We start from the raw sequence: 72,089 nt of genomic DNA on the forward strand, positions 1-72,089 counted from the left end.
AAAGAGATTGGGGAGAGAGAGCAAAAGAGAGGGGGGAGAGAGCTAAAGAGAGAGAGGGAGAGAGAGAGCAAACAAGAGGGGGGAGAGAGCAAAAGAGAGGGGAGAGAGCAAAAGAGAGGGGGAGAGAGAGCAAAAGAGATGGGGAGATAGAGCAAAAGAGAGGGGAGAGAGAGAGCAAAAGAGAGAGGGAGAGATAGCAAAAGAGAGGGGGAGAGATAGAGCAAAAGATAGGGGAAGATAGAGAGAAAAAGAGAGGGGGAGAGAGAGAGCAAAAGAGAGGGGAGAGAGAGAGCTAAAGAGAGAGGGAGAGAGAGCAAACAAGAGGGGGAGATAAAGCAAACAAGAGGGTGGAGAGAGAGCAAAAAAGAGGGGGGAGAGAGCAAAAGAGAGGGGAGAGAGAGCAAAAGAGAGGGGGGATAGAGCAAAAGAGAGAGGAGAGAGAGGTCAAATGAGAAGGGGGAGAGAGCAAAAGAGAGGATGGGAGAGAGAGCAAAAGTGGGCAGCGAGAGAGCAAAAGTGAGGGGAGAGAGAGAGCAAAAGAGATTGGAGAGAGAGAGCAAAAGAGAGGGGGGGAGAGAGCTAAAGAGAGAGGGAGAGAGAGAGCAAACAAGAGGGGGGAGAGAGCAAAAGAGAGGGGAGAGAGCAAAAGAGAGGGGGAGAGAGAGCAAAAGAGATGGGGAGATAGAGCAAAAGAGAGGGGAGAGAGAGAGCAAAAGAGAGAGGGAGAGATTGCAAAAGAGAGGGGGAGAGATAGAGCAAAAGATAGGGGAAGATAGAGAGAAAAAGAGAGGGGGAAAGAGAGAGCAAAAGAGAGGGGAGAGAGAGAGCTAAAGAGAGAGGGAGAGAGAGAGCAAACAAGAGGGGGTGATAAAGCAAACAAGAGGGTGGAGAGAGAGCAAAAAAGAGGGGGGAGAGGAAAAGAGAGGGGAGAGAGAGCAAAAGAGAGGGGGGAGAGAGAGCAAAAGAGAGGGGGTAGAGAGAGCAACAGAGAGCAGTGAGAGAGCAAGAGAGAGAGCAAAAGAGAGGGGAGAGAGAGCAAAATAGAGGGGAGAGGGATAGCAAAAGAGAGGGGGAGAGAGAGAGCAAAAGAGAGGGGAGAGAGAGAGCTAAAGAGAGAGGGAGAGAGAGAGCAAACAAGAGGGGGATATAAAGCAAACAAGAGGGTGGAGAGAGAGCAAAAAAGAGGGGGGGAGAGAGCAAAAGAGAGGGGAGAGAGAGCAAAAGATAGGGGGGATAGAGCAAAAGAGAGAGGAGAGAGAGGTCAAATGAGAAGGGGGAGAGAGCAAAAGAGAGGATGGGAGAGAGAGCAAAAGTGGTCAGCGAGAGAGCAAAAGTGAGGGGAGAGAGAGAGCAAAAGAGATGGGGGAGCGAGAGCAAAAGAGAGGGGGGAGAGAGAGCTAAAGAGAGAGGGAGAGAGATAGCAAACAAGAGGGGGAGAGAGCAAAAGAGAGGGGAGAGAGCAAAAGAGAGGGGGAGAGAGAGCAAAAAAGATGGGGAGATAGAGCAAAAGAGAGGGGAGAGAGAGAGCAAAAGAGAGAGGGGAGAGATAGCAAAAGAGAGGTGGAGAGATAGAGCAAAAGATAGGGGAAGATAGAGAGAAAAAGAAAGATGGAGAGAGAGAGCAAAAGAGAGGGGAAAGAGAGAGCTAAAGAGAGAGGGAGAGTTAGAAATGAGCTAATGATTACAGATTTCAATGTATTCTGAAATGTATATAAACTGGCTAACCTGACACAGTAAAATTAGAGTTGTTCTGCAAGCATATCCTTGTATGTGTGTTTTCTGGACAGCTCTCCAAGCGCTTGTAATTACACTTTGCAGTGCAGATACCAGAGTCCTGGAGCAGAAGAGAAAAGAGGGTCTTGGTTCTAGAGGAAGCCTCTAACAGAGAGAGAGAGCAAACAAGAGGGGGGGATAAAGCAAACAAGAGGGTGGAGAGAGAGCAAAAAAGAGGGGGGGGGAGAGAGCAAAAGAGAGGGGAGAGAGAGCAAAAGAGAGGGGGGAGAGAGAGCAAAAGAGAGGGGGTAGAGAGAGCAAAAGAGAGCAGTGAGAGAGCAAGAGAGAGAGAGCAAAAGAGAGGGGAGAGAGAGAGCAAAAGAGAGGGGAGAGGGATAGCAAAAGAGAGGGGGAGAGAGAGCAAATGAGAGGGAAGAAAGAGCAAATGAGAGGGGAGAGAGAGAGCAAATGAGAGGGGAGAGAGAGAGCAAATGAGAGGGGAGAGAGAGAGAGCAAATGAGAGGGAAGAGAGAGCAAATGAGAGGGGAGAGAGAGAGAGCAAATGAGAGGGGGAGAGGGAGAGCAAAAGAGAGGGAAGAGGGAGAGCAAACAAGAGGGGGGAGAGGGAGAGCAAAACAGAGAGGGAGAGAGCAAAAGAGAGGGGGAGAGAGAGCAACTGAGAGGGGAGAGAGAGCAAATGAGAGGGGGGAGAGAGAGCAAATGAGAGGGGGAGAGAGAGCAAATGAGAGGGGCAGAGAGAGAAAAAGAGATGATAGAGAGCAAACAAGAGGGGGGGGGAGAGCAAAAGAGAGGTGGGAGAGAGAGCAAAAGAGAGGTGGGAGAGAGAGCAAAAGAGAGGGGGGAGAGAGAGCAAAAGAGAGGGGGAGAGAGAGCAAAAGAGAGGGGAGAGGGAGAGCACAAGAGAGGAGGGAGAAAGAGAGCAAAAGAGAGGGGGAGAGAGAGAGCAAAAGAGAGGGGGAGAGAGAGCAAATGAGAGGGGAGAGAGAGAGCAAATGAGGGGGAGAGAGAGAGAGCAAATGAGAGGGGGAGAGAGAGCAAAAGAGAGGGGAGAGAGAGCAAATGAGTGAGAGAGTGAAAAAGGGCAGCAAGAGAGCAAAAGAGAGGGGAGAGAGAGCAAAAGAGAGGGGGAGAGAGAGCAAAAGAGAGGGGGGAGAGAGCTAAAGAGAGAAGGAGAGAGAGAGAGAGCAAACAAGAGGGGGGATAGAGCAAAAGAGAAGGAGGAGAGAGCAAATGAGAGGGGAGAGAGAGCAAAAGAGAGGGGGAGAGAGAGCAAAAGAGAGGGGAGAGAGAGCAAAAGAGAGGGGAGAGAGAGCAAAAGAGAGGGGAGAGGGAGAGCAAAGAGGAGGGGAGAGAGCAAAAGAGAGGGGGAGAGAGAGCAAAGGAGAGGGCAGAGAGAGCAAATGAGTGAGAGAGCGAAAAAAGGCAGCAAGAGAGCAAAAGAGAGGGGAGAGAGAGAGAGCAAAAGAGAGGGGGAGAGAGAGCAAAAGAGAGGGGGGGAGAGAGCTAAAGAGAGAAGGAGAGAGAGAGCAAACAAGAGGGGGGATAGAGCAAAAGAGAAGGAGGAGATAGCAAAAGAGAGGGGAGAGAGAGCAAAAGAGAGGGGGAGAGAGAGCAAAAGAGAGGGGAGAGAGAGCAAAAGAGAGGGGAGAGAGAGCAAAAGAGAGAGGGGAGAGAGAGAAAAAGTAAGGAGGAGAGAGAGAACAAAACAGAGGGTAAGAGAGAGAACAAAAGAGAGGGGGAGCTAAAGAGAGAGGGAGAGAGAGAGCAAACAAGAGAGAGAGAGAGATAGAGCAAAAGAGAGGGTGGGAGAGAGAGCAAGAGAGGGTAGAGAGAGAGCAAAAGAGAGGGGAGAGAGAGCAAAAGAGAGGGGAGAGAGAGCAAAAGAGAGGGCGAGAGAGAGCAAAAGAGAGGGGAGAGAGAGCAAAAGAGAGGGGGGAGAGAGAGCAAAAGAGAGAGGGGAGAGAGAGAAAAAGTAAGGAGGAGAGAGAGAACAAAAGAGAGGGTAAGAGAGAGAACAAGAGAGAGGGGGAGCTAAAGAGAGAGGGAGAGAGAGAGCAAACAAGAGAGAGAGAGAGAGAGCAAAAGAGAGGGTGGGAGAGAGAGCAAAAGAGGGCAGCGAGAGAGCAAAAGAGAGGGGAGAGAGAGAGAGCAAAAGAGAGGGGGAGAGAGAGTAAAAGAGAGGGGGGAGAGAGAGCAAATGAGAGAGAGCAAAAGAGGGCAGCGAGAGAGCAAAAGAGAGGGGAGAGAGAGAGAAAAAGAGAGGGGGAGAGAGAGCAAACGAGAGGGGAGAGAGAGCAAATAAGAGAGAGAGCAAAAGAGGGCAGCAAGAGAGCAAAAGAGAGGGGAGAGACAGAGAGCAAAAGAGAGGGGGGAGAGAGAGCAAAAGAGAGGAGGGGGAGAGAGAGAGCAAACAAGAGGGGGGATAGAGCAAAAGAGAGGGGAGAGAGAGCAAAAGAGAAGGGGGAGAGAGCAAAAGAGAGGGGGGAGAGAGAGCAAAAGAGAGGTGGAGAGAGAGAAAAAGGGAGGGGAGAGATAGCAAAAGAGAGAGGGGAGAGAGAGCAAAAGTAAGGAGTAGAGAGAGAACAAAAGAGAGGGGAAGGGAGAGAGCAAAAGAGAGGAGGAGAAAGAGCAAAAGAGAGGGGAGAGCTAAAGAGAGAGGGCGAGAGAGAGCAAACAAGAGAGAGAGCAAAAGAGAGGGTGGGAGAGAGCAAAAGAGGGCAGCGAGAGAGCAAAAGAGAGGGGAGAGAGAGAGTAAGAGAGAGGGGGAGAGAGAGTAAAAGAGAGGGGGGAGAGAGAGAGCTAAAGAGAGAGGGAGAGAGAGAGCAAACAAGAGGGGGAGAGAGAGCAAACAAGTGAGGGGAGAGAGAGCAAAAGAGAGGGGGGAGAGAGAGCAAAAGAGAGGGGAGAGAGAGGGCAAAAGAGAGAGGGGAGAGAGAGCAAAAGTAAGGGGGAGAGAGAGCAAAAGAGAGGGGATATAGAGCAAAAGAGAGGGGAGAGAGAGACCAAAAGAGAAGGGGAGAGAGATAGCAAAAGAGAGTGGGGAGAGAGAGCAAAAGAGAGGGGAGAGGGAGAGCAAAAGAGAGGGGAGAGTGAGAGCAAAAGAGAGGGGAGAGAGAGAGCAAATGAGAGGGGAGAGAGAGAAAAAGAGAGGGGAGAGGGAGAGCAAAATAGAGGGGGAGAGGGAGAACAAAAGAGAGGGGGGAGAGAGCAAAAGAGAGGGGAGAGAGAGCAAAAGAGAGGGGGAGAGAGAGCAAAAGAGGGGGGAGAGAGAGCAAAAGAGAGGGGGGAGAGAGAGCAAAAAGAGGGGGGAGAGAGAGCAAAAGAGAAAAAGTGTAAGCTGCGTCCAGGTGGATTCCAAAAATGGCAGGGTGGTGAAAGAATCCACCTAGATTCCGCGTAAGCGGCATCCAGGTGGATTCCAAAAATGGCAGGGTGTTGAAAGAATCCACCTGGATGCAACGTAAGCTGCATCCAGGTGGATTCCGAAAATGGCAGGGTGGTTCCGTCACCACAATGCTGTTTTTTGTACCTGTTCTTTTACTTGTATTTTGCACAATTGTGCTGACCACTTTTTACATATTTTGCATGTTTTTAATCATGTTGGAATAAGGCTGAACTTTTAACTTTTTTCTGGGCTTGGAGCGCTGTTTTTTTGTTCCTTCTCTGGATTTCCTGTGAACATGGGTGTGTGTGCAGACACACAGGGAACTATGGCTGCCGTCTGGAATCTACTATAAAAGATAGAGTTATCCCACTGTGGTAATTAACTTTATACCCTCTCTCTAATTTGTGCCTAACTCACACCTTTTAAGAATCATCTAACTACCCCAAGGGCGCTCCGTTGTGCAGGTTTGTTTGTTACTTTGGTTCCGTCACCACAATAGACTGCCCTCTGGGCAGGCTTTCCCACTAGTGATATGATATTTGTATTTTGCCCTTTTACATTAGTAAATCTGGCACTGAAATTAGCCAAATGGTGCTGCCGTGTGGACATTTTTGGCTCTCTGCCTCACTCCACAAGACTCTCCCCTAGTTTTGAAATCTTCAAGCGCTCCCTAAAGACTCTACTGTTCAGGGATGCATACAACCTATGCTAACCTTTCTTTATACCAGTTCCTCTCTTCCTTCACTATCCCCTGAATCCCCATTAGCATGTAAGCCTAAGAGTCCAACTGTTTGCAGATCACCTTCTTAAGAGCTGACTACAACAGTGCAACTCTTGGCAGGGCCCTCTACCCATTTGATCCCTATAATTGTTTTGTTGTACTCCGCATTTGTTTAAAGCGCTGCAGAATCTGTTGGCGCTCCACAAATAACCGATAATAATAATTAATAATAATTACTAAATATCATCTGACAAATACCTCACAGCATTGGTATATTTTGGGAGTTTGGTGACTGTAAGCCCTTATAACCCCCTCACAGAAGATAATTATCACAAGACTCCTCATTTGATATGGAAGAGTGGTGTCCAACCATTCAAGGAAAGGGTTTCATGTCACAGTAACTACAGTACAGCCTCTTTTTGATGAGCGCATGTCATAGATCCTTGTTTCTTTTCTCTAAAAAAAACATGCATGTGTACAAATAAATGGGAGAACAACATGAATTTAAAAATAAAGAACTTTTATAATTTTATTTCTGAATATTGATGCATGTATTCTCTATTTGGTGTTTTATGAGGATCACAAATGAAAATAACAGCAAGAATGGAGAAAAATAAGATATCTGATTGATCGATATATCTAATAGGGTGATAAAGTTCCACAAAAACAGCAAGTGTGATTTCAGGTATTACAATGTAACATCTAGACCAGCCATATTGTTCTCCCATTTTACAACAAAATAGGAAGGAGCAAAAGATAGGGAACAGCCTCCATTACACAGGGATAAATAGCATCTAATGATGCTCCTATTGAGCCATATGAAAAGTAGTTCTGTTTGATTAAAAATGAGGAGAAAAAAGTTTGCTTTTGTGTAAAATGCTATGTAGTTGTTTCTTATATTTTTTTAGTTGGATATTTTATTTCTATTTATTTTGTTGCATAATAATTATGATTTGTGCAAAATGATGGAAAATTATTAACTTATTCTCCTAATATTTAGTTCTTCTCAGTAATTCTTATTGAACAGTATAGGTAAAATAGACTTTTACATTTTATTTTTTTGGGATAACGAACTTGTGCTTAATGGGGAACACTAAAACATGTTTATTTAGGAAATGATGATAATGTAATATATTATTATTATTGTGATTTATATAGTGGTGTTTTCACATATTGGGGTCAGTTACAATCCTTTAGAGAAACTAATCTGATGATTTTATTACAATTACAAGACCAGACTCATATTTTGCTTAATCGTTCTTCTACTACTCACTGCAGCATTTTAAAGTTTACCATAAACATAAATAAATAAATCACAGAGAAAAAATAAAGTCAGTGAGATTCTTTTTGGTAATAACTTTAAACTGATCAATGCAGAATTTCCTCTTTCTTTTGCTGCTCCGCTAAAGATGATTTTGAAAAATGGTTACTGCGGTCAACTTAATTACTTTTTTTATTCTTGTCTTTTTTGCTCTATTTTGTTATTTTTTTCCTATTTGTTGAATTCTATTCTTCCTTTTATTTTCAGTTCCTTTTTTTGTTTTGTTTTTCCATTTGACTGTTTTAATCTTTTGTTTTTTATCTTTCTTTCTTCTGTTTTTTATCCTTACCTTCATACTGAACCTCCTTTGTGTGTTGTCAAATGTTTGAAAGAATAGGAGTCTGTTGGCCTCGTGTACTAACCAGCATGTGGACAAGCTTCTCAACGATCTGTTTGTCCGCTGGCCCGGGTGCATCATTACACACTCCGATGAGTGTGCAATGCCTACTTCTTCTCTTCCACGAGAGAAGGGTTTGTCAATCACCCGGAGCTATTTCTCTTTGCCACCTCTGGCAATCTAATGAATGCTACTTCTTACATTTTGGGATGCATGGAGCTCCAGAACTTCATCTTTCAGACTTTCTTCTTCTTTTTATCAACTTTTAATTTCTTTTGCTTTCCTCCTAATGCCCCTGTCTCTTCTACCGCTATTGCTAGGTGGGAATTGATTTATCTTTTTCAGCTCATTCAGTCAGAGGTACAGCAGCTTCTTAAGCCTTTTTAAAATCTGCTCCTCTTCAACAAATTTTGAATGCTACAGAATGGTCCTCTGATTCGACTTTTAAAAGATTTTTTTCTAACCCATTTAACATACTTCTCTGAATTTATTTTGTTACTTTGCTTTAAACTTGAAAAATATGAGTCTCTGGTCTTGTAATAAATTTCCAATTATCCTAACTTTAGTGATGGAATAATCTATATTTTATTAAATACACAGAGATGAATAATTTCCCTCCCTTTCTTGTTCCCCTTCCCCTTTTTTATCTTATGATTAATAACTTGATTTTCTTTTAGTTACCAGCTAATGAAGATCTTAGAAAATGGGATTTTTACCTTCTCTCAAGTCAGCAGTATCTTCTTCCTGCAGAACAAATAAGAGACTCTCTAACTTTGTTTCAATGTGTTCTGAAGAAATTCTTCCATGTCAAGAACATAGTTTCTGCTCTATATCTCCTGGATTTTAATATAATGAGGCCTATTTAACAAAGGTCTTGCAGACCTGATCCGACAGTGCGGATCAGGTCCGCAAGACCTCGCTGAATGCGGAGAGCAATACGCTCTCCATATTCAGCATTGCACCAGCAGGGAGGTGTCAATTAACCCGATCGTACTCGATCGGCTTGAATTGTGGCGATTCCTGTCCCCCTCCTCAGAGCAGACGGACAGAGTCTGAAGACTCCCCAGAAACACAGGCCCACAAGCTCCATAAGGAGCATGATAAATGGGCCTCATTGATTTATTCTATTTGGACTTTTGGAACTTTGCTCATGTTTAATTTTGTTCTAATTGGCCAGTTGTTCCTTTGTTCTTATTGGTCAGCTGTTCCTTTGTTCTTATTGGTCAGTTGTTTTGTGCTGTTTCAAAAAATCTAACTGACTTCATTTTTTCTGTGTGATTTATTTATTTATGCTTATCATAAACTTTAAAATTCTGCAGTGAGTATTAATTTGAGAGTGTCTGTATGATTTATCAATATACCATATCTTTCATCTTTAGAAACAAACAAGCACAATATTATAGCACGTATTATATGGATATGGCATATTGTTTTCATAGATATATAAAATTTTACTTTGTATTTTGTAATATTGTATCATCATTATGATTTTGGGATTGAAACAGGAAATTCTCACATTCAAGGTGTATAATGATGACGCAGTGCTGGGGGTCCTGATTAGAGAGGAGCACTCCGGTCACATGCTGATCTGGTTAGGAGCCCCTGCCTTTCCCCACATCTGCAGGAATTCCTAGCTCAGCAAACAAACATTCTCAGGTCTTCCTGTACTGCAGCCCCTGTGTGATCACACTGGACTTCCCGCAGAGATCTTAGGATGGACCCTCACTTTTATCCGGCTCACACAATCCTTTCAAATCCCCATCACAGAAACCAAACCAGAGGACAAAATCTGTTGGTGTCACTGTGCTTGGCGGGATTGTATACCAGTGTAAAGTATGTATAGACAGAGTGTGGCTAACTGATATTGGTATATTCTTAATAAATGTTATTGTTGAACAGACACTTGGGAACATCAAAGGAAGTTACACAGCAATATAGCATCTTAAATGAGATTTGCCTATTCATTTTAAAGGGACAGTCTAAACCAGAATTTTTATTGTTTTAAAAGATAGATAATCCCTTTATTACCCATTCCCCAGTTTTGCATAACCAACACAGTTATATTAATATACTTTTTATCTATGGAATTTTCTTGTATCTAAGCCTCTGCAAACTGCCCCTTTATTTCAGTTCTTTTGACAGACATGCATTTTAACCAAACTTTACGTGCGTGAGCACAGTGTTATCTATCTATATGACACATGAACTAACACCCTCTAGTGGTGAAAAACTGTCAAAAAGAGGCGGCCTTCAAGGGCTTAGAAATTAGCATATGAACTTCCTAGGTTTAGCTTTCAACTAAGAATACCAAAAGAACAAAGCAAATTGGTGATAAAAGTAAATTGGAAAATTGTTTAAAATTACATGCTCTATCTGAATCATGAACATTTATTTTGGACTAGACTTTCCCTTTAAAGGGACTTAAAAGTGCAAAAACAAAATGCTGTAACATGTTTTGTTTTTGTTTGTTTTACTATCGCTTGTATATACTGTAAGCATGTGTTTAACCCATGCAAAGAGTTTAAACAAAAAGTTAAAATCAGTTCCAGTTACGCAAACCACTACTGGGAGCTAGCTAAACACATCTAGTGAGCCAATAAAAAGTGGCATATGTGTGTAGCAACCAATTACCAGCTCCCTGTAGTGATTTGCTGCTCCTGAGCCTACCTAAGTATGCTTCTCAACAAAAGATACCAAGAGAACAAAATAAACAAGATATAAGTCTCTTAAAATGTCATGCTCTGTCTGAATCATGAAAATGTAATTCAGACTTTCATGTCCAATCAGCTTTTTTATTTTATGTCATAATAAAAAAATAGTTTGATAAATTCTGGCTCATTGCAGCTCTTGCGCCTACCTATGTATGATTTTAAACAAAGGATACTAGCAGAACAAAGTAAATTTGATTATAGAAATAAAGTGAAAATTCTCTTAAAATTGCATGCTCTGTTTAAATCATGACTTTTATGTTAACATCTGTCCAGAGGACTAATTGGCAGTGTTATATTTTCCCTTAGATATCAAGGGAGGGTTAACGAGGTGTAAGAGAGGTTTAGCGACAACTGTCATCACCTCTCAAATGTCATCAGAGACACAGTACTCCCAAACACTATGATACACTGCTGTGATGAATTCTCACAAACACTATGATACACTGCTGTGATGAATTCTCACAAACACAATGATACACTGCTGTGATGAATTCTCACAAACACAATGATACACTGCTGTGATAAATACACACAAATACAATGATACACTGCTGTGATGAATTATCACAAACACTATGATACACTGCTGTGATAAATACACACAAATACAATGATACACTGCTGTGATGAATTCTCACAAACACTATGATACACTGCTGTGATGAATTCTCACAAACACTATGATACACTGCTGTGATGAATTCTCACAAACACAATGATACCCTGCTGTGATGAATACTCACAAACACAATGATACACTGCTGTGAAGAATACACACAAATACAATGATACACTGCTGTGATGAATACCCACAAATACAATGATACCCTGCTGTGATGAATACCCACAAATACAATGATACACTGCAGTGATAAATACACACAAATACAATGATACACTGCAGTGATAAATACACACAAATACAATGATACACTGCAGTGATAAATACACACAAATACAATGATACACTGCTGTGATGAATACCCACAAATACAATGATACCCTGCTGTGATGAATACCCACAAATACAATGATACCCTGCTGTGATGAATACCCACAAATACAATGATACCCTGCTGTGATGAATACCCACAAATACAATGATACCCTGCTGTGATGAATACCCACAAATACAATGATACACTGCAGTGATAAATACACACAAATACAATGATACACTGCAGTGATAAATACACACAAATACAATGATACACTGCAGTGATAAATACACACAAATACAATGATACACTGCTGTGATGAATACCCACAAATACAATGATACACTGCAGTGATAAATACACACAAATACAATGATACACTGCTGTGATGAATACTCACAAATTCAATGATACACTGCTGTGATGAATACTCAAAAACACAATGATACCCTGCTGTGATGAATACTCACAAACACGATACACTGCTGTGATAAATACACACAAATACAATGATACACTGCTGTGATGAATACACACAAATACAATGATACACTGCTGTGATAAATACACACAAATACAATGATACACTGCTGTGATGAATACACACAAATACAATGATACACTGCTGTGATGAATACTCACAAACACAATGATACACTGCTGTGATAAATACTCACAAACACAATGATACACTGCTGTGATGAATACACACAAATACAATGATACCCTGCTGTGATGAATACTCACAAATACAATGATACCCTGCTGTGATGAATACACACAAACACAATGATACACTGCTGTGATGAATACTCACAAACACAATGATACACTGCTGTGATAAATACACACAAATACAATGATACCCTGCTGTGATGAATACACACAAACACAATGATACACTGCTGTGATGAATACTCACAAACACAATGATACACTGCTGTGATAAATACACACAAATACAATGATACCCTGCTGTGATGAATACTCACAAACACAATGATACCCTGCTGTGATGAATACTCACAAACACGATACACTGCTGTGATGAATACTCACAAACACAATGATACCCTGCTGTGATGAATACTCACAAACACAATGATACACTGCTGTGATGAATACCCACAAATACAATGATACACTGCTGTGATAAATACTCACAAACACAATGATACACTGCTGTGATAAATACTCACAAACACAATGATACACTGCTGTGATGAATACTCACAAATACAATGATACCCTGCTGTGATGAATACACACAAATACAATGATACACTGCTGTGATGAATACACACAAATACAATGATACACTGCTGTGATAAATACACACAAATACAATGATACACTGCTGTGATAAATACTCACAAACACAATGATACACTGCTGTGATAAATACTCACAAACACAATGATACACTGCTGTGATGAATACTCACAAATACAATGATACCCTGCTGTGATAAATACACACAAATACAATGATACACTGCTGTGATGAATACACACAAATACAATGATACACTGCTGTGATAAATACACACAAATACAATGATACACTGCTGTGATAAATACTCACAAACACAATGATACACTGCTGTGATGAATACTCACAAACACAATGATACACTGCTGTGATAAATACTCACAAACACAATGATACACTGCTGTGATGAATACTCACAAATACAATGATACCCTGCTGTGATGAATACTCACAAATACAATGATACCCTGCTGTGATGAATACACACAAACACAATGATACACTGCTGTGATGAATACTCACAAACACAATGATACACTGCTGTGATAAATACACACAAATACAATGATACACTGCTGTGATGAATACTCACAAACACAATGATACACTGCTGTGATAAATACACACAAATACAATGATACACTGCTGTGATGAATACTCACAAATACAATGATACCCTGCTGTGATGAATACTCACAAATACAATGATACCCTGCTGTGATGAATACACACAAACACAATGATACACTGCTGTGATGAATACTCACAAACACAATGATACACTGCTGTGATAAATACACACAAATACAATGATACACTGCTGTGATGAATACTCACAAACACAATGATACACTGCTGTGATAAATACACACAAATACAATGATACACTGCTGTGATGAATACACACAAATACAATGATACACTGCTGTGATGAATACTCATAAACACAATGATACACTGCTGTGATGAATACACATAAATACAATGATACACTGCTGTGATGAATACTCACAAACACAATGATACACTGCTGTGATAAATACTCACAAACACAATGATACACTGCTGTGATAAATACTCACAAACACAATGATACACTGCTGTGATGAATACACATAAATACAATGATACACTGCTGTGATAAATACACACAAATACAATGATACACTGCTGTGATGAATACACACAAATACAATGATACACTGCTGTGATAAATACACACAAATACAATGATACACTGCTGTGATGAATACTCACAAATACAATGATACACTGCAGTGATGAATAAACACAAATACAATGATACACTGCTGTGATGAATACACACAAATACAATGATACACTGCTGTGATAAATGCACACAAATACAATGATACACTGCTGTGATGAATACTCACAAACACAATGATACCCTGCTGTGATGAATACTCACAAATACAATGATACACTGCTGTGATAAATACACACAAATACAATGATACACTGCTGTGATAAATACACACAAATACAATGATACACTGCTGTGATGAATACTCACAAACACAATGATACACTGCTGTGATGAATACTCACAAACACAATAATACACTACTGTGATGAATAAACATAAATACAATGATACACTGCTGTGATGAATACCCACAAATACAATGATACACTGCAGTGATGAATAAACACAAATACAATGATACACTGCTGTGATGAATACTCACAAATACAATGATACACTGCAGTGATGAATAAACACAAATACAATGATACACTGCAGTGATGAATAAACACAAATACAATGATACACTGCTGTGATGAATACTCACAAACACAATAATACACTGCTGTGATGAATACTCACAAACACAATGATACACTGCTGTGATGAATACTCACAAACACAATGATACCCTGCTGTGATGAATACTCACAAACACAATAATACACTACTGTGATGAATACTCACAAACACAATGATACCCTGCTGTGATGAATACTCACAAATACAATGATACACTGCTGTGATGAATACTCACAAACACAATGATACCCTGCTGTGTTGAATACTCACAAACACAATAATACACTACTGTGATGAATACTCACAAACACAATGATACCCTGCTGTGATGAATACTCACAAATACAATGATACACTGCTGTGATGAATACTCACAAACACAATGATACACTGCTGTGATGAATACTCACAAACACAATGATACCCTGCTGTGATGAATACTCACAAACACGATACACTGCTGTGATGAATACTCACAAACACAATGATGATACACTGCTGTGATGAAGACACACAAACACGATACACTGCTGTGATGAATTCTCACAAACACAATGATACCCTGCTGTGATGAATACTCACAAACACAATGATACACTGCTGTGATGAATACTCACAAATACAATGATGATACACTGCTGTGATAAATACTCACAAACACAATGATACACTGCTGTGATGAATACTCACAAACACAATGATACACTGCTGTGATAAATACTCACAAACACAATGATACACTGCTGTGATGAATACACACAAATACAATGATACCCTGCTGTGATGAATACTCACAAATACAATGATACCCTGCTGTGATGAATACACACAAACACAATGATACACTGCTGTGATGAATACTCACAAACACAATGATACACTGCTGTGATAAATACACACAAACACAATGATACCCTGCTGTGATGAATACTCACAAATACAATGATACACTGCTGTGATGAATACTCACAAACACAATGATACCCTGCTGTGTTGAATACTCACAAACACAATAATACACTACTGTGATGAATACTCACAAACACAATGATACCCTGCTGTGATGAATACTCACAAATACAATGATACACTGCTGTGATGAATACTCACAAACACAATGATACACTGCTGTGATGAATACTCACAAACACAATGATACCCTGCTGTGATGAATACTCACAAACACGATACACTGCTGTGATGAATACTCACAAACACAATGATGATACACTGCTGTGATGAAGACACACAAACACGATACACTGCTGTGATGAATACTCACAAACACAATGATACCCTGCTGTGATGAATACTCACAAACACAATGATACACTGCTGTGATGAATGCTCACAAATACAATGATGATACACTGCTGTGATAAATACTCACAAACACAATGATACACTGCTGTGATGAATACTCACAAACACAATGATACACTGCTGTGATAAATACTCACAAACACAATGATACACTGCTGTGATGAATACACACAAATACAATGATACCCTGCTGTGATGAATACTCACAAATACAATGATACCCTGCTGTGATGAATACACACAAACACAATGATACACTGCTGTGATGAATACTCACAAACACAATGATACACTGCTGTGATAAATACACACAAATACAATGATACACTGCTGTGATGAATACTCACAAACACAATGATACACTGCTGTGATAAATACACACAAATACAATGATACACTGCTGTGATAAATACTCACAAACACAATGATACACTGCTGTGATAAATACTCACAAACACAATGATACACTGCTGTGATGAATACACACAAATACAATAATACACTGCTGTGATGAATACACATAAATACAATGATACACTGCTGTGATAAATACACACAAATACAATGATACACTGCTGTGATGAATACACACAAATACAATGATACACTGCTGTGATAAATACACACAAATACAATGATACACTGCTGTGATGAATACTCACAAACACAATGATACCCTGCTGTGATGAATACTCACAAATACAATAATACACTGCTGGGATCAATACACACAAATACAATGATACACTGCTGTGATAAATACACACAAATACAATGATACACTGCTGTGATAAATACACACAAATACAATGATACACTGATGTGATGAATACTCACAAACACAATGATACACTGCTGTGATGAATACACATAAATACAATGATACACTGCTGTGATAAATACACACAAATACAATGATACCCTGCTGTGATGAATACACACAAACACAATGATACACTGCTGTGATGAATACTCACAAATACAATGATACACTGCAGTGATGAATAAACACAAACACAATGATACACTGCTGTGATGAATACACATAAATACAATGATACACTGCTGTGATAAATAAACACAAATACAATGATACACTGCTGTGATGAATAAACACAAATACAATGATACACTGCAGTGATGAATAAACACAAATACAATGATACACTGCTGTGATGAATACACATAAATACAATGATACACTGCTGTGATAAATACACATAAATACAATGATACACTGCTGTGATGAATACTCACAAACACAATAATACACTACTGTGATGAATACTCACAAACACAATAATACACTACTGTGATGAATACTCACAAACACAATGATACACTACTGTGATGAATACTCACAAACACAATAATACACTACTGTGATGAATACTCACAAACACAATGATACACTACTGTGATGAATACTCACAAACACAATAATACACTGCTGTGATGAATACTCACAAACACAATAATACACTACTGTGATGAATACTCACAAACACAATAATACACTACTGTGATGAATACTCACAAACACAATAATACACTACTGTGATGAATACTCACAAACACAATGATACCCTGCTGTGATGAATACTCACAAACACAATAATACACTACTGTGATGAATACTCACAAACACAATGATACCCTGCTGTGATGAATACTCACAAATACAATGATACACTGCTGTGATGAATACTCACAAACACAATGATACACTGCTGTGATAAATACACACAAATACAATGATACACTGCTGTGATGAATACTCACAAACACAATAATACACTACTGTGATGAATACACACAAATACAATGATACACTGCTGTGATGAATACTCACAAACACAATAATACACTACTGTGATAAATACACACAAATACAATGATACACTGCTGTGATGAATACTCACAAACACAATAATACACTACTGTGATAAATACACACAAATACAATGATACACTGCTGTGATGAATACTCACAAACACAATAATACACTACTGTGATGAATACTCACAAACACAATGATACCCTGCTGTGATGAATACTCACAAACACAATGATACACTGCTGTGATGAATACTCACAAACACAATGATACCCTGCTGTGATGAATACTCACAAACACAATAATACACTACTGTGATGAATACTCACAAACACAATGATACCCTGCTGTTATGAATACTCACAAATACAATGATACACTGCTGTGATGAATACTCACAAACACAATGATACCCTGCTGTGATGAATACTCACAAACACAATGATACCCTGCTGTGATGAATACTCACAAACACAATGATACCCTGCTGTGATGAATACTCACAAACACAATGATACCCTGCTGTGATGAATACTCACAAACACAATGATACCCTGCTGTGATGAATACTCACAAACACAATGATACCCTGCTGTAATGAATACTCACAAACACGATACACTGCTGTGATGAATACTCACAAACAAAATGATGATACACTGCTGTGATGAATACTCACAAACACAATGATGATACACTGCTGTGATGAAGACACACAAATACGATACACTGCTGTGATGAATACTCACAAACACAATGATGATACACTGCTGTGATGAATACTCACAAACACGATACACTGCTGTGATGAATACTCACAAACACAATGATGATACACTGCTGTGATGAATACTTACAAACACAATGATGATACACTGCTGTGATGCAGACACACAAATACGATACACTGCTGTGATGAATACTCACAAACACAATGATGATACACTGCTGTGATGAATACTCACAAACACGATACACTGCTGTGATGAATACTCACAAACACAATGATGATACACTGCTGTGATGCAGACACACAAATACGATACACTGCTGTGATGAATACTCACAAACACAATGATGATACACTGCTGTGATGCAGACACACAAATACTATACACTGCTGTGATGAATACTCACAAACACAATGATGATACACTGCTGTGATGCAGACACACAAATACAATGATACACTGCTGTGATGAATACTCACAAACACAATGATGATACACTGCTGTGATGAATACTCACAAACACGATACACTGCTGTGATGAATACTCACAAACACAATGATGATACACTGCTGTGATGCAGACACACAAATACAATGATACACTGCTGTGATGAATACTCACAAACACAATGATGATACACTGCTGTGATGCAGACACACAAATACGATACACTGCTGTGATGAATACTCACAAACACAATGATGATACACTGCTGTGATGCAGACACACAAATACGATACACTGCTGTGATGAATACTCACAAACACAATGATGATACACTGCTGTGATGAATACTCACAAACACAATGATGATACACTGCTGTGATGAATACTCACAAATACGATACACTGCTGTGATGAATACTCACAAACACAATGATGATACACTGCTGTGATGCAGACACACAAATACGATACACTGCTGTGATGAATACACACATACAGGTACATACATACTTATACAAACACAGACATGTTGTAAGAGTATCAGAGAGTGGTGTTTTGCAAATACATAATTTTAGTTGCTTGTGCTACCATGTTTTTGTATACACGTTAGCTTGTAGATGTCTATGTACATATTGGGAAATGTTTTTGTTAGTGCTAGTATGTATGCAAGTAAATATAGGTTTGAACACAAATAGTTACTCATATACAGCTTTACAAAAACATACAGCTATAGTTTACAGTTCTATTCTAAACCTATTTTTTCCCTTTTTATTGAGGCTTGAAATATCATACAGGCATTTGACAACAAAGATGTCACATTATACATATGTAGGCACATAGGTAACAAGTGTTTACAAAATCACATCACATAATAGTAAATATGAGAACTGATATAAAAACTGTCCAATCAGCACATATTCCATGTTAGGCACCAAATTAATAAATCTCAGGTTCCTTAAAATAAACAATTACTTATGATTAACCCCTCACAACAATTGCCAAACAATAAGGATAGACCCATTTCCCCCAATGATAAGTAGTGGTCTCTCTTGTCTAACCCTAATTTTTCCATTTGCTTCTAATTAGATTGGTTTGAAACCAATACAATTACTTTCATGATTCAGATGGAGAATGTGAGTTTACACAAGCTGAACACATCTGGTCAACCAATGAAAAGAGGCATTTGTGTGCATTTACCAATCAACAGTTGGCTCCCAAGAATGCATTGCTGCTCTTGAGCCTACCTAGGTATGCTTTTAAACTTAGGATGCAAAGAGAATGAAGCAAATTAGGTAGAAACATAGGATTTGACAGTGGATAAGAACAAAAAAGGCCCATCAAGTATACCCACATAACATGTTACTTTTATCTTAGGATAGTCGTATGCATGTCCCAGGCATTTTTGAAATCCTTTACAGTCTATGGGATCAAACTTAAGTTTCTGGCGAGCCGGAACCTTGGCACAGAGAAAGCAGCATCCACAGCTTAATTAAATCTCCCCTTTGCGTTTACCATCTCAATTGGAAGTTTATTCCATGAATCCACTACCCTTTCTGAAAAAAAAAAAAAATGATTCCTCACTTTTCTGCTGAAGTAGAATTTAGAGATAAATGGGAAAGTTGTTTAAAATGACATGCTGTGTTCTTTTAATCAATTTGGCTGAATTTTTGACTTTTTTGTTTTTGAGAAATTTTAAAATAATAAAATGATTTTGAAAATGGTACAATGTGAACCTAAACATTTCTAGCAGTGGTACAGCTATAATCAGTACATGCATTTTGCTACAATTTGCCATAGAGATTATGTTAAAAACCACATTCTGATGTATTCTAAAAAAAATGTTTATCCATTTTTGTTCCACAGTTTTTCCTGTACAGTGAATGTACACTTTAAAAAGTAAACATTTTTCAACCTCATGCTGAGATCATATTAAATTTGATTCACATATGCAGTAGACATTATGGGGTTAATCAAATCTTTAAAAAAAAGCTTATCAAAAGATTTATCTACTAAAATTCTTAAAATCTTTAATGACACATTTTTGTAGAAAATTAATAAAGTAAAGACCATTCGGTCAAAAGAATATGAACATTTTAGGGAACTGATTTTATTTATATACTATAATTTAGAGGCACATATTTGTGTGGTTACATGAACCAACCAGAGCAATATTAAACATCAAGTCAAATTGTTTGTAGCCTGCACACAATGTTCCCTCTAATTTCTTTAGCAATGTGCACAAAAATTTGGCCTATGCAATATTTTTGGCCAACTGACTAAAATGTGTGCACACATTTGAAAAGGTAAAATATTAGCTAAGTGTCTACCTCACATTAAGCAAAATACAGAACAAAAAGTTACTCATACACAAACACACACTCGTTTATGTATATAAATATATATATATATATATATATATATATATATATATATATGCACACACAAACACATACAAATACACACACAGTTCCACATACATAGACACAACACTGACTTGTACTGTATATATATATATATATATATATATATATATATATACACTGTGTATATATATATATATATACATAGATATATATATATATATATATATATATATATATACACATATATATATATATATATATATAGATATATATATATACAGTATATATATATATATATATATATATATATACAGTATATATATATATATATATGGCAAGATTACATATGCGGCACAGGCTTCAGCGCAACTGCTGAAACCCGCGCCGCCTGTAATTTCACCTCGCACATCGGGGAATCACATAAAGCCTGCCGGCAGTTCATAAACTAGAGATGTCCAGAAATGTGCGTAAATACACATTTCCTGGAGTCGCAAGTGACTTACGGCACCTTAAAAACTGCCAGAGCATAAGAAAAAATAATGTTAAATCTCCCGTAAAAGTCTAAGCCACCTCCCAAAAATAAACCTGACACGTAAAAAACCCTATATCCGTAATCCCCCCACATCGCAACTAATAATAAATGTATTAGCCCTTAAACCGACAACCCCCCACAACGCAATATGCCTATTTAAACTATTAACCCCTAATCTGCCATTCACCCACAAACCAAATTATCAAAAATTAAAAAATCCCTATGAAAATAAAAAAAGGGCTTTTTGTAGGGCATTGCCCTAAATTAAACAGCTCTTTTAACTTTAAAAAAATACTAATGCCCCCTAACAGTTTCGCAATCCTGGATGAAGATAGAAGAGGTTGCCGCGATGGAAGAAGATGTCGCCGCTTGGAAGAAGACTTAATCGCCAGACTTCAGGAACCGTGAGTACCTATCTGGGGGTTAGATTTAGGCTTTTTTTTTAATTTTTTTTTTTTTTTTTTTTTAGATTAGGGTTTTAATGGGCACTTGTAAAATAGCTGAATGCCCTCTTAAAGGGACACTGAACCCAATTTTTTTCTTTTGTGATTCATATAGAGCAAGCAATTTTAAGCAACTTTCTAATTTACTCATATTATCAATTTTTCTTTGTTCTCTTGCTTTCTTTATTTGAAAAAGAAGGCATCTAAGCTAATTAGCCAGTCAATTTGTGGTTCAGGACCATGGACAGCAGTTGTTTATTGGTGCTGTCCAATCAGCAAGGACAACCCAGGTTGTTCAACAAAAATGGGCCGGCATCTAAACTTAAATTCTTGATTTTCAAATGAAGATACCAAGAGAATGAAGAAAAATTGATAATAGGAGTAAATTAGAAAGTTGCTTAAAATTGCATGCTCTATCTGAATCATGAAAGAAAAAAATTGGTACAGTGTCCCTTTAAGGCCAATGCTCATACAAATGCCCCTTTAGGGGCAATGGGTAGTTTAGGATATTTAGTGTTGGTATTTTTATTTTGGGGAGTTGGTGGGTGGGGGGGGGGGGGTTTACTGTTAGGGGGAACTTAGTTTTTTTTTAAATGTAAAAGAACTGTTTAACTTAGGGCAATGCCCTACAAAAGGCTATTTTAAGGGCTATTGGTAGTTTAGTTTAGATTAGGGGGTGTTTTTATTTTGGGGGGCTTTTTTATTTTCATAGGGATTAGGTTTAATTTTTTTATTTTTGTTAATTTGGTTTATTATTTTCTATAATGTTAGACTTTTTTATTTTTTGTAATTTTAGATTAATTTAAATTTAGTTTATTTATTTTTAAAGTAATGTTAGGTTTTTTATTTTAATTGTAATTGAGTATTTTTTTAATTTTAGGTAATTGGGGTTTATTTAGGGGGTGTTAGGTTAAGAGGCTTAGTAATTTAATTAGTTATTTGCGTTGTGGTGAGTTGGAGGTATAGGAGTTAATAGCTTAATTAGGTTAATTGCGTTGTGGGGGGTTGGCGGCTTAGTAAAATGTCTCCATTTTCACGGCGTAAAACCTTGCACTGAATATGTGATACCGGTTTGTGATGCGGTTCTATGTTAGCTTATGGGAGTAAAAATAGTGGCCGACGGGTGAAATATACCCGTCGCATTTATATGCTGTGCTGTATATATGATAGCAAAACCAGACTAAACACCGGCGTCGCCGGCTTTTGCGGGCAATGACGCATATGTAATCTTGCCGATAGTTGCCATATTGCCACTTTAAGAAAGGACACATGAAAATTATATATGTCAAGGTTCTTATAATATAACAGTCAAAAGAATTTAGCCTCAGCACTGTCAATATAGGCATATAACAATGTTCATGTAGAAAAGGCTTTGGATTTAGGCAATTCATGCATTATGTGACAACTGGTCTATGTAAATGAGATATGTGTGAGTACCACTCTGCTCTTACCAGTATTGTCCTTCTGCGTCTAGGTTGCTCCGGTTGGTCCTAAGGAGAATCGCTTGGTAAGTCCGCTTCTGTTTTCGGGTGTCTGTCCTGCACCTCTGTATCTAGGACCTTTGCTCAGTGTACACTACCGCTCATCTCCCTCTTTCAACCGGCAACCGCTGATGACGTCTCCTGGCACTTTGAGTGTCTCTCTCACCCCGTTGTCTGTGTAAAGCAAATCCCTCTGCAGCCTTTTGGGTCTGTATTGGACAATGGAATTATTGTGCTCACTTCGCCCCAAATCCAAGAGATGATAGAAGAAAACAAGGAGCACCAGTCCATCCAATTATGTAAAACTTAACTTTTATTCATAGAGTATAACAGCTTAATAAAAAGTTACAAACAAATCCACAAACTACCAGTAAGTGGCATATGCAGTGTCCTTATTGCTAACATGTTTCGGCATCAGCCGTAATCATAGCTGTTATACTCTATGAATAAAAGTTAAGTTTTACATAATTGGACGGACTGTTGCTCCTTGTTTTCTTCTATCATCTCAAGGTTCTTATAATGGAATATTTTTCAAACATTGCTTTAAACAACTCCTGAAATATGTATTTTTCATAAGTGTCTTCCCTTAAAGTGGCAACATATATTTATATATACACACACACACACACACACACACACATAGATACTTGTGTGCACATACATACACACACATGCATGCATCATACACACACACACTCACATATATTCACACACATGCATGCATCATACACACTCACTCGCATATACTCACACGCATACATACGTACACACAGCCCAAGTGTGCCATGACATTAATACAAATACTTTTATTTTCCTTTATGAACAGCTTTGTGTGAAGAGTTGAAGACATTTAGCTATTCCTTTCTTTTTGCTAACAAAATGGTACAGCGCTATTTTTCAGTAACAAGTCCTGAATGTCTCCTTCAAATAAGGCAAGTGGTAAGGGGAATTTGGCCATTGAGAAACAATTGCATCAAACAAGGTGTTAATTTAATTAGAAAGTTTAACACACAGATGATATAATAAAGGTACATACCAATATTTTTCTATGTTTCATTTAAATGTCAGTGGTTTAAAATTAAAAAATATTTTGAAAATGCATGTCCCAATTCACCACCAGAGCTGTGGGAGCCTTTTAAAGCATTATAAAGTAATGTATGTGGTCTCCTTCACATACAGAACCTGCACAGTGAAAGAAACAGCTCTCAAGCTAAAATTTGCCTGATGAGACTTCATACTATCAATCTCGCCACAATGAAGAGCTTTAAGTCATCAGGCCCTTAAAGTGGGCCGTGTTTATTCTTCACTGAAATTCATTATGGTCCCAGTAACAAGACAACATATTAGAATACAATCAGTGCCAGGTGCTGAGCACAATTTTACTGTGTTATTAAATAAAATCTACACAATAAATGACTGAGAGTTGAGAAAGCTTTAGTGAATGAGTTGACAATAATAACTCAAGAAAGTGAAAAACTGAGAAAGCAGCTAGGGAATTTTGCCCACTGAATGCAAAAGTAGTTTATCTTTAAAACGTATTTAATCTCAATGAATCAGTTTTCTCTGAGCAAATGCAAGTTACTGCCATCCCAATTAGGAATCTTTTAGATCTGAGTTTGTAGGCTTAATGAAAAGTACTGTTTATAACAAGATAGTTTAATTTTAATAATTAATTTCTTGTTTTAGATCTATTTTAAAGCCCTTTTTATGTACAGTCTCCCTTTAATCCATTTCCCATGCTTGCAGTTCCCATTTCGGCAATGAAGGGGTTATGAGAGAATTTTGATAGGGTCCCCTGTTCAGCTGGCAGGTGGCTTGCAGATCTGGAGATGTTTAATTTATATCAGCTCTGCGCTTCCAGCAATCCTGACATCACTGCCAGGCTCAGAGTGCTTTTCAGCACTGCAGATAAAAGAGTCCGTCACTCAGAGAACTGAGGTCAGAAATTCTCCTTGTGTCAGCAGAGAGGGGACCAAAAACCCCTTATACATTTCTCTTTTTCATTAACAGTTTGTATGTTAGGTACATCCCTATACTTAGCCACATTTATCCATCATCTGCTTATATTTTTTGCAAAAGAAGCCCCAATTCCATTCTAATAGTTTGCTTTGTCAATACTTCATATTTAGCTTCTATGACATTCTGATTCATTAGACGTAGATCACCTGTTCAAATTATATATAATGATAAATGCAGAAAAAAATATTTTGTGGCAAAGTGCTTTTATCTGGATTTTTCTGGGAGTTCACACATTAGGTTGTTTGGGGTGGCAAGTCACATAGGAGAGAGTGTTCACCTATTCATTTTTAAAGGGTTAATTGTGCAAAGGGATCAAGTTCACCATTAAAAATAATTGTGATGGAATGAGTCAGGTACTGGGAGGAATGGGTCAGATACTAGGAGGAATGGGTCAGGTACTAGGAAGAATGGGTCAGGTACTGGGAGAAATTGGTCAGGTACTGGAAGGAATGGCTCAGGTTACAAAGCATGCAAAAAAGTAATCAAATTAGCCAAAATTGAAAATGAAAAATTAATTGCAAAGAATTCTAAGTGTAACCCTAAAAGGTTCTTTAAGTACATAAATAGCAAAAAATCTAAGAAGGACAATATAGGTACATTAAAATGCGTGGAGGGTAGCATGATAAATAATGACAGGGAGAAGGCTGAGGTACTAAACCAGTTTTTTTCTTCAGTATACACAAGAGAGGAACCATTGAATGATACTTTGGAACAGAATAGAACATGCCAGTCCATACCATTAATTGGGTTATGTTTAGAGGACATCAGGAAAAAACTGGATAATATTAAGGTAAATAAAACTCCAGGCCCAGATGGAATACACCCAAGGGTGTTAAGGGAATTTAGCACTGTTATAGACAAACCTCTACTCTTAATTATTCAAGACTCATTATCCTCAGGCATGGTACCCAAGGATTGGCGTAAAGCTGATGTGGTGCCACTCTTCAAAAAGGGAAGCAGGGATGATCCAGGAAGCTATAGACCAGTCTGACATCGATAGTGGGGAAAATATTTGAAGGGATTATAAGGGATTATATTGATGAACATATTCGTGTAAACAAGATTATGAGTTCTAATCAGAATGGTTTTAGGAGAAATAGATCATGTCAAACTAATCTAATTAGATTCTACGAGGAAGGAAGTAAAAATATAGATAAAGGGGAATCAGTTTATGTGATATACTTAGATTTTGCAAAGGCATTTGATACAGTGTCACATGAGAGATTAATGCACACAATTAAGGGACTGGGAATAACTGAAAATGTTAGCTCATGGATAAATAACTGGATAAAAGATAGGGAGCAACGAGTAGTAGTAAATGGATCATACTCAGATTGGACAACAGTAATCAGTGGAGTCCCCCAGGGATCAGTACTGGGCCCTGTTCGTTTTAATAGTTTTATAAATGACTTGGAGCAAGGATTAAATAGCGACATCTCTATTTTTGCAGATGATATTAAGTTAAGTAAGGTCATTAGGTCAGAGCAGGATGAACTTTTATTACAAAGGGATCTGCAAAAAATAGAAGTGTGGGCAAGTACATGGAAAATGAGATTTAATACAGGAAAATGCAAGGCTCTAAATTTTGGAAGTAAAAATAAGTAGGCAACGTATTTTTTAAATGGGACAAGACTTAGCCAAACAGAGGAAGAAAGGGATTTGGGAGTAGTAATAGATAACAAGCTAAAGATGGGTGCACAATGCAGGGCAGTGGCTTCAAAGGCTAATAAGATACTAGCATGTATTAAAAGAGGTATTGATTCAAGGGAGGAAAGCATAATTCTGTCACTATATAAAGCCCTGGTAAGACCTTACCTTGAGTATGTAGTGCAGTTCTGGGGACTGATTGCAAAAAAAGATATTGCAGAACTAGAAAAAGTTCAGAGAAGGGCCACAAAGCTAATAAGGGGATTGGAGAATATAACCTATGAGGAGAGGTTAGCCAAACTGGGTCTGTTTTCTTTAGAAAAAAGGCATTTAAGAGGTGACATAATTACTTCATATAAATATATTCAAGGCCCATATACAGAGATGGCAGAAGCTCTGTTTATTCCAAGAAAATTGTTTCTGACAAGAGGTCATAATTTAAGGTTGGAGGAAAGGAGCTTTAATCTCCTGCAACGGAAACGTTTTTTCACTATAAGAGCAATACAATTGTGGAACTCATTACCAAAGGAGGTAGTGAATGCCAATACCCTAGATACATTTCAAAATAGTCTGGATACATTTCTGTATATAAACAAAATTCATGGATATGATTGCTAGTATTAAATGGGTCACATTTTAGTGGGATTATTTAAGTTTAACTGGAGCTTTTTGTAAGTATTTTAGATTTGTATAGGTTGAACTCGATGGACTTTGGTCTTTTTTCAACCTTATCTGCTATGCTATGTTACTATGTTACTATGTTACTGGGAGGAATGGCTCAGGTACTGGAAGGTATGGGTCACATTACAGGGACACAATATTATAAAATATGTTTCTCTTTAATGTGTTTCAAATGGGAGGGGTTGTGTTTCCCAGCACAATAACACACAGCATTTTTGGTGGCTGTGCTGTAATCATTGATATCCGCTGTATATAAGTAGACTCTCAAACCATCCAGCCTGAAAACTGATATAGAACAACTCAAAAAAGTTAGCTGAATAGATTAATGTGACTTTTGAGTATTCTGCCTGTTTTCCAATTAAGAACATGCTTCAGCGGCCCTCATGATGAAAGGCCATAACACCCTATCCCTGATACCCAGGGTGAGCAGTGTGTTATAGCTGCTTTCTACTATATATTACTTTCTGACTAAAATTAATAGAGAAGTAAGGATGGCGATAAGTCAACAGGAATTTGAAGAGAGTTTGACTATACTCCTTTCATCGATGAGTACGATCTGTCTGCTGATTTAGCCCTGGTTCCTCCTTCATCTGAAGTAGTGAAGAAGAAGGCACTACCTTATATGGCTGATCTACTCCTGGGGATGCCACTTTACACATCCAGTGGAGGTTGGTGCAGCAACTGTGACTAAACATGGGCAAGCCTTGACAGATGAGAGGTTTGTGTAACGATAAACCCTGGATGATGTCTGGACATTTTCAGGAATAGGAGGAGAGGCAGGTATATGCTTTGTACCAAAGAAGTTCACTTGGCTTATTTCCTGTAAACTGGCTCTTTATCATGGTATCCGAAAGCTTTTTAACTCCTGTACTTTGAATAGAATTTATTCTGGTTTACTATCAAGGTCCATGCAAACTCACAAAGTGAAGCTGCTAAAGTGTATAGCATGTAAAAATTGGTAATCATCTGTTGTATCACTCCAAACTGCCTCTGGAAGCAACATCAGCAAAAGAGCTGTGCGTCAGAGTTTGAGCTAGGCCCCTTAGTTTCAGTGGGGAGTCATATTAAATGATACAGAATACAAAGATATTTGAGACTATTGGATTGTTCAAACTTTGAGCCAGCAGTTTGGGTAAGACATGGTTTCATGAGTCTGTTGTGGAGGAACTCAAGTGGCCGGTACCAAGCCCTGACATCAACCCCATTAAACACCTTTGGGGTGAATTGGAACATTGATTGCAAGACAGATCTTCTAATCTAACATCAGTGCATGAACTGACAAATGCTTCTTTGGCTGAATGGGTACACATTCCCACAGATGCACCTTAAAATCATGTGGAAAGCCTTCTCAAAAGAATGGTGTCTGTTGTAGCTGCAAAGGGGGGGGGGAGTCAACTCTATATTAATTCTCATGGTTTTGGCTGGGATGTCCAACAAGCTCATATAGGTGTGAAATTCAGGTGTCAACATACTTTTGGCCATATAGCGTATCTCATAGTACAAGATAAGAGATCTTTACATATAGATGACTCCCAGTATGTAAAACCCAGTTTTTATTTGATTGTGCCAAATCAGCTTAAAGGTCCATTTAATACAGTAGAATTGCATAATCAACAAATGCATATTAAAAAAACAATGTAAAAGCATAGTTGCCAACATTTTAAACAAAATTCAAGGGACACTTTTATCACCGACCCTAAATAAAATGATTTACCCCTAAAATGCCATCCCCCACATCGCCAACCCTAAAAAAATTATTAACCCCTAAACCACCTTCCCCCAACATCGCCAACCCTAAATAAAATTATTAACCCCTAAACTGCTATCCCCACATCGCAAATACTAAATAAAATTATTAACCCCTAAACCGCCATCCCCCCAAATCGCCAACCCTAAATAAAATTATTAACCCCTAAACATCCACCCAACGAACAGTAATAAACTAATAACTAAATCAACTAACCTAACACCCCCTAACTTAAAGGGACAGTCTACAATAGAATTGTTATTGTTTTAAAAGATAGATAATCCCTTTATTACCCATTCCCCAGTTTTGTATAACCAACACAGTTATATTAATATATGTTTTACCTCTGTGATTACCTTGTATCTAAGAACCTTCTGACAGCCCCCTGATCATATGACTGTAAAAATGTATTATCTCTTGACTTGCTTTTAGTATTGTCTTGTGCTAACTCTTAAATAACTACCTGTGCATTAACACAGTGTTATCTATATGGCCCACATGAACGTATCAGTCTCTTGTTGTGCAATTTAAAAAGCATGTGATAAGAGGCAGCCCTTAAGGGCTTAGAAATTAGCATATGAGCCTACCTAGGTTTAGTTTCAACTAAGAATACCAAGAGAACAAAGCAAATTTGATGATAAAAGTAATTTGGAAAGTTGATTAAAATTACAAATCTTATCTGAATAATGAATCTATAAACCAAACCTGTTGATAACACTGGCGTGTCCAACTTTAGGGGACGCTATACACAAATGATCTATGTAATAGGTCTATGTTAACCAGTGTGTCCGATCATACAAAATGATGATATAAATACAATATGACCATTAGAAGTAATGGTATAGAAAGAGGAACAGTAGTAAGAAAAAATGCAAAAATACACATATACAATATGTCTTATCTGAGTCCTTTATAGGTATTGGGTCTCCAGTCTGGATGGTCCAGATAAATCTTTCTGTGTTGGTTAGTCCAGTATTAGGCCTCAAATAGCCTTCTAGGTACAGTCACGGCAGCTCCTCTCAGATAATAAAACAGCAACCAGGAATCTGTGAATGAAGAATCACAAAAAAAGAGGACACCTCCTAGTGTGATACTGTGGTAATGAAAAGGTGCAACAGATCTTGTAATGTGGTTATACTCACAAATAGAGCAGCACCCAGTGTGCTAATTGACGCAGGCTGGGAACTCGCAGTGTCCCAGCAAAACTGATTCCAAAGCACAGGTGGTCAGGTGCTAAGAATGATGATTCACGCTCAGGTTTCCATATAGTTCAAAGAATATTTTATTAAAACAAATTATATAAATCCTATGGGTGTTTGTGTTACCCAAGGTATATAAAAACAAATGTTTACAAACAGATTGCAACACGTTTCTCAGCTAAACTAGCTGTTTGCTCAGGCATCTGAGATGCTTGTAAACATTTGTTTTTATATACCTTGGGTAACACAAACACCCATAGGTTTTTATATCATTTGTTTTAATAAAATATTCTTTGGACTATATGGAAGCCTGAGCGTGAATCATCATTCCTAGCACCTGACCACCTGTGCCTTGGAATCAGTTTTGCTGGGACACTGCGAGTTCCCAGCCTGCGACAATTAGCACACTGGGTGCTGCTCTATTTGTGAGTATAACCACAATACAAGACCTGTTGCACCTTTTCATTACCACAGTATCACACTAGGAGGCGCCCTCTTTTTTTGTGATTCTTCATTCACAGATTCCTGCTATCTGAATAATGAAAGTTTAATTTTGACTAGACTGTCCCTTTAACCCCAATTAAAATACCCATATATATATACTAACTACCTTAAAAAAATAAAGACTTACCGGTAAAATAAAATTTAAATCTAAGCTTACCCAAAAAAATATAATGTTACTAAAAAAAAAAAAAAATACAAAAAATAAAATAACTAATATTAACAAAAAAAATATAACCTAGCCTTTACAAAAAAAAACTAACATTTACACCAAAAAATACCATTACCAAAAATAACAAACAAAATTACCAAAAATAAAAAAAAATATTCCTATTCTAATACCCCCCTCACAAAAAAACAAATCTCAAAATAAAAAAAACATTTTACAAATAAACTACCAATAGCCCTTAAAAGGTCCTTTTTGTAGGGCATTGCCATAAAGCTAACAGCTCTTTTGCATAAAATAAAACAATTACCCCCTAACATTACAACCCCCTAATGCACAAAAATAAAAAAATCCTAACTAAAAAAAAATAAACTACCCATTGCACTGAAAAAGGCATTTGGATGTTCATTGCCCTTAAAAGAGCATTTAGCTCTTTTTCTGCCCATAAAAAAAACTAATCTTAAAAAAACACCCCCCAGAAAACTAGCCCTAACCCCAAAATTGGTATTCACCAATGATGAGGGGCAGCGCTCTATCTTCATCTATCGTGGGTCCATCTTCATCCTGGCCGCAGTCCATCTTCTATCTTCATCATGGTGGCAGCAGCGAGGGCATTGACGATGGTGGAGGTGATGTCAGTCCTCATCTTCATTCATGCAGTCTTCCTATATATATAGGAATATCTATTTATAAATACTTAGAACATCCCTTATGGGAAGAACATTGGAATGTGAAATATTTACATTAAATACATAGTTTAAACCTTTATTAAAAATAACTATTGCATAAATATGATTTTATATGTTTTCAGCTAAGTGACTGCAAAGGGCTCCAGTGCACTTACACATGTCTATAAATGTATGCATATGTTTTTATGTGTTTATATGTGTATATATGTCTGTAAATACATATATATTCATATAAATATAAAAATACATATGTGCACACAAATAAATATATAGAGAAAGATATATATATATATATATAAACAATCATATACATATTTAGACATGTGTATGTATGTATCTCTATGTTAAAACTATTTGCAGTACTTTTTTTCTAACACCTGAGACATCATATCTTTGAGCCCTTATAACTTTTTTATGCAAAAAATAATTCTTACTATACAGTGTTATTATAAGTGTAACTGTACCGTTAAATGTATTTTTGGTGTGTTTTTTTCCACTTTTTTATCTTGCTTAAGAGTTAACCAGAGCTCTGAAGTCACTCTATCCCCAAGCACATTAAATTCAATTGTGCTCGAGCAAACACGTTTACTTTCACTGGTAATATGCACGCTACTACCGACGCGCGCAAAGAACCGCAATAAACCCATTTTTACTGTTAGCGAGCCACTCGTAATCTAGCCCAATGTAGGTTAATAGACATAGAAATGCCCCAGTAAATCTGTAGTTTTTGTATGTTCTGTGAATTCCAGTTCAAGCACATGATGTCTTAAGCCTCTGCTAATCACAGACAATTACACATGTTCCAAATTGTGCAATACTATTCAGATGCCTTGCTTCCTCCCACATTGCATTCTAGTCTACCCACCCCCTTACCTGACTACACATTGTTAAACGTCAGTATTACAGATGAGCACTCAGCAGAGATAAAGAAGACTAGAGAAAAAACTTACATAAAGTAACTAAGAGACTAGAGACAATGAAGTTAAATCATAAACCACAGCACCCTCTGTGGTGGGAGGACTGCACTGCACACATGTATTAACTAAATACAGACTAAATAGAACAAGGGAGTTAAAAGGCAAGAACAGGAAGCCAGAAAACAGGACTGCCCCGGGAAAAACTGGATAATTGGCAACTGTAATCTGAGGTGAACATAATAGAGACTTTAAACTATACCATTTTTTGAAGATTAATAGAAAACCTCTGAAAGATATAATGTTTTAAGATACATTTTGAAATATACACTGCTCACATGTTACAGAATGGTGGCACAATAAGGATTTAAAAGGTTGGAAACCAGAGATACCTGGGTTCGAAACCTGTTATTGACACAATTTTATTATAAAATATTTTATATATACTATATATATATATATATATATATATACAGGGAGTGCAGAATTATTAGGCAAGTTGTATTTTTGAGGATTAATTTTATTATTGAACAACAACCATGTTCTCAATGAACCCAAAAAACTCATTAATATCAAAGCTGAATAGTTTTGGAAGTAGTTTTTAGTTTGTTTTTAGTTATAGCTATTTTAGGGGGATATCTGTGTGTGCAGGTGACTATTACTGTGCATAATTATTAGGCAACTTAACAAAAAACAAATATATACCCATTTCAATTATTTATTTTTACCAGTGAAACCAATATAACATCTCAACATTCACAAATATACATTTCTGACATTCAAAAACAAAACAAAAACAAATTAGTGACCAATATAGCCACCTTTCTTTGCAAGGACACTCAAAAGCCTGCCATCCATGGATTCTGTCAGTGTTTTGATCTGTTCACCATCAACATTGCGTGCAGCAGCAACCACAGCCTCCCAGACACTGTTCAGAGAGGTGTACTGTTTTCCCTCCTTTTAAATCTCACATTTGATGATGGACCACAGGTTCTCAATGGGGTTCAGATCAGGTGAACAAGGAGGCCATGTCATTAGATTTTCTTCTTTTATACCCTTTCTTGCCAGCCACGCTGTGGAGTACTTGGACGCGTGTGATGGAGCATTGTCCTGCATGAAAATCATGTTTTTCTTGAAGGATGCAGACTTCTTCCTGTACCACTGCTTGAAGAAGGTGTCTTCCAGAAACTGGCAGTAGGACTGGGAGTTGAGCTTGACTCCATCCTCAACCCGAAAAGGCCCCACAAGCTCATCTTTGATGATACCAGCCCAAACCAGTACTCCACCTCCACCTTGCTGGCGTCTGAGTCGGACTGGAGCTCTCTGCCCTTTACCAATCCAGCCATGGGCCCATCCATCTGGCCCATCAAGACTCACTCTCATTTCATCAGTCCATAAAACCTTAGAAAAATCAGTCTTGAAATATTTCTTGGCCCAGTCTTGACGTTTCAGCTTGTGTGTCTTGTTCAGTGGTGGTCGTCTTTCAGCCTTTCTTACCTTGGCCATGTCTCTGAGTATTGCACACCTTGTGCTTTTGGGCACTCCAGTGATGTTGCAGCTCTGAAATATGGCCAAACTGGTGGCAAGTGGCATCTTGGCAGCTGCACGCTTGACTTTTCTCAGTTCATGGGCAGTTATTTTGCGCCTTGGTTTTTCCACACGCTTCTTGCGACCCTGTTGACTATTTTGAATGAAACGCTTGATTGTTCGATGATCACGCTTCAGAAGCTTTGCAATTTTAAGAGTGCTGCATCCCTCTGCAAGATATCTCACTATTTTTGACTTTTCTGAGCCTGTCAAGTCCTTCTTTTGACCCATTTTGCCAAAGGAAAGGAAGTTGCCTAATAATTATGCACACCTGATATAGGGTGTTGATGTCATTAGACGACACCCCTTCTCATTACAGAGATGCACATCACCTAATATGCTTAATTGGTAGTAGGCTTTCGAGCCTATACAGCTTGGAGTAAGACAATATGCATAAAGAGGATGATGTGGTCAAAATACTCATTTGCCTAATAATTATGCACTCCCTATATATATATATATATATATATATATATATATATATATATATATATATATATAAACATTGCTTAAAAGACTGTTCAATATATGTGTATTAGACCCTGAGTGACATAGACCCTGTGTTTTTATTTACTTGTTTTTAACATATGTTAAAGGGACATTAAACACTTTGAGATGGTAATATAAAATGATAAATTGTATATATAAAACAGCTCTGCAATATACTATCATTATTTATTTTGTCCTCTTTGCCTGTAATTCCTTTCTGAAATTGTGAGCTTTTCAGTTCCTGTTAGAAATGGAAGTGCAGAACACTGTTAAATCCAGCACAACCATTGGCACCCTCTAGTGACCTATTTGTAACTGTCTCTAATTGGCCACAGCAGAGAAGGTAACACAAGTTACAAAATGGCAGCTCCCAGTGTTTTATAGACACTAAAACTTTACACTTATTTTGTCACTTTTTAAACAACTAATGAAACTTTAAAAAATACATCTACATGTTAGTCATGGACTAATCTTTTCTTTGAATGTATCATTCTATCTAGCATGTATTTAGTGTTTAATGTCCCTTTAAGGTAAACATTAGAATAAATATCTACTTTTATAAGAAGAGATCCTGTTGTGCCTTTGAGGTCCATTAGAGAGCTAACAAACTCATAGCTGGATTGAAGCTCTGGTCCATATGAGTATTCTAAAGTAGCATATGGAATGTATTTTAGAGTAACACTATGTACATTTTTTTTTCTCTCTGAGAAAAACTTTGGATGAACAGTATTCTCATTCTGACAGCAACAACGTTACCAGAGACTTTATTTAAATTAAGTATAGTTTCCAATGATACACTTGTATCACACAATTTGTTTCGGTATTACATTTGGCAGCTATAAAAAAAAAAAAGCATTTAGGGGCTGATTATCTTAAAAGGACAGTAAAACTAAATTTTTTCTTTCATGATTCAGGTAGAGAATACAATTTTAAACAACATTCCAATTTATTTCTATTATCATATTTGCTTCATTCTTTAGATATCCTTTATTGAAGAAATAGCAATGCACATGGGTGAGCCAGTCACACGAGGCATTTATGTTGCAGCCACGAATCAGCAGCTACTGAGCCTATCTAGATATGCTCTTCAGCAAAGAATATCAAGAGAATGAAGCAAATTAGATAATAGAAGTAAATTAGAAAGTTGTTTAAAATTGCATGCTCTTTCTAAATCATGAAAGAAAAAATGTAGGTTTTATGTTCCTTTAAGGTCACTGGGCTGGCAAGATTATTTAAGAATGCTTGCCAGTTCTTCTATTTTCCTGGTGGAATTATAAAAAGCCACAATTTACTCTCAAGACAGGGTGTCTCACTAAGGGGCGTATACTGCATTTTGGTATGGGGAAAGAGATGCATATATTTAAAAAGTGCACAATTAAAATTGTAATTTAAAAATCACGAAAAAATGAATAATTTAACCATTTACACAAAAATACCCAGGAAAATTTTTATTGTTAAGGTGTATCAAAAAACGTAAAAAAATCGTGTTTAATCAAAAATTTAAAAATGTGTATGTAAATTACACAGGAATAAAAATGCACAGCGTAAATCCTAATTTAAGTACACTGGATGTGCAGAAAACACGTAAAAAAATGTGTAATTATAAGTACATTTAGCCATCAAATCAGTAAGCGCTACCCAGGTGCTGAACCAAAAATGGGCCGGCTCCTAAGCTTTACAATCCTGCTTTTCAAATAAAGATAGCAAAAGAACAAAGAAAAATGTATAACAGGAGTAAATTAGAAAGTTGCTTAAAATTGCATGCTCTATCTGAATCATGAAAGAAAAAAATGTGGGTTTAGTGTCCCTTTAACTAGCAAATAAAGTAACCCATTTGCTATTTTGGAAATTATAATATCACACATTTGGAGGATTGTTTTTCTCCTATTTAAAGGCTTTGACAAAGAAAACTTAAGAAAATTAAGAAAACAATTATATATAATTTTCATCTAAAGCATCATTCTGGTACATCCAAAGGCACAGTCCAGTCTATAAATATTAGATATTAGCAGGCCCATTTATCAAAGGTCTTGCGGACCTGATCCGACACTGCGGATCAGGTCCGCAAGACCTCGCTAAATGCGGAGAGCAATACGCTCTCCGCATTTAACATTGCACCAGCAGCTCACAAGAGCTGCTGGTGCAACGCCGCCCCCTGCTGACTCGCGGCCAATCGGCCGGCAGCAGGGAGCTGTCAATCAACCCGATCGTATTCGATCGGGTTGATGTCTGGCGATTCCTGTCCGCCTGTTCAGAGCAGGCGGACAGGGTTATGGAGCAGCGGTCTTTTGACCGCTGCTTCATAAGTTGTGTTTCTGGCGAGTCTGAAGACTCGCCAGAAACACGGCCCTTCAAGCTCCATACGGAGCTTGATAAATGGGCCTGTTATTCTCTAGTTACATTATTTTTGTCTAGAATTTTCATATCTGCACATTACACTTAAATACAACAAATCTAAATGGTCCAGCAAAGATTGTGATGACATTTACAGCATTTATTTTCCACACTTTTCAAACTCTACTATATAAAAAATTGTAATATAACGTATATAAAAAATATATCTGTACTGATTATTATTAATTGTTGCCTGTTAGTTTTGGTAGAAATCACTCCAAGCAATTCAATCAATGTCTAGCCAAGCTATATAAAATAGGAAGGGTACTGTAGTAACATACTGTACATGCTCTACTCTATGCTGTTATACATTTAAAACCAATTTAATAGTTGTTGGAGTTATAATCCTGTATAACTGCAACCTGTTTTTATTTATTAGCGGGGTGGAAAAGATTGATATACTGCTACAGATCAGCACCAAGATCAGTACAATGCACACACACAGTTACAAAAAAAGTTAGTAATCTCTGCGCTGAAAAGAACTAAAAGGCAGAGTGCGGAGAACTTAATACCACTGCGCAGAATAAACTGCTTAAATTAGTTACTAAGTAGACAGAAACGATACTTCAATTATATATATAAAAAAGACACATTTAATAACACATAAAGGTGAACATATAGCACATAATAGCACTACTTAGACAATATATGTTGATCAGGCGTATATGAAACACGATAAGTGCAATATCAGAACACAGCTTTAAAACAATTTTAAAATTCAGCAATTGAGAACACAATTCAGATCAAATAGAAATGATCCGATGACGACGGATAATCAATAAAACAAAGGATTCCACGCTGATGCCACTGGAAGCGGACACTCAGGTAGCTGGAATACAGAAATATTGCAATCAACAAAACAGAAAAAGAACCAATCGTAAGGTGTACACTTTTACTTACACTGGAAAGGTTCTAAGAAGCAGGTGTGGATCAACCCCTCTTGTCGGCAGCTCCTCCGTACTTGATCTGTGTTATAAGTTAGATATCTCCAAGGTGTGTCAGCATTGCAAACAATTCGTACTGGCGTGTCAATACCATTTCAGATCCTCAGACTACGGTGGTATTAAGTTCTCCGCACTCTGTGTGAGAGTTAAAGTGAAGGTAAAGTTATGCTCCTATGAAGACAACCTAGCATTTATTAATCATTCCTTAATGTAGTCGCTAAGTTTTTTTGCAGATTATAGATATATTTTTACAAATAATCTTTATCTCAAATTCCCTACCGTTCGGATCCTGACTCCTTCCATGCCCTACTTCCTTATTCTTCAATTACTGATGTCTTCATCGGTCCCACCCACTCTCCACACCTCTAAAATGCGCATTCAAGATACATAATTTCAATGCGCATGCACAACTCTGTGATGCTTTTTTCACTGCGCATGCGATAATCACAGTTCCGTATTTTCTTCTGCGCATGCGCTACTTGTCATTGACACATAGTATTGAATGAATTACTATATTTATTCAGTACTATATGAGAAGAGACAACAGACCCATTTTGCAAACTATTAAATATTGTATCGGAGCCGTTCGTAACAAAGCAATGTTCCGCCACCTACATGTAACCGATACGCATGCGTGAAATGGGACAGCACGTTGACTCCAATCTGAACAAAATTAGAATAGTGCATGCGCAGTTGAGCAATGAGGCTGATGACATAGAGGGAATAGAGAACCACGTGATCGTTTTAATAATAGATTAATAGCGGCAATAACTTGTTTTATGATAATAATTATATAAAATGATGAATAAAAGTCATATTCTTTTTAAACAAATAATGATATTCTAAATCGAGGTGAGGGTAACTTTACCTTCACTATAACTTTATCTTTTTTTAACACACACAATTCCAACAAAAAGTGTTAACACAAACGACATTTGGTAAATATGCTCTGTCTACTGTGCACAGAACATAACTACCAATCAGTGCCATGCGCTTGGTCCATGCACGTAAGTTATATTGTTCTTGAAAAAAAAAACAGCTTCTTTTTATTTTGCTTTGCTTTGATTCCCTTGGTGCTTTAAAACATAGCTGCCTTCTCAAGAGTAGATATATTAAATCTAGCAGGTAAAATGGCTCACACCAAATATCGATCTACCTATAGTACCTCATATGATGTTTTATGATTGCTTTTAAAGGGATATTAAAGCCATTTTAACATGAATTACAGGAGTTTTCCTATACTGTGATACTTTTTGGGTTGGCATAACATATTTGTACACCTGGAAAATTCTACAATTAAAGGGATATAATGCTCATATGCTAAATCACTTGAAAGTGATGCTTTATAACTGTATAAAGCTGACATGAAAAATATCACCTTTAAAAAGGGAAGATAATTTTCCTCAAAATGTCTTCATTTCAACAAAGTGCTCTGTGAACAGTTATACTTCAGCTGCTGTCCAGCTGCAAGTTGAAATAAAATAGCCAATCAGCATCAGCAGTAGTGAATTCATGCTTTGTCTTGCTGTAATATTATGAGATTTCACTGAAATCTTGTGAGATTTCATAGTAAACTTCCTTAAATTGAATAGGAAAATAATATGACTGTGGCTGCACACACCGGATGCACACTCCCTTGCAAGTCCTGGAATTAGAATCCTAATTGGCTGCTTAAAATCTCTTTATAGTGCGGTATGAATACCATAGAGATGTTCAGGTGATATTTTCTAGTCCACTTTTTACAGCAATGCTGCATTACTATCAAGTTAAACATTTGGGTATCATGTCCTTTGAAGTTTTATATATATATATATTCATTTTTTTTGCACTAGAGTTTTCCATTGATTTCCCTATCCCTTAACGGGGTTATGAGAGTTGTACTTATCCTTTGAATTGTGTGTACCTACATACGTGTACTTATTGTTACAAAATATTTTTTAAAAGCTTTAACAAAAAATATTTAGCACATTTAAATAGAACTGTTTAATATGCATGATCGATTTTTTTTGTTACTTTAATCTATTTTATATTATTTATATAAACGATTATTATTATTTTGCTGTAGTGAATTTATATTCTGTGATTGCTGCTCTATTCTTTTCCATGTCATTAAATCTCTAGTAAAATCTAATGCAATCTCTTATAAGGAGTTACAGAAAACTACGTCTGAATATGAAAGTCAAAATGTTTGTACTTTAAAACCTCATATAAATATAGATCTTTATGTTCAGTGACACTAAAAAAAAAAAAAGATTTTTAATTTATAGCGTATTGCAGCAAGACTTTACTTTTGGACACATACCAAAGATTAACTCACATGGAGCTAATAAGATCAGGATAAATACATGTGTTAAAGTGAAACATTAGTTTGCGAAATGTTTACTTAAAATTAAGCATCAGCTCATGCAATTACATTAGCTGATAAAATTCTAAAGATCTGTAATGAAAGGCAGGTGACACAAATGCACAGTTTTGTTACCATAGAATCCTTATCCCTTGGAGTTTGAAAGGTAACAAAGTACCCTATTTTAAACATTGCTCTAGTGATGTGCTTAAAGGGACAGCCTACTCCAGATTTTGTATTGTTTAAAAAGATAGATAATCCCTTTATTACCCATTCCCCAGTTTTGCATAACCTAAACAGTTATATTATTATACTTTGTATCTCTGTGATTACCTTGTATCTAAGCCTCTGTAGACTCGTATTTCAGTTCATTTGACAGACTTGTATTTTAGCTAATCAGTGCTGACTCATAAATAGCTCCATGGGAGTGAGCACACTATTATCTAGATGGCACACATGAAGTAGGTGGTTTGGAGGTGTCAGATGATCCCCCAATATACAGGAAAGGTACTGTTACTTAAGATACATAGGTTACTGTTCTTCTTTATAACAGTTGGCATTTTTTTATTTTATTTACCGCTCTGGCCAGTGGGTCCTTACTTACACCCAAAGGGGGCCATAACTTTTAACATCTGCAGAATTATTGTAGACTTGATAAAATGTACCTACAAGATTGGGATCTACATAATAATAGAAATATGTTGAATAAAGAAAACAAAAACATAAAAAAAACACATTTGCCAAACCCATATTTACAAGAATACCCTAATGTAAATTTAAAAAACATGAGAAATAAAAAAAAAACCTCTTGCCAAAAAGATGTCAAGTATTTTAAATGCAAACAAGCAAATGTAAAGGTTTGTAAGAAACCCAACATTGAAAATTCCTTGAGAAGTATTCCCATAGCACGTATAAAGTGTACATTAGAATAGAAGAAATGACATTTGAACTCTAAATGCCACTTATCTCATGCTTTTTACATCACTGTGTGTAGACCTACTGGATTTTTAGATTGATTCAAAAACTTACTTAAAGGGACATTCTACTCTAGAATTTGTATTGTTTTAAAAGATAGCTAATCCCATTATTACCCATTCCCCAGTTTTACACAACCAACACAGTTATATTAATTAATATATGTTTTTCCTCTGTGATTACCTTGTATCTAAGCCTCTGCAGACTGCCCCCTTATTTCAGTTCTTTTGACAGACTTGCATTTTAGCCAATCAGTGTAATCTCATTATTATTATTAACAGTTATTTGTAGAGCGCCAACAGATTCTGCAGCCCTCTCATAAGTAACTCCACGGGCATGAGCACAATGTTATTTATATGGCACACATGAACTAATGCACTCCAGCTGTGAAAAACTGTCAAATGCATTCAGATAAGAGGCAGCCTTAAAGGGTTTTAGAAATTAGCATGTAAGCCTACCTAGGTTTAGCTTTCAACTAAGAATACCAAATTTGAAGATAAAAGTAAATTGGAAAGTTGTTTAAAATGACATGCCCTATCTGAATCATAAAAGTTTAATTTTGACTAGACTGTCCCTTTAAAGACCAGTAAATACAGTAGATTTGCATAATCAGCAAATAGCACTTAGGGGCGGAATTATCAAGCTCCGAAATGGAGCTTGATGCCCCTGTTTCCGCACGAGCCTTCAGGCATTGTATTGTATTCTATCTGAAATACAGTTTCATGCCCCTTTAATTTAGCATCAGTTTCTATATTGTTTTGCTTAGGAATTATTCTCACATAACTATATGATTATTAGAAATGTGATTAAAAGATGCATTAAATTAAATATAATACTACCCAGAATCCTCTATGGCACAAGGCTATAGATGAGTAGCGGCTGTCTGCCTTGTTGCTGGGGTCTTGCATTTCCCATGGCTAGAGCCTCATTAACCCCACCATGTATATGGAATGCTACAGAGTCTAAAATTTCAGCACTTTAATTAGAAGCCAGGGGTGAGAGTGATCCTGTTGACAGAGGCTAATGACATCCCATGGTTGATCTAATTACTTTGGTCCACATCAGCTTCATTTAATTAACTCCCAAATATACAAACCTCACTTGCAAGAGTTAAAAAGCATATTATTCTATAGTTATTTGTGTGTGTTGTGATCTGTGTGTTGTGCATACTGTTAGCAGCCTGGAGTTAAAAATGCATGTTCTTAACTCTTTTTGTGCCTCTGTGTATGGTTGGTGTCATATTGCACTGCAAGAATAACTTGCTCAAGTTATTAGAACTAATACTATGCATTTATGTGGAGAGTCTATACTGAGCAAAATAGAGTTATATAGAACAATAGCAGAAATATTTTGGACAGTTTATATGGAGTTATAAGCAAACTGTATATAGAGAAATAGGAGAGTGACATTTATATTTCAGAACACTCACACCAGTTGGTGTCATTTCCAACATGCAGTAAGACGTGTGCTTACCGGTGTTTCACCTCCCAGTTATCCATATACACCTATACTGCTGAAGAGATATATTCCTGGCTATCCTTATGTATATACCTGTATAAAGTATTGCAGGATAAACATACACACGTTTCTATCTATTTACAGATATTCTGTAGAACAAGGAAGGGAAATAAAATAGAATAGAGTTTTAGAATGGAATTAAATAGAAGGTTACTGGTAAATTAACTAACTTCATTTTTTATAAAAGGTGATAAATTTAAATATCACTGTGTTCTCTACTAATAAAATGCATGTCCAAATGGACAATGCTGGATCAAACCAATTGGGTAGCTTATGCTAAGTCAACATCAGTGATGTCACATGTGACATCACCAACACAGTGAAATAGCATTTCTCCATGCGCAAAAAAAAGATCATAGGATCGCTCACATAGATAAATGAGCAACAGGCCTTCATGTGGCAGCACAATAAGTACAATAAGGGAATTGCGAAGCTCAAGTTAACAGATAAATTCAGCCCAGCACAACAGGTGGCGATTGTCATGTTCACTAGCTCTTACAATCTTGTGCATGAGATGTTACACCAGCTGGTTCTGTAGGTGGATGGAGAATTGGGGTTAGGCAAGATTGCTAATATTAGGTAAGGCTAAGACTCTTTTTTAACTAAGTTCTAAACCTCATTAGGGAGTTGACAATCAGGGGGAGCATTTAAAAAAAGAAGCTGAAAGCCTGAAGACGTGAAACAGTGCAGTGATTTTCAGAGATATGGAAAGTTGACTGGTAAGAGTTGACAATGGAGGAGAATAGTATATTGATTAGTGATCTCAGTCCTTATTCGGGTGTGTTTCACAGTCTGACTGGTATGATGAAGGGTTTTTGTTTTGACTGGAATGACATGTAGATATTATGGGGTAAATTTATTATAGTGCGAACGGACATAATACCAAGTAGCGTATCATGTCCGCTACACATAGATAAATGCCGACAGCATACACTGTCAGCATTCATCATTGCACCAGCAGTTCTTGTGAACTGCTTGTGCAGTACCGCCCCCTGCAGATTCACGGCCAATCAGCCTCTAGCAGGTGTCAATCAAACCAGTCGTATTTGAGCAGGCAGGTATCAGAGCTGGCGAACAAGTTATGGAGCAGGGGTCTTTAGACCGCTGCTTCATAACTTCTGTTTCTGGCAAGCATGATGGCTCGCTGGAAACACGGGGCATCAAGCTCAGTACGGAGCTTGATAAATTGACCCCTATATGTGTTATTAGCAGTTTACCTGTCTGCTTTAGTGTTATTAACACTATAATTTAATGAATGGACAAGATTCTTTCCATAACAAATCTCATCCACATTTTGTTTTGAATTCTGTTTTTGGATGTTCACATCCAAAGATGAAAGTGAGACTGACAAACAAGTGTAAGCAAGTTTACATGTTGTTCTGTGATTGGCTTATTTTGCTTGCCAATCAGGGATGGGAATATAACCCAATCCTTGGGGAGGACCAAGAGAGTGCATTCAGAATGAACATTTACAGATTTAAAGGTAATTTTTGAAAAATTTAATATTTCAACCATATACACTGTACATCTTCTGACCATTTTATTTTGCATGCTTTAATTACACAATACACCATTATGGGCCAGATTAAAAGTGGTCTGCTATTTAGCACTTTCACTCGAGCATACACTTCGCTAGAAGTAATCTTTTTGTGCGCGTAGGGTTGCGCGTGTATTAAAAGTTGAAAGTAAAAAGTTAAAGGGACACTGTACCCAATTTTTTTCTTTTGTGATTCAGATAGAGCATGCAATTTTAAGCAACTTTCTAATTTACTCCTATTATCATTTTTTTCTTCATTCTCTTGGTATGTTTATTTGAAAAAGCAAGAATGTAAGTTTAGATGCCGGCCCATTTTTGGTGAACAACCTGGGTTGTCCTTGCTGATTGGACAGCCCCAATAAACCAGTGCTGTCCATGGTTCTGAAACCAAACATTTGCTGGCTCCTTAGCTTAGATGCCTTCTTTTTCAAATAAAGATAGCAAGAGAAGGAAGAATAATTGATAATAGAAGTAATTTAGAAAGTTGCTTAAAAGTGCATGCTCTATCTGAATCATGAAAGAAAAAAATTGGGTTCAGTGTCCCTTTAACCAAATATTGTAACCACGTTAATGTACACTCCCCATTGAAGTGAATGGAGAGCCCAGAACAAAAAAACACCTATTGTTCTCGCGCTAACCCAACAGGAGTTATTAATATTTCACATTCCAATGTTCTTCACTAACAGAAGAATGTAATTTTTATTGTAAATATATATTTTTATATATTGGAATATACCTATACCTGTATATCTATTCCTATAGATATATAGGTATAGATATCTATTTTATATTAACATTATCATATAGATAGATAGATAGATAGATAGATAGATATAGAAATATATATTTAATAATACAAATTGCATTTTTCCCTATGTGATGAATATAGAAATGTAAAATAGATGTAACATGATTCGTGTTTTGTAATTAAGGTCTAACGCGGTATTGGGTTAGCGCACATGAAGAACTGCTAAATATTAATTATTAAACAATTTATAAAAATATTTTAAAAATATTATAGATACTGTAAAATATTCTAAGTAATCCATAGAGTATATATATAGTCTAGTAACTTTTAACCCCTAACTAGTAAATTATAGTGATAATACTATATTGATGATAGTGATATTTTTCGGCCCTGTATAAACAGACAGGGGTAGATTTATTATGCAGCAGATGCTGCATTCTACGCACATTGTTTCAGGCTCGTAAGACCACTGCTCCTTAACTTCTCCGCCACCTAACTGAAATCATCTCGATCCGATTTGATCGGGATGATTGACACCCCCTGCTAGTGGCGAGTGTGCAGGGGGCGGCATTGCACAAGCATTTCACCAGAAATTCTTGTGCAATATTAAATGCAGACAGCATATGTTTTATCACAATATGCAGAGGAGTTCTAGTATAGCTTCCTGCTCCACTGTATCCGTCTTTTTTACCTATATTATAACTGACCTCAATATTATATGAAAACTAAAGTGATAAATCCTATAGAAATGTCAGGAAAATGCCTCAGTTCAAATCAGTTACTTAAAGCTGATCATGTAACTCCTTTTTATTAATTATCGGCTAGATTACGAGTTGTGCGTTAGGCTTAAAAAGCAGCATTGGCCTGTCTCAATGCTGCTTTTTAACGCCGCTGGTATTACGAGTCTTGAAGGTACAGGTGTAGCGCTCACTTTTTTGTCCAGACTTGGAAATACCGCAAATCCATTTACGTCAATTGCGTATCCTCGGCTAGATTACGAGTTGTGCCTTAGGCTTAAAAAGCAGCGTTGGCCGGTCCCAATGCTGCTTTTTGACACCCGCTGGTATTACGAGTCTTGAAGGATATAAACAGAAAGACATTGAGGACAAAAAAGACTCGATTGACACTCCCTTTATTAATGATTACAGCAACGACCATGGCATTATGAGGAAGATTCTGAATAGGCACTGGCATATATTACAGTCAGACCCCATTATAGGAAAGAAACTTGCCAATAGACCTAAACTCATATTTAGGAAGTCTAAAAATCTGAAGCTAATGTTAGCACCTAGTGCATTCCAGGATAATAAAATACAAGCCAATACACACAAGGATTTATCTGGAAAAAAAGTTTCCGGTTTCTTTCCATGTTACACATGTAAGGCCTGCCAGCATAGCTGTAAGAGAGTCTCTCTAGAAATCCCCCGACAGGAGAAATATTTCCAATTAAAGACCTCATCAGATGTACAACCAAAGGGGTTATATACATACTTCAGTGTACCTGCAATTTAAAATATTTTGGGGAAACCAAAAGGATGATAAGAGACAGAATTAGGGAGCACCTCCTCTGTATAGAGAAAAAAAGAGAAGACAGAAGACTCTACAAGCATTTTAAAGAGGTCCATAATGGGAGAATAAAGGATCTGAAATATTGGGGAATAAAACATGTAAAATGTAACTGGAGGGGAGGGGACATAGACAAAGTTCTACGTATAAAAGAAGCTGAATACATATACAAGTATGACACACTATACCCAGCTGGTTTAAACTCAGAGTTAGACATTTCACCGTTTGTACTAGATTAACATATCACTTACTGGAACTATCTTTATATATTCTCTATTCTATTTTCTTTTCTTCTTTTTTCTCACTAAATAATGATTTAGATATACATTTTAGCGGATAATATCCGATATTCGCTATCTATTTGCAATTCACCACTTTTAGTAATATATGCTAAATTTGCATAACTACAATTGTTACATAACGTTTGGTAAATACATCACAATTCCTTCGAGGTTGGCAGCTGCCATGTAACATTAAGAAGTAATGCTATTTTGTTCATAAAAATTACACTCACTCATAAATGTATATTTTTGAATGTAAATTGTCACCTTTAGTAGTATCGTTGGCTATACAAAGTTGCCCATAATACTGCCAATATCACGTCATTTGCATATATATTAATGTCTAAGATATACACCTCAGCGGTTAATGTCCGCTAATAGTATTTATTTGCAGTTTACTGCCTCTAGTAACACATGTCAGATAAATTCACACAATCTAAACTGTTACAAAACATTTGGTAAACACTTAAGAATTTCTTTAATGTCGTTAGCTGCTATACAATATCGAGAAGCAATGTTACTCTGTTTGTGAAAATTATACTTATTTTTTTATGTACCCTATTGATGCAAACTGTCGCTCTTTATAATATTAATGAGGGCTATACAAAGTTGCCAACCCTTTGATGTAAACCGTAACTTTTTACAGTATTAATGAGGGCTATACAAAGGTGCCCACAATGTTGCCAATACCACTTCATTTGTATAGAAGTCATATGCTCCACTAATTGACTCAGTTTGACCAATAAGAAGTCTAGTTTGATGTATAAAGGAAGGCTGGGACCACAGTAGACTCATCTTGAAAAAGCCCTGTAAGAGGGAGAAACGCGTTGATGATAGAGTTACAGCTCTCCTTTGCTATATTACATACCTTTTATTACTCCTAAGAAGAACACCACTACTACAATGAGGCAAAGATTGTCCCTGATGTGTTTTGGACATTAAGCTTTGAATACAGAGTCTAAACCAGCCACGGAAGATCCTGAACCTACAAAAAATACGTTCAAGGCTGTTACAAGGCTGCTGCAAGGCATCTACATCAAGTCGACAAATTGCACTAAGAGCGGATACTTTATTGTTGTTTTCTTTTGCAATATAGAGGCTGCTATTCCTCCGATACAAGAACGGTTCTGACCAATAGGATCCACGGTTTGGAGACAGCGCCCACGTTCTGTGACATCATTAGTCACACACGCGCCTTTACCAAGGTGAAAGTTTGGAAGCCGTTTGAGTCAGAGACAGCACTAGGAAGGAAAGGTAATACATATTCAGCTATTACCAGAAATTAGGATCAAGTTTTTAGTGACTTACTACTGGGGGCCCCTATATTTATCCGAATTCGGTTATAACCTATATCAGAGACTTACTTTCCCTATGGTGGCAACCACCCATTTGCTTACATTTTTTTAGCCCTCTATATATCGGAGACGTCCGATTTCTACATAGATCCATGGTCATTATTTTAAATTGTTTTAATCTGTTTAATTTTTAATAAATTAGGTATAGCCACGTTTTTATTATCCATTTTATGATATCATTGACTTGCATTTGCACACCTTAAGCTTAAGTGCTCCTCCATATACACTTTTTTTTTTCTGGAGTCTTGAAGGTACAGGTGTACCGCTCACTTTTTTCTCCAGATTTGGAAATACCGCAAATCCACTTACGTCAATTGCGTATCCCATTTTTTCAATGGGACTTGCATAGCGCCGGAATTACGAGTCTGCCAAAAAGTGAGCGGTAGACCCTCTCCTGTCAAGACTGGTACCGCATGTAAAAGTCAGTAGTTAAGAGTTTTACACTACAACGCCGTAGCATAAAACTCTTAACTAAAGTGCTAAAAAGTACACTAACACCCATAAACTACCTATTAACCCCTAAACCGAGGCCCTCCCACATCGCAAACACTATAATAAAATTTTAACCCCTAATCTGCCAAACCGGACATCGCCGCCACTATAATAAATATATTAACCCCTAAACCATTGCACTCCCGACTCGCAAACACTAGTTAAATTTTATTAACCTCTAATCTGCCGTTCCTAACATTGCCGCAACCTACCTACATTTATTAACCCCTAATCTGCCGCCCCCAACTTCGCCGCCACTATATTAAAGTTATTAACCCCTAAATCTAAGTCTAACCCTAACACCCCCTAACTTAAATATAATTTAAATAAATCTAAATAAAAATAACTATCATTAACTAAATTATTCCTATTTAAAACTAAATACTTACCTATAAAATAAACCCTAAGCTAGCTACAATATAACTAATAGTTACATTGTAGCTATCTTCGGGTTTATTTTTATTTTACAGGCAAGTTTGTATTTATTTTAACTAGGTACAATAGTTATTAAATAGCTATCAACTATTTAATACCTACCTAGCTTAAATAAAGACAAATTTAACTGTAAAATAAAACCTACCCTAAGTTACAATTACACCTAACACTACACTATAATTAAATGACTTACCTAAATTAAATACAATTAAATACAATTAAATTAAATTAGCTAAAGTACAAAACAAAACCCACTAAATTACAGAAAATAATAAACAAATTAAAAGATTTTTAAACTAATTAACCTAATCTAACCCCCCTAACAAAATAACCCCCCCAAATAAAAAAAGCCCTACCCTACACTAAATTACAAATAGCCCTTAAAAGGGCCTTTTGCTGGGCATTGCCCCAAAGTAATCAGCTCTTTTACCTGTAAAAAAATTACAAATCCCCCCCAACATTAAAACCCACCACCCACACAACCAACCCTACTCTAAAACCCACCCAATACCCCCTTAAAAAAACCTAACATTAACCCCTTGAAGATCACCATACCGGGAGACGTCTTCACCCAACCGGGCCAAAGTCCTCAACGAAGTCGGGAGAAGTCTTCATCCAAGCCAGGCGAAGTGGTCCTCCAGACGGGCAGAAGTCTTCATCCAGACGGCATCTTCTATCTTCATCCATCCAGCGCGGAGCGGATCCATCTTCAAGACATCCGGTGCGGAGCATCCTCTTCCATCGAAGTCTTCTTACTAAATGACGGTTCCTTTAAGTGACGTCATCCAAGATGGCGTCCCTTCAATTCCGATTGGCTGATAGAATTCTATCAGCCAATCGGAATTAAGGTAGAAAAAATCCTATTGGCTGATGCAATCAGCCAATAGGATTGTACTTCAATCCTATTGGCTGATCCAATCAGCCAATAGGATTGATCTGGCATTCTATTGGCTGTTCCACTATAATTAAATGACTTACCTAAATTAAATACAATTAAATACAATTAAATTAAATTAGCTAAAGTACAAAACAAAATCCACTAAATTACAGAAAATAATAAACAAATTACAAGATTTTTAAACTAATTAACCTAATCTAATCCCCCTAACAAAATAACCCCCCCCCAAATAAAAAAAGCCCTACCCTACACTAAATTACAAATAGCCCTTAAAAGGGCCTTTTGCTGGGCATTGCCCCAAAGTAATCAGCTCTTTTACTTGTAAATAAAATTAAAAATCCCCCCCAACATTTAAAAAACCTAACACTTACCCCTTGAAGATCACCTTACCGGGAGACGTCTTCACCCAACCGGGCCGAAGTCCTCAACGAAGCCGGGAGAAGTCTTCATCCAAGCCGGGCGAAGTGGTCCTCCAGGCGGGCAGAAGTCTTCATCCAGACGGCATCTTTTATCTTCATCCATCCGGCGCGGAGCGGGTCCATCTTCAAGACATCCGGCGCGGAGAATCCTCTTCCATCGAAGCCTTCTTACTAAATGACGGTTCCTTTAAGTGACGTCATCCAAGATGGCTTCCCTTCAATTCCGATTGGCTGATAGAATTCTATCAGCCAATCGGAATTAAGGTAGAAAAAATCCTATTGGATGATGCAATCAGCCAATAGGATTGTACTTCAATCCTATTGGCTGATCCAATCAGCCAATAGGATTGATCTGGAATTCTATTGGCTGTTCCAATCAGCCAATAGGATTTTTTCTACCTTAATTCCGATTGGCTGATATAATTCTATCAGCCAATCGGAATTGAAGGGACGCCATCTTGGATGACGTCACTTAAAGGAACTGTCATTAAGTAAGAAGACTTTGATGGAAGACGATACTCCGCACCGGATGTCTTGAAGATGGACCCGCTCCGCGCCAGATGGATGAAGATAGAAGATGCCGTCTGGATGAAGACTTCTGCCCGTCTGGAGAACCACTTCGCCCGGCTTCGATGAAGACTTCTCCCGGCTTCGTTGAAGACTTCTCCCGGCTTCGTTGAGGACTTCGGCCCGATTAGGTGAAGACGTCTCCCGGTAAGGTGATCTTCAAGGGGTTAGTGTTAGGTTTTTTTAAGGGGGTATTGGGTGGGTTTTAGAGTAGGGTTGGTTGTGTGGGTGGTGGGTTTTAATGTGGGGGGGGGATTTGTAATTTTTTTTACAGGTAAAAGGGTTGATTACTTTGGGGCAATGCCCCACAAAAGGCCCTTTTAAGGGCTATTTCTAATTTAGTGTAGTGTAGGGCTTTTTTATTTTGTGGGGGCTTTTTTATTTTGTTAGGGGGATTAGATTAGGTGTAATTAGTTTAAAAATCTTGTAATTTGTTTATTATTTTCTGTAATTTAGTGGGGGAGTTTTTTACTTTAGATAATTTTATTTAATTGTATTTAATTTAGGGAATTAATTTAATTATAGTGTAGTGTTAGGTGTAATTGTAACTTAGGTTAGGTTTTATGTTACAGGTAAATTTGTTTTTATTTTAACTAGGTAGTTATTAAATAGTTAATAACTATTTAATAACTATTGTACCTAGTTAAAATAAATACAAACTTGCCTGTAAAATAAAAATAAACCCTAAGCTAGGTACAATGGGGCATATTTATCAAGCTCCGAATGGAGCTTGATGCCCCGTGTTTATGGCGAGCCTGCAGACTCCCCAGAAACAGCAGTTATGAAGCAGCGGTCACAAAGACCGCTGCTCCATAACCTGTCCGCCTGCTCTGAGCAGGCGAACAGACATCGCCGGAAATCAACCCGATCGAGTACAATCGGGTTTATTGACACCCCCCTGCTGGCGGCCCATTGGCCGCGAGTCTGCAGGGGGCGGCGTTGCCCAGCAGCTCTTGTGCACTGCTGGTGCAATGCTGAATATGGTGAGTGTATTGCTCGCCGTATTCAGCGAGGTCTGTCGGACCTGATCCGCACTGTCGGATCAGGTCCGACAGACCTTGATAACTATGGGCCATTGTAACTATTAGTTATATTGTAGCTAGCTTAGGGTTTATTTTATAGGTAAGTATTTAGTTTTAAATAGGAATTATTTAGGTAATTATAGTAATTTTTATTTATATTTATTTAAATTATATTTGAGTTAGGGGGTGTTAGGGTTAGACTTAGATTTAGGGCTTAATAATTTTAATATAGTGGCAGCGACATTGGGGGCGGCAGATTAGGGGTTAATAAATATAATGTAGATTGCAGCGATGTTGGGGGCAGCAGATTAGGGGTTCATAAGTATAATGTAGGTGGCGGCGGTGTCCGGAGCGGCAGATTAGGGGTTAATAATATAATGTAGGTGTCTGCGATGTCGGGGGCGGCAGATTAGGGGTTAATAAGTGTAAGATTAGGGGTGTTTAGACTTGGGGTTCACGTTAGGGTGTTAGGTGTAGACATAAATGTATTTTCCCCATAGGAATCAATAGGGCTGCGTTAAGGAGCTAAACTCTGCTTTTTTGCAGGTGTTTTTTCAGCCGGCTCTCCCCCATTGATTCCTATAGGGAAATCGTGCACGAGCACGTTCAGCCAGCTCACCGCTAACGTAAGCAGCGCTGGTATTGAGGTGAGATGTGGAGCAAAATTTTTCTCTACGATCACTTTTTTGCGGTTAACACCGGGTTTGTAAAAACCCGTAATACCAACGCTGTCTGTAAGTGAGCGGTGAGCATAAACTGCTCGCTAGCACCACATAGCCTCTAACGCAAAACTCATAATCTAGGTGTTTGTCTTTTAAGTAGCAGCAGAGTGACTTCTGGGCAAAGGGGGTTAGTGAAGGAGACGAATTTCCCCATGTGTAATGCAGTTTGGTGAGTAACATAACCCTAAGCCTGATAGCACCAGAATGGCTGATGTGCTTATAATTCTGTATACACTGTAGATATGGGACAAAGGGAGGAGTAAGGTGAAGCCATTATGTGTATGATAGATAATAGAATATATTTTGGAGATTTTATAGTGTCATATAGGGTCAGATTACAAGTGGAGCACAAACTAGTGCTTTCGCTAGAGCTCTAACTGCGCTAGCGGTAGCCTTTTGTGCACGTTGGGTTGCGCTGGTTTTACGAGTTGAAAGTAAAAACTTTTCGCTCCAAAAAGCTGATCTCACACTATCGTGCATAATAACCTATTCCAAAATAACAACCAAAAGAGAAAGTGCTGGGCTATGCCTATACTGCTTGTATATTTTTTGTACCTGATTCCAGCCCTCTTTTGGGATTTTAACTTTTGTTAAATAAACTTACGCCTAGATTTAGAGTTCTGTGTTAGGGTTAAAAAGCAGCGTTAAGGGGTCCTAACGCTGCTTTTTAACGCCCGCTGGTATTTAGAGTCAGGCAGGAAAGGGTCTACCGCTCACTTTCTTTCCGCGACTCGAGGCTACCGCAGATCCCCTTACGTCAATTGCGCATCCTATCTTTTCTTTGGGATTTGCCTAACGCTGGTATTACGAGTCTTGGAAGAAGTGAGCGGTAGAGCCTCTACCGACAAGACTCCAACCGCAAAAAAAGTCTGTAGTTAAGAGTTTTATGGGCTAACGTGGGAACATAAAGCTCTTAACTACTTTGCTATAAAGTACACTAACACCCATAAACTACCTATGAACCCCTAAACCGAGGCCCCCCCACATCGCAAACACTATAATAAAAAATGTTAACCGCTAATCTGCCGCTCTGGACACCGCCGCCACCTACATTATCCCTATGAACCCCTAATCTGCTGCCCCTAACATCGACAACACCTTTATTATATTTATTACCCCCTAATCTGCCCCCCAACATCACCGCCACCTACCTACACTTATTAACCCCTAATCTGCCGACCGGACCTCGCCGCCACTATAATAAATGTATTAACCCCTAAACCATTGCACTCCCGCCTCGCAAACACTATAATAAATTTTATTAACCCTTAATCTGCCCTCCCTAACATCACCGCCACCTACCTACAATTATTAACCCCTAATCTCCCGCCACCAACGTCGCCGCTACTATAATAAAGTTATTAACCCCTAAACCTAAGTCTGACCCTAACCCTAACACCCCCTAACTTAAATATAATTTAAATAAAACTAACTAAATTTACTATAATTAAATAAATTATTCCTATTTAAAACTAAATACTTACCTATAAAATAAACCCTAATATAGCTACAATATAACTAATAGTTACATTGTAGCTATTTTAGGATTTATATTTATTTTACAGGCAACTTTGTATTTATTTTAACTAGGTACAATAGCTATTAAATAGTTAATAACTATTTAATAGCTACCTAGTTAAAATAATTACAAAATTACCTCTAAAATAAATCTAAGTTACAAATACACCTAACACTACACTATCAATAAATTAATTAAATAAATTACCTACAATTAGCTAAAGAAGCTAAGAAGTTTTAACTAATTACACCTAATCTAAGCCCCCTAATAAAATAAAAAAGCCCCCCAAAATAATGATTCCCTACCCTATCCTAAATTACAAAGTAATCAGCTCTTTTACCAGCCCTTAAAAGGGCTTTTTGCGGGGCATTGCCCCAAAGTAATCAGCTCTTTTACCTGTAAAAAAAATACAATACACCCCCCCAACATTACAACCCACCACCCACATACCCCTACTCTAAAACCCACCCAAACCCCCCTTAAAAAAAACTAACACTAACCCCCTGAAGATCTCCCTACCTTGAGTCGTCTTCACTCAGCCGAGCCGAATTCTTCATCCAAGCGGGGCAGAAGAGGTCCTCCATCCGATTGAAATCTTCAACCAAGCGGGGCAGAAGAGGTCTTCCATCCGATTGAAGTGTTCATCCAAGCGGCATCTTCTATCTTCATCCATCCGGAGCGGAGCGGCAGCATCCTGAAGACCTCTGACGCGGAACATCCATCCTGGCCGACGACTGAACGGCGAATGACGGTTCCTTTAAATGACGTAATCCAAGATGGCGTCCCTCGAATTCCAATTGGCTGATAGGATTCTATCAGCCAATCGGAATTAAAGTAGGAAAATTCTGATTGGCTGATTCAATTAGACAATCAGATTGAAGTTCAATCCGATTGGCTGATCCAATCAGCCAATAGGATTGAGCTCGCATTCTATTGGCTGATCAGAACAGCCAATAGAATGCGAGGTCAATCCGATTGGCTGATTGGATCAGCCAATCGGATTGAACTTCAATCTGATTGGCTGATTGAATCAGCCAATCAGATTTTTCCTACTTAATTCCAATTGGCTGATAGAATCCTATCAGCCAATCGGAATTCGAGGGACGCCATCTTGGATGATGTCATTTAAAGGAAACGTCATTCGTCGTTCAGTCGTCGGCCAGGATGGATGTTCCGCGTCGGAGATCTTCAGGATGCTGCCGCTCCGCTCCGGATGGATGAAGATAGAAGATGCCGCTTGGATGAACACTTCAATCGGATGGAAGACCTCTTCTGCCCCGCTTGGATGAAGACTTCAATCGGATGGAGGACCTCTTCTGCCCCGCTTGGATGAAGAATTCGGCTCGGCTGAGTGAAGACGACTCAAGTTAGGGAGATCTTCGGGGGTTAGTGTTAGGTTTTTTTAAGGGGGGTTTGGGTGGGTTTTAGAGTAAGGGTATGTGGGTGGGGGGTTGTAATGTTGGGGGGGTGTATTGTATTTTTATTTACAGGTAAAAGAGCTGATTACTTTGGGGCATGCCCCGCGAAAAGCCCTTTTAAGGGCTGGTAAAAGAGCTGATTACTTTGTAATTTAGGATAGGGTAGGGCATTTTATTTTGGGGGGCTTTTTTATTTTATTAGGAGGCTTAGATTAGGTGTAATTAGTTTAAACTTCTTGTAAAAAAAAAATTCTGTAATTTAGTGTTTGTTTGTTTTTTGTATTATAGTTTAGTTTATTTAATTGTATTTTAGTTTAGCTAATTGTAGGTAATTTATTTAATTAATTTATTGATAGTGTAGGTGTATTTGTAACTTAGGTTAGGATTTATTTTACAGGTAATTTTGCAATTATTTTAACTAGGTAGCTATTAAATAGTTATTAACTATTTAATAGCTATTGTACCTAGTTAAAATAAATACAAAGTTGCCTGTAAAATAAATATAAATCCTAAAATAGCTACAATGTAACTATTAGTTATATTGTAGCTATATAAGGGTTTATTTTATAGGTAAATATTTAGTTTTAAATAGGAATAATTTATTTAATTATAGTAAATTTAGTTCGTTTTATTTAAATGATATTTAACTTTGGAGGGTGTTAGGGTTAGACTTAGGTTTAGGGGTTAATAACTTTATTATAGTAGCGGGGACGTTGGGGGCGGGAGATTAGGGGTTAATAATTGTAGGTAGGTGTCGGCGATGTTAGGGAGGGCAGATTAGGGGTTAATAAAATTTATTATAGTGTTTGCGAGGCGGGAGTGCGGCGGTTTAGGGGTTAATACATTTATTATACTGGCAGCGATGTCCGGTCGGCAGATTAGGGGTTAATAATATAATGCAGGTGTCAGCGATAGCGGGGGCGGAAGATTAGGGGTTAATAAGTGCAAGGTTAGGGGTGTTTAGACTCGGGGTTCATGTTAGGGTGTTAGGTGTAGACTTAGAAAGTGTTTCCCCATAGGAAACAATGGGGCTGCGTTAGGAGCTAACTGCTGCTTTTTTGCAGGTGTTAGGTTTTTTGCAGCCAACTCAGCCCCATTGTTTCCTATGGGTATATCGTGCACAAGCACGTTTTTCCAGCTTACCACTACCGTAGGCAACGCTGGTATTGAGGGTTGAAGTGGAGCTAAATTATGCTCAACGCTCCCTTTTCTGAGGCTAACGCAGCCATTCAGACAACTCGTAATACCAGCGTTGGCTAAAGGGTGTGCTGGAAAAAAAGGAGCGTTAGCACCGCGGGTCTTTACCGACAAAACTCTAAATCTAGGCGTTAATGTTTTATTATATATGCTTCACCTCTTTTCTTGGATGAACTGTAAATTGCCTGACTATGGCAGCGGTTCTTCAAATGTGACATTTTTTTCTGTGGCTCCATTGGATGTATCGATGTATCGTTGGCTGTGAGTGAAGTCTCCTTACCATGTGACCTGTGCAGACGAATAGGGTGAGAGTTGAGAACCTGGCGTTCACACTGTGAGCGTAGTAGCCATAGATGCAAGTGTTTGCAGAGGTTCTCCCTGAAACACCACATCCGTGAAGGGGTCAGGCTTGAAACAGGCTGTTGGAAGAATACAGAGTTCTGTGACCTGGGCGGACGCTTTGGATACAAGCTGGGTAGACTGCAGTGAGAAAACTATAGCTGCGGATGCCAGCAGCTGAATAGGTTTCCTTGTCTTCTCATAGTCCATGGAGGGGTCCGATCTGTACTAGGTAACTCTGACCATTTACCTACAAAGTGGGACTGTATTTTTTCAATGGACTTTTGTCACGGCCACTTGATCACATATAACAGTATAGGCATAACCCAGCACTTTCTCTTTTGGTTGTTATTTTGTCTAAGTGCTTCCGGCAGCGCTGCTGGGCTACGTCATATACTGCTTGAAGGATTTTCTACCATGGAGGGCTCTCAATTTTATTCTCTTCTACCGGCACTCCCACGGGATGAGCCAGATACAGAACTGGGACGATTATTTTCAACCAATAAATCTGACTTTGCACTGAATTATTTATTTGTAGATATGGATAAATAATGTATAAGAGAGACTAAACTTCAGTGGGACATATGGACCTTGGGGAAGTATATAGATCTGAATATAGTACCCAGGGCCTAAGGATAACCAAATATCCCACCTTTAAGGTGGAGGACACTGAGTTTATCAATTCCTGGAATAATATACTTAATGAGTGCTCAGCTAGATTGATGGTTTTGTTAGTAGCTTATAAAGTTAGGTTGTTATCCTCTGTAAGGGACAACATCAATGTTATACAAATCGAATTGAACAAACGTAAACATGAAATTGATTATCCCAGATTCGATGAGGTACTTAGAAAGTCTGTTGCTGACACAAACGTTATGGTAATGAATGTAAAACACACTAAATATTTGCGTGACCAAGCAGACTATGATACCAACACAGTACATGTCTGGAATAGAACACAATGATTCAATACGCGCAGATACCATAATAGAAACAGAAGCTGTGGCAGAACACGCAGCAGAAATTAAGGGCCTAGATTCATTAGTAGCCATCATGTCACTTTCTCTGATAGGGATGTAGAATCAGGGGATGATCGCTTCTCCTCTCATAGAGAAACAACACATAAAGAGAGATCAGGCATTCTGAAACACAACCAGGATAGTTGAGTTTGTGTAACACACGCACAGAACACAGCAGTACAACCTGCAGTTAGACCCAAAGAAAAGGGCAAATATCACACTACCACTATATTCTATAACAGAGTAGAAAAAGATCTTAAAGATCTAGTATTCAACAAAGATAAAAAGAGAATCATGGACAATTTGTCCAGGCAGGTCTAAAAGACAGGTTCTCAAGGAGCTACAGACTAATAAAAATATAGTGATCCTGGCTGCTGATAAGGGGGGCTCTGTTGTGGTTCTCGATAGACAGGTATATAGAGAAAAGGCCCTACGCCAACTTACGGATACTGTACAATATAATGTAATTCCTGCTAACCCCACCAATTGGTACCAGGTAGAACTTACGCACCTTCTGGATGATGGGCTAGCCAGGGAATTGTAGATAGAAATACCTTTGAATACTTATATGTTAAACACCCTGTGATTCCGGTGTTACACCATCTCCCGATGGTGCACAAGTCCCTGGTTCAAGTTAAAGGTCATCCAATTGTGAGTGGAATAGGCTCACTTTTTGAGCACATCTCTGAATAGCTCGATGCCATACTTCGCCCTCTGGTTCAGGCACTTCCCAGCTATATTGAGGATACCAAACATGTACTCAAAGTCATGAATAACATGCCCTGGGATTCCACTTACAATTGGATGACAGTGGACGTAACTGCCCTATATTCCTCCATTCCTCATGCCCGGGGCTTACAAGCTCTGGAATTTATTCTTACCCACTACTCTACTTCAAGTATTGAATTTTCGAAAATTTGTGATTGATGTAACAGGTTTTCTACTATGTCACAATTATTTTGAGTTCAATGGGATTCTTTATCTCAAGAGATGTGGGACAGCGATGGGGGCAAAGTTTGCCCCCTCCTATGCCAACCTGTACATGGGTTGGTGGGAGCTGTCCCACATCTTTGAGGTTACTAACCCTTTCAGGACTAGCATAATGTACTTCGGAAGGTTCATAGATGACCTCCTCTTTATTTGGCAAGGAGACAAGGCTGGTATGTGTGAATTTATCAGCTACATCAACACAAAAGATCTAAACCTTAAGTTAAAGTTTGAAAAACAGAAGATAGCCATAAATTGCTTGGATATAACATTAAGAGGCTCTGAATACAGGGCTAGCCATTGCGGGGCCCAAGGCAGGATGACAAAATGGGGCCCCTTTCTCCCCACCCCCAACCCCACCCAATCTCCGCCCCCCAACCACACCCAATCTCCGTCTCCATCCCTGAACAATCTCCGCCCTCAAGCCCACCCAATCTCCACCCCCAACCCTGCCCCTACAGCTTTTAAAATGAAAAAAAAAATAGAAGAAACATCATTTAAGGCAATGCACAACATTTTATATAAAAAAACATATAAATCCACTAATGTGGAGTACTATAACATTGTATATATTGCAATATACCATTTGTACTATTGGAACAACTGTTTATGTATATAATGAAGAATAATGCTGACAATTAGGAACAGTTGAGTTGAACTGGGCCTTATTTTTATGTGTTTTATTATGATAACAAGAGCATTATAGAGACGCCAGGGCCGGTCCTAGCAAGTGCAGGTGCCTAGGCAGATTGACATGCAAAGGGCCTCTACCTAGAACAAAAAATACTTAAACAAAATGGGGCAATGCACTGTACAACACAAACACACTGATATAATACACAAACAGAGATACTTATACACATACATCCACACACTTAGACACACACACAGCCCACACATACAGCCCACACACACACACACAGCCCACACAGACACACAGCCCACACACACACACATGCACACCACCCACACACGTACACCACACACACACACACACACACACAGCCCACACACACACACAGCCCACACACACACAGCCCACACACACAAAGCCCACACACACACAGCCCACACGCACACCACCCACACACACACACACACAGCCCCCTCCCACACACACACACACACAGCCCACACACACACACACAGCCCACACACAGACACAGCACACACACACAGCCCACACACACACACAGTCCCCACACAGACGCAGCCCACACACACACAGCCCCCACACACACACACACACGCACACCACACACACAGCCCACACACACACACAGCCTACACACACACAGCCCACACACACACACAGCCCACACACACACACACACAGCCAACACACACACACACAGCCCATACACACACAGACACAGCACACACACACACACAGCCCCCACACACACGCAGCCCACACACACGCAGCCCAGACACACACGCAGCCCACACACACGCAACCCACACACACACACACACTACCCACACACACACACACAGCCAACACACACACACAGCCCCCCCCCCCACACACACACACACACAGCCCACACACACACAGTGCCCACACACACACACAGCACACACACACAGCATCCACACACAGTGCCCACACACAGCGCCCACACACACAGCACCCACACACAGTGCCCACACACACATACACAGCCCACACACACACATATACAGCCCGTGGCCACACACATACACAGCCCACGCCCACACATACACAGCCACACATTCTCACACACACTTTCTCTTTCTCACACACACACACATTCTCTCACATACAAACATTCTCTCTCACACAAACACACTTTCACTCTGTCATACATACACACAATACATTTTAGTGGTGGACACATTTTAGTCAAGGTCTAATTGTCAAATTGAGATTGATAAGTATATGATAAGTATATGAAAGTAAATTTAATTTATCACAACAGTGGGATGTATTATTTTTGGATGTCACAGAAATCAAAGCACTATACCACAAATTAATGGTCCATGCCACAAATGTGTCATAAGAAATACAGAAAAAAACAGCTTCATTAGCATCAGAAACTCTGTGTGTGTGTATTGCAGATGTGTTATAACAAATAAACATCAAAGCTGTACACAGAGTTTAATAAATTATGTAAATCACTCAGACGTTTTAAAATTCATCTAAGTGCTTTGTTTTCTCAGCTTAAATAGGAGGTGCTTTTCTCTCATTCGATCTGCTGCTCTCCACTTGTATTGAGCACTGCTTTGTCACTATCTGCTGCAGAAGGTACAATACTCTCTCAAGTGTGCTGCTCACCGCATGTATTTAGCACTGCTATGTCACTATCTGCTGCACAAGGTAAAATACATTCTCCAGTGTGATGCTCACCACTTGTATTTAGCACTGCTATGTCACTATCTGCTGCAGAAGGTACAATACTCCCTCCAGTGTGATGCTCACCACATGTATTTAGCACTGATATGTCATTATCTGCTGCAGAAGGAACAATACTCTATTCAGTGTGATGCTCACCACGTGTATTTAGAACTGCTATGTCACTATCCGCTGCAGAATGTAAAATACTCTCTCAAGTGTGATGCTCACCACTTGTATTTAGCACTGCTATGTCACTATCTGCTGCACAAGGAACAATACTCTCTCCAGTGTGATGCTCACCACTTGTATTTAGCACTGTTATGTCACTATCTGCTGCACATAATCTGCTGCTCACCAAATGTATTTAGCACTGCTATGTCACTATCTGCTGCACAATGTACAATACTCTCTTCAATCTGCTGCTCACCACATGTATTTAGCACTGCTATGTCACTATCTGCTGCACAAGGTACAATACTCTCTTCAATATGATGCTCACCACTTGTATTTAGCACTGCTATGTCACTTACTGCTGCAGAAGGTATAATACTCTCTCCAGTGTGATGCTCACCACATGTATTTAGCACTGATATGTCACTATCTGCTGCTCACCACATGTATTTAGCACTGATATGTCACTATCTGCTGCAGAAGGTACAATACTCTCTTCAGTGTGATGCTCACCACATGTATTTAGAACTGCTATGTCACTATCTGCTGCAGAAGGTACAATACTCTCTCCAGTGTGATGCTCACCACTTTTATTTAGCACTGCTATGTCACTATCTGCTGCACAAGGTACAATACACTCTCCAGTGTAATGCTCAGCACTTGTATTTAGCACTGCTATGTCACTATCTGCTGCACAAGGTAAAATACTCTCTCCAGTGTGATGCTCATCACTTGTATTTAGCACTGTTATGTCACTATCTGCTGCACAATGTACAATACTCTTCAATCTGCTGCTCACAACAAGTATTTAGCACTGTTATGTCACTATCTGCTGCACAATGTACTATACTCTCTCTAGTGTGCTGCTCACCACATGTATTTAACACTGCTATGTCACTATCTGCTGCACAAGGTACAATACTCTCTTCAATCTGATGCTCAACACTTGTATTTACCACTGCTATGTCACTATCTGCTGCCCAATGTACAATACTCTTTTCAATCTGATGCTCACCACTTGTATTTAGCACTGCTATGTCACTTTCTGCTGCACAATGTACAATACTCTCTCCAGTGTGATGCTCACCACATGTATTTAGCACTGCTATGTTACTATCTACTGCACATATTACAATACTCTCTCCAGTTTGATGCTCACCACATGTATTTAGCACTGCTATGTTACTATCTACTGCACATATTACAATACTCTCTCCAGTGTGATGCTCACCACATGTATTAGCACTGCTATGTAACTATCTGCTGTACAAGGTACAATACTTTCTCCAGTGTGATGCTCACCACTTGTATTTATCACTGCTATGTCACTATCTGCTGCCCAATGTACAATACTCTTTTCAATCTGATGCTCACCACTTGTATTTAGCACTGCTATGTCACTTTCTGCTGCACAATGTACAATACTCTCTCCAGTGGGATGCTCACCACATGTATTTAGCACTGCTATGTTACTATCTACTGCACATATTACAATACTCTCTCCAGTGTGATGCTCACCACATGTATTAGCACTGCTATGTCACTATCTGCTGTACAAGGTACAATACTTTCTCCAGTGTGAGTTGTTTACCACATTTATTTAGCACTGCTATGTCACTATCTACTGCAAATTTGACAATACTCTCTCTATTGTGATGCTCACCACATTTATTTAGCACTGCCGTGTCACTATCTGCTGCACAATTTATAATACACTCTCCAGTGGGATGCTCACCACATGCACTGCTATGTCACTATCTACTGCACAATTTACAATACTCTCTCCAGTGTGATGCTCACCACATTTATTTAGCACTGCTGTGTCACTATCTGCTGCACAATGTACAATACTCTCTCCAGTGTGATGCTCACCATATTTATTTAGCACTGCTGTGTCCCTATCTGCTGCACAATGTACAATACACTCTCCAGTGTGATGCTCACCACATGTATTAGCACTGCTATGTCACTATCTGCTGTACAAGGTACAATACTTTCTCCAGTGTGATGCTCACCACTTGTATTTATCACTGCTATGTCACTATCTGCTGCCCAATGTACAATACTCTTTTCAATCTGATGCTCACCACTTGTATTTAGCACTGCTATGTCACTTTCTGCTGCACAATGTACAATACTCTATCCAGTGTGATGCTCACCACATGTATTTAGCACTGCTATGTTACTATCTACTGCACATATTACAATACTCTCTCCAGTGTGATGCTCACCACATGTATTAGCACTGCTATGTCACTATCTGCTGTACAAGGTACAATACTTTCTCCAGTGTGAGATGTTTACCACATTTATTTAGCACTGCTATGTCACTATCTACTGCACATTTGACAAAACTCTCTCCATTGTAATGCTCACCACATTTATTTAGCACTGCTGTGTCACTATCTGCTGCACAATTTATAATACACTCTCCAGTGGGATGCTCACCACATGCACTGCTATGTCACTATGTACTGCACATTTTACAACTCTCTCTCCACTGTGATGCTTACCACATTTATTTAGCACTACTGTGTCACTATCTGCTGCACAATGTACAGCTTTGCTTTGTCACTATCTGCTGCACAAGGTACAATACTCTCTCCAGTGTGATGCTCACTACTTGTATTTAGCACTGCTATGTCACTATCTGCTGCACAATGTGCAATACTCTCTTCAATCTGTTGCTCACCACACGTATTTAGCACTGCTATGTCACTATCTGCTGCACAATGTACAATACTCTCTCCAGTGTGATGCTCAACACATGTATTTAGCACTGCTATGTCACTATCTGCTGCACAATGTACAATACTCTCTTCAATCTAATGCTCACCACTTATGATGTCGCAGTGCTAAATAAATGTGGTGAGCATCACACCGGAGAGTGAAATGTACATTGTGCAGCAGATAGTGACACAGCAGTGCTAAATAAATAAATGTGGTGAGCATCACATTGGAAAGAGTATTGTAAAATGTGCAGTAGATAGTGACATAGCAGTGCTAAATAAATGTGGTGAGCATCACATTGGAGAGAGTATTGTAAAATGTGCAGTAGATAGTGACATAGCAGTGCTACATAAATGTGGTGAGCATCACACTGGAGAGAGTATTGTTCCTTCTGCAGCAGATAGTGACATAGCAGTGCTAAATACATGTGGTGAGCATCACACTGGAGAGAGTATTGTACATTATGCAGCAGATACTCCCTCCAGTGTGATGCTCACCATTTGTATTTATCACTGCTATGTCACTATCTGCTGCACAATGTACAATACTCTCTCCAGTGTGATGCTCACCACATGTATTTAGCACTGCTATGTCCCTATCTGCTGCACAAGGTACAATACTCTTTTCAATCTGATGCTCACCACTTATATTTAGCACTGCTATGTCACTTTCTGCTGCACAATGTACAATACTCTCTCCAGTGGGATGCTCACCACATGTATTTAGCACTGCTATGTTACTATCTATTGCACATATTACAATACTCTCTCCAGTGTGATGCTCACCACATGTATTAGCACTGCTATGTCACTATCTGCTGTACAAGGTACAATACTTTCTCCAGTGTGAGATGTTTACCACATTTATTTAGCACTGCTATGTCACTATCTACTGCACATTTGACAATACTCTCTCCAGTGTGATGCTCACCACATTTATTTAGCACTGCCGTGTCACTATCTGCTGCACAATTTATAATACACTCTCCAGTGGGATGCTCACCACATTTATTTAGCACTGCTATGTCACTATCTACTGCACATTTTACAATACTCTCTCCAGTGTGATGCTCAGCACATTTATTTAGCACTGCTGTGTCACTATCTGCTGCACAATGTACAATACTCTCTCCAGTGTGATGCTCACCACATTTATTTAGCACTGCTGTGTCCCTATCTGCTGCACAATGTACAATACACTCTCCAGTGTGATGCTTACCGCATTTATTTAGCACTACTGTGTCTCTATCTGCTGCACAATGTGCAGCTTTGCTTTGTCACTATCTGCTGCACAAGGTACAATAATCTCTCCAGTGTGATGCTCACCACTTGTATTTAGCACTGCTATGTCACTATCTGCTGCAGAAGGTACAATACTCTTTCCAGTGTGATGCTCACCACATGAATTTAGCACTGCTATGTCACTATCTGCTGCATAAGGTACAATACTCTCTCCAGTGTCATGCTCAACACATGTATTTAGCACTGCTATGTCACTATCTGCTGCACAAGGTACAATACACTCTCCAGCATGATGCTCACCACTTGTATTTAGTACTGCTTTGTCACTATCTGCTGCACAATGTACAATACTCTCTCCAGTTTGCTGCCCACCACATGTATTTAGCACTGCTATGTCACTATCTGCATCACAATGTACAATACTCTCTTTAATCTAATGCTCACCACTTGTGATGTAGCAGTGCTAAATAAATGTGGTGAGCATCACACTGGAGAGTGTATTGTACATTGTGCAGCAGATAGTGACACAGCAGTGCTAAATAAATGTGGTAAGCATCACAATGGAAATAGTATTGTAAAATGTGCAGTAGATAGTGACATAGCAGTGCTAAATAAATGTGGTGAGCATCACATTGGAGAGAGTATTGTAAAATGTGCAGTAGATAGTGACATAGCAGTGCTACATAAATGTGGTGAGCATCACACTGGAGAGAGTATTGTACCTTCTGCAGCAGATAGTGACATAGCAGTGCTAAATACATGTGGTGAGCATCACACTGGAGAGAGTATTGTACATTATGCAGCAGATACTCTCTCCAGTGTGATGCTCACCACTTGTATTTATCACTGCTATGTTACTATCTGCTGCCCAATGTACAATACACTTTTCAATCTGATGCTCACCGCTTGTATTTAGCACTGCTATGTCACTATCTGCTGCACAATGTACAATACTCTCTCCAGTGTGATGCTCACCACTTGTATTTAGCACTGCTATGTCACTATCTGCTGCAGAAGGTACAATACTCTTTCCAGTGTGATGCTCACCACATGAATTTAGCACTGCTATGTCACTATCTGCTGCATAAGGTACAATACTCTCTCCAGTGTCATGCTCAACACATGTATTTAGCACTGCTATGTCACTATCTGCTGCACAAGGTACAATACACTCTCCAGCATGATGCTCACCACTTGTATTTAGTACTGCTTTGTCACTATCTGCTGCACAATGTACAATACTCTCTCCAGTTTGCTGCCCACCACATGTATTTAGCACTGCTATGTCACTATCTGCATCACAATGTACAATACTCTCTTTAATCTAATGCTCACCACTTGTGATGTAGCAGTGCTAAATAAATGTGGTGAGCATCACACTGGAGAGTGTATTGTACATTGTGCAGCAGATAGTGACACAGCAGTGCTAAATAAATGTGGTAAGCATCACAATGGAAATAGTATTGTAAAATGTGCAGTAGATAGTGACATAGCAGTGCTAAATAAATGTGGTGAGCATCACATTGGAGAGAGTATTGTAAAATGTGCAGTAGATAGTGACATAGCAGTGCTACATAAATGTGGTGAGCATCACACTGGAGAGAGTATTGTACCTTCTGCAGCAGATAGTGACATAGCAGTGCTAAATACATGTGGTGAGCATCACACTGGAGAGAGTATTGTACATTATGCAGCAGATACTCTCTCCAGTGTGATGCTCACCACTTGTATTTATCACTGCTATGTTACTATCTGCTGCCCAATGTACAATACACTTTTCAATCTGATGCTCACCGCTTGTATTTAGCACTGCTATGTCACTTTCTGCTGCACAATGTACAATGCTCTCTTTAGTGTGATGCTCACCACATGTATTTAGCACTTCTATGTTACTATCTACTGCACATATTACAATACTCTCTCCAGTGTGATGCTCATCACATGTATTAGCACTGCTATGTCACTATCTGCTGTACAAGGTACAATACTTTCTCCAGTGTGAGATGTTTACCACAATTATTTAGCACTGTTATGTCACTATCTACTGCACATTTGACAATACTCTCTCCAGTGTGATGCTCACCACATTTATTTAGCACTGCTGTGTCACTATCTGCTACACAATGTATAATACACTCTCCAGTGGGATGCTCACCACATTTATTTAGCACTGCTATGTAACTATCTACTGCACATTTTACAATACTTTCTCCAGTGTGATGCTCACCACATTTATTTAGCACTGCTGTGTCACTATCTGCTGCACAATGTTCAATAATCTCTCCAGTGTGATGCTCACCACATTTTTTTAACGCTGCTGTGTCACTATCTGCTGCATAATGTACAATACACTCTCCAGTGTGATGCTTACCGCATTTATTTATCACTACTGTGTCACTATCTGCTGCACAATGTACAGCTTTGCTTTGTCACTATCTGCTGCACAAGGTACAATACTCTCTCCAGTGTGATGCTCACTACTTGTATTTAGCACTGTTATGACACTATCTGCTGCACATAATCTGCTGCTCACCAATTGTATTTAGCACTGCTATGTCACTATCTGCTGCACATAATCTGCTGCTCACCACATGTATTTAGCACTGCTATGTCACTATCTGCTGCACAATGTACAATACTCTCTTCAATCTGTTGCTCACCACATGTATTTAGCACTGCTATGTCACTATTTGCTGCACAATGTACAATACTCTCTACAGTGTGATGCTCGCCACTTGTATTTAGCACTGCTATGTCACTATCTGCTGCAGAAGGTACAATACTCTCTCCAGTGCGATGCTCACCACATGAATTTAGCACTGCTATGTCACTATCTGCTGCATAAAGTATAATACTCTCTCCAGTGTGATGCTCAAAACATGTATTTAGCACTGCTATGTCACTATCTGCTGCACAAGGTACAATACACTCTCCAGCGTGATGCTCACCACTTGTATTTAGCACTGCTTTGTCACTATCTGCTGCACAATGTACAATACTCTCTCCAGTTTCCTGCTCACCACATGTATTTAGCACTGCTATGTCACTATCTGCTGCACAATGTACAATACTCTCTTCAATCTAATGCTCACCACTTGTGATGTAGCAGTGCTAAATACATGTGGTGAGCATCACACTGGAGATTGTATTGTACATTGTGCAGCAGATAGTGACACAGCAGTACTAAATAAATGTGGTGAGCATCACATTGGAGAGAGTATTGTAAAATGTTCAGTAGATAGTGACATAGCAGTGCTAAATAAATGTGGTGAGCATCACATTGGAGAGAGTATTGTAAAATGTGCAGTAGATAGTGACATAGCAGTGCTAAATAAATGTGGTGAGCATCACACTGGAGAGAGTATTGTACCTTCTGCAGCAGATAGTGACATAGCAGTGCTAAATACATGTGGTGAGCATCACACTGGAGAGAGTATTGTACATTATGCAGCAGATAGTGACATAGCAGTGCTAAATACAAGTGGTGAGCATCAGATTGAAAAGAGTATTGTACATTGTGCAGCAGATAGTGACATAGCCGTGCTGAATACAAGTGGTGAGCATCACACTGGAGAGAGTATTGTACCTTCTGCAGCAAATAGTGACTTAGCAGTGCTAAATACAAGTGGTGAGCATCAGATTGAAGAGAGTATTGTACCTTGTACAGCAGATAGTGACATAGCAGTGCTAAATACAAGTGGTGAGCATCAGATTGAAAAGAGTATTGTACATTGTGCAGCAGATAGTGACATAGCAGTGCTAAATACAAGTGGTGAGAATCTCACTGGAGAGAGTACTGTACCTTCTGCAGCAGATAGTGACATAGCAGTGCTAAATACAAGTGATGAGCATCACACTGGAGAGAGTATTGTAACTTGTGCAGCAGATAGTGACATAGCAGTGCTAAATACAAGTGGTGAGCATCACACTGGAGAGAGTATTGTACCTTCTGCAGCAGATAGTGACATAGCAGTGCTAAATACAAGTGGTGAGCATCACACTGGAGAAAGTATTGTACCTTGTGCAGCAGATAGTGACATAGCAGTGTTAAATACAAGTGGTGAGCAGCAGATTGTAGAGAGTATTGTACATTGCTCAGCAGATAGTTACATAGCACTGCTAAATACAAGTGGTGAGCATCAGATTGAAGAGAGTATTGTACCTTGTGCATCAGATAGTGATATAGCATTGCTAAATACAAGTGGTGAGCATCAGATTGAAAAGAGTATTGTACATTGTGAAGCAGATAGTAACATAGCAGTGCTAAATACAAGTGGTGAGCATCACACTGGAGAGAGTATTATACCTTCTGCGGCAGATAGTGACATAGCAGTGCTAAATACAAGTGGTGAGCATCAGATTGAAGAGAGTATTGTACCTTGTGCAGCAGATAGTGACATAGCAGTGCTAAATACATGTGGTGAGCAGCAGATTGTAGAGAGTATTGTACATTGCGCAGTAGATAGTGACATAGCAGTGCTAAATACATGTGGGAAGCAGCGCACTGGAGAGCGTATTGTACCTTGTGCAGCAGATAGTGACATAACAGTGCTAAATACAAGTGGTGAGCATCACACTGGAGAGCGTATTGTACCTTGTGCAGCAGATAGTGACATAACAGTGCTAAATACAAGTGGTGAGCATCACACTGGAGAGAGTATTGTACCTTCTGCAGCAGATAGTGACATAGCAGTGCTAAATACATGTGGTGAGTAAGCCGGTTAGCTCATTTACTAATCTCTTTACATCACATTCACAATTACCTTGAGAAAGTTGCATTGGAAGAAAAGCCATCACATTAGTAGCTAGTCTATAGATTAGGGGTGCATTTCAACAGATTTAAGATAAACGCAAAAAGACATTCAGATTGACCATATAGATATCAGAAAGACGGGTTTGAAAATACAGAAATCGTATTGATTGCTTTGGCTAACAATTAAATTACGAAGGCAGCCTCATTAACATCTACATCTTTATTTGGAACTGTGATAATATCTTGATTTCTTTCTTTTTAAAATATACAGAGTCTGAGGCCAGGCTGGAGGAAGCACAGCACCAACAGGCTCCTCCTTCACCCAGGAATGAGAGTGGTGCAGATGACTTGCCACCTCGCAGAGAAATGGAAGACATCCCTGAAGAAGCAACCCCTGAAGAAGCCCCCTGCTGCAGAAGAGATCCCTGCAGCAGCCCCTTGTGCACCAGCAGCCCACCATGCACCAGCTCCTCCTGAGGAGAACATCCCCCCAGAGGTGCCAGAGCTGAAGCTCATTAGAAACTTCCTCGAAGAGATGCGTGCCTCCCGGAGGGAACAGGTGGAATACAGGGTGTTCATGACAGGAGTAATGAACCAACTGCTCGAAGGACAGGCGGAATACAGGGTGTTCATGACAGGAGTAATGAACCAACTGCTCGAAGGACAGGCGGAATACAGGGTGTTCATGACAGGAGTAATTAACCATCTGCTCGAAGGACAAAATAATATCTGGAATACTCTAAATAATATGTTACATAGCGCTGCCAAGGGGAACGGGGGAAAGAGCGTCTGCTCCTGGACCATCTTCTCCTGGGCCTCCATCTTCTCCTCTGCCTCAATCTCCTCCTCAGCCTGGTGATCCCTTAACCACTCATAGTACTCCTCCTCCCCTTCTTCCCCAACCATCTCCTATGAGATCTCGTCGGAGGGGGCAGTTGCCTTCCACAGAGCCTCCGTCTTGTGGGAAGAAGGGAAGGAGGAGGATGTAATTATATATATAGATATATTTTTTTAAATTTAATGTGTAAAGGATAGGTATGTGATGATGATGTCTTCTTACACTTGTGGAGCACACTCTGTATTTAATAGGCTTCTATGGTACCGGGTCCATGGAGGCATATTGTTTGCAG

The sequence above is a fragment of the Bombina bombina genome, chromosome 4 (assembly GCF_027579735.1).
Source record: "Bombina bombina isolate aBomBom1 chromosome 4, aBomBom1.pri, whole genome shotgun sequence".
Taxonomy (NCBI): domain Eukaryota; kingdom Metazoa; phylum Chordata; class Amphibia; order Anura; family Bombinatoridae; genus Bombina; species Bombina bombina.